The 72,089-nt window shown below is 37.5% G+C and overlaps 2 protein-coding genes across 2 annotated transcripts; one reads left to right on the top strand and one right to left on the bottom strand.

Annotated features, from left to right (window-relative positions):
- Positions 1–25,288: 25,288 nt before the first annotated feature.
- On the top strand, positions 25,289–41,121 carry LOC143738583 (5-hydroxytryptamine receptor 3A-like). The gene is made up of 10 exons (XM_077230576.1): positions 25,289–25,301; positions 25,396–25,571; positions 25,665–25,709; positions 25,829–25,938; positions 29,295–29,467; positions 29,576–29,736; positions 33,168–33,378; positions 38,111–38,242; positions 39,102–39,121; positions 41,005–41,121. The coding sequence occupies exons 1-10, from the start codon at positions 25,289–25,291 to the stop codon at positions 41,119–41,121; spliced, it is 1,158 nt and encodes a 385-aa protein (XP_077086691.1).
- A 28,819-nt stretch (positions 41,122–69,940) lies between these two features.
- Positions 69,941–70,844, bottom strand: LOC143738582 (ecto-ADP-ribosyltransferase 4-like). The gene is given in 2 exon segments (XM_077230575.1): positions 69,941–70,717; positions 70,794–70,844. Coding segments are annotated over 2 exon segments (828 nt in total).
- Positions 70,845–72,089: the final 1,245 nt, after the last annotated feature.

Below are 72,089 nucleotides of genomic sequence, written 5' to 3'. Positions count from 1 at the left end.
TTATAGGTGTATATGCATGGACGTTTATATGTACGTGCGAGTGTTTATATGTGTATATGCATGGAAGTTTATATGTATGTGCGAGTGTTTATATGTGTATATGCATGGAAGTTTATATGTATGTGCGAGTGTTTATAGGTGTATATGCATGGAAGTTTATATGTATATGCGAGTGTTTATAGGTGTATATGCATGGACGTTTATATGTATGTGCGAGTGTTTATAGGTGTATATGCATGGAAGTTTATATGTATGTGCGAGTGTTTATAGGTGTATATGCATGGACGTTTATATGTATGTGCGAGTGTTTATAGGTGTATATGCATGGACGTTTATATGTATGTGCGAGTGTTTATAGGTGTATATGCATGGAAGTTTATATGTATATGCGAGTGTTTATAGGTGTATATGCATGGAAGTTTATATGTATGTGCGAGTGTTTATATGTGTATATGCATGGACGTTTATATGTATGTGCGAGTGTTTATAGGTGTATATGCATGGACGTTTATATGTATGTGCGAGTGTTTATATGTGTATATGCATGGACGTTTATATGTATGTGCGAGTGTTTATAGGTGTATATGCATGGAAGTTTATATGTATATGCGAGTGTTTATAGGTGTATATGCATGGACGTTTATATGTATGTGCGAGTGTTTATATGTGTATATGCATGGACGTTTATATGTATGTGCGAGTGTTTATAGGTGTATATGCATGGAAGTTTATATGTATGTGCGAGTGTTTATATGTGTATATGCATGGACGTTTATATGTATGTGCGAGTGTTTATAGGTGTATATGCATGGGAGTTTATATGTATGTGCGAGTGTTTATATGTGTATATGCATGGACGTTTATATGTATGTGCGAGTGTTTATAGGTGTATGCATGGAAGTTTATATGTATATGCGAGTCTTTATAGGTGTATATGCATGGAAGTTTATATGTATGTGCGAGTGTTTATAGGTGTATATGCATGGACGTTTATATGTATGTGCGAGTGTTTATATGTGTATATGCATGGACGTTTATATGTATGTGCGAGTGTTTATATGTGTATATGCATGGACGTTTATATGTATGTGCGAGTGTTTATAGGTGTATATGCATGTACGTTTATATGTATGTGCGAGTGTTTATAGGTGTATATGCATGGACGTTTATATGTATGTGCGAGTGTTTATAGGTGTATATGCATGGACGTTTATATGTATGTGCGAGTGTTTATATGTGTATATGCATGGACGTTTATATGTATGTGCGAGTGTTTATAGGTGTATATGCATGGACGTTTATATGTATGTGCGAGTGTTTATAGGTGTATATGCATGGACGTTTATATGTATGTGCGAGTGTTTATAGGTGTATATGCATGGAAGTTTATATGTATGTGCGAGTGTTTATAGGTGTATATGCATGGACGTTTATATGTATGTGCGAGTGTTTATATGTGTATATGCATGGAAGTTTATATGTATGTGCGAGTGTTTATAGGTGTATATGCATGGACGTTTATATGTATGTGCGAGTGTTTATATGTGTATATGCATGGAAGTTTATATGTATGTGCGAGTGTTTATAGGTGTATATGCATGGACGTTTATATGTATGTGCGAGTGTTTATATGTGTATATGCATGGAAGTTTATATGTATGTGCGAGTGTTTATAGGTGTATATGCATGGACGTTTATATGTATGTGCGAGTGTTTATAGGTGTATATGCATGGACGTTTATATGTATGTGCGAGTGTTTATAGGTGTATATGCATGGAAGTTTATATGTATGTGCGAGTGTTTATAGGTGTATATGCATGGAAGTTTATATGTATGTGCGAGTGTTTATAGGTGTATATGCATGGACGTTTATATGTATGTGCGAGTGTTTATAGGTGTATATGCATGGACGTTTATATGTATGTGCGAGTGTTTATAGGTGTATATGCATGGAAGTTTATATGTATGTGCGAGTGTTTATATGTGTATATGCATGGACGTTTATATGTATGTGCGAGTGTTTATAGGTGTATATGCATGGGAGTTTATATGTATGTGCGAGTGTTTATATGTGTATATGCATGGACGTTTATATGTATGTGCGAGTGTTTATAGGTGTATATGCATGGACGTTTATATGTATATGCGAGTGTTTATATGTGTATATGCATGGAAGTTTATATGTATGTGCGAGTGTTTATAGGTGTATATGCATGGACGTTTATATGTATGTGCGAGTGTTTATAGGTGTATATGCATGGACGTTTATATGTATATGCGAGTGTTTATAGGTGTATATGCATGGACGTTTATATGTATGTGCGAGTGTTTATAGGTGTATATGCATGGACGTTTATATGTATGTGCGAGTGTTTATAGGTGTATATGCATGGACGTTTATATGTATGTGCGAGTGTTTATATGTGTATATGCATGGACGTTTATATGTATGTGCGAGTGTTTATAGGTGTATATGCATGGACGTTTATATGTATGTGCGAGTGTTTATAGGTGTATATGCATGGAAGTTTATATGTATGTGCGAGTGTTTATAGGTGTATATGCATGGAAGTTTATATGTATGTGCGAGTGTTTATAGGTGTATATGCATGGAAGTTTATATGTATGTGCGAGTGTTTATAGGTGTATATGCATGGAAGCTTATATGTATGTGCGAGTGTTTATAGGTGTATATGCATGGACGTTTATATGTATGTGCCAGTGTTTATAGGTGTATATGCATGGAAGTTTATATGTATGTGCGAGTGTTTATAGGTGTATATGCATGGACGTTTATATGTACGTGCGAGTGTTTATATGTGTATATGCATGGAAGTTTATATGTATGTGCGAGTGTTTATATGTGTATATGCATGGAAGTTTATATGTATGTGCGAGTGTTTATAGGTGTATATGCATGGAAGTTTATATGTATATGCGAGTGTTTATAGGTGTATATGCATGGACGTTTATATGTATGTGCGAGTGTTTATAGGTGTATATGCATGGAAGTTTATATGTATGTGCGAGTGTTTATAGGTGTATATGCATGGACGTTTATATGTATGTGCGAGTGTTTATAGGTGTATATGCATGGAAGTTTATATGTATGTGCGAGTGTTTATATGTGTATATGCATGGAAGTTTATATGTATGTGCGAGTGTTTATAGGTGTATATGCATGGAAGTTTATATGTATATGCGAGTGTTTATAGGTGTATATGCATGGACGTTTATATGTATGTGCGAGTGTTTATAGGTGTATATGCATGGACGTTTATATGTATGTGCGGGTGTTTATATGTGTATATGCATGGACGGTTATATGTATATGCGAGTGTTTATAGGTCTATATGCATGGACGTTTATATGTATGTGCGAGTGTTTATAGGTGTATATGCATGGACGTTTATATGTATGTGCGAGTGTTTATAGGTGTATATGCATGGAAGTTTATATGTATGTGCGAGTGTTTATAGGTGTATATGCATGGACGTTTATATGTATGTGCGAGTGTTTATATGTGTATATGCATGGACGTTTATATGTATGTGCGAGTGTTTATAGGTGTATATGCATGGACGTTTATATGTATGTGCGAGTGTTTATATGTGTATATGCATGGAAGTTTATATGTATGTGCGAGTGTTTATAGGTGTATATGCATGGACGTTTATATGTATGTGCGAGTGTTTATATGTGTATATGCATGGACGTTTATATGTATGTGCGAGTGTTTATAGGTGTATATGCATGGACGTTTATATGTATGTGCGAGTGTTTATATGTGTATATGCATGGACGTTTATATGTATGTGCGAGTGTTTATAGGTGTATATGCATGGACGTTTATATGTATTTGCGAGTGTTTATAGGTGTATATGCATGGAAGTTTATATGTATGTGCGAGTGTTTATATGTGTATATGCATGGACGTTTATATGTATGTGCGAGTGTTTATAGGTGTATATGCATGGAAGTTTATATGTATGTGCGAGTGTTTATATGTGTATATGCATGGACGTTTATATGTATGTGCGAGTGTTTATAGGTGTATATGCATGGGAGTTTATATGTATGTGCGAGTGTTTATATGTGTATATGCATGGACGTTTATATGTATGTGCGAGTGTTTATAGGTGTATGCATGGAAGTTTATATGTATATGCGAGTCTTTATAGGTGTATATGCATGGAAGTTTATATGTATGTGCGAGTGTTTATAGGTGTATATGCATGGACGTTTATATGTATGTGCGAGTGTTTATATGTGTATATGCATGGACGTTTATATGTATGTGCGAGTGTTTATATGTGTATATGCATGGACGTTTATATGTATGTGCGAGTGTTTATAGGTGTATATGCATGTACGTTTATATGTATGTGCGAGTGTTTATAGGTGTATATGCATGGACGTTTATATGTATGTGCGAGTGTTTATAGGTGTATATGCATGGACGTTTATATGTATGTGCGAGTGTTTATATGTGTATATGCATGGACGTTTATATGTATGTGCGAGTGTTTATAGGTGTATATGCATGGACGTTTATATGTATGTGCGAGTGTTTATAGGTGTATATGCATGGACGTTTATATGTATGTGCGAGTGTTTATAGGTGTATATGCATGGAAGTTTATATGTATGTGCGAGTGTTTATAGGTGTATATGCATGGACGTTTATATGTATGTGCGAGTGTTTATATGTGTATATGCATGGAAGTTTATATGTATGTGCGAGTGTTTATAGGTGTATATGCATGGACGTTTATATGTATGTGCGAGTGTTTATATGTGTATATGCATGGAAGTTTATATGTATGTGCGAGTGTTTATAGGTGTATATGCATGGACGTTTATATGTATGTGCGAGTGTTTATATGTGTATATGGATGGAAGTTTATATGTATGTGCGAGTGTTTATAGGTGTATATGCATGGACGTTTATATGTATGTGCGAGTGTTTATAGGTGTATATGCATGGACGTTTATATGTATGTGCGAGTGTTTATAGGTGTATATGCATGGAAGTTTATATGTATGTGCGAGTGTTTATAGGTGTATATGCATGGAAGTTTATATGTATGTGCGAGTGTTTATAGGTGTATATGCATGGACGTTTATATGTATGTGCGAGTGTTTATAGGTGTATATGCATGGACGTTTATATGTATGTGCGAGTGTTTATAGGTGTATATGCATGGAAGTTTATATGTATGTGCGAGTGTTTATATGTGTATATGCATGGACGTTTATATGTATGTGCGAGTGTATATAGGTGTATATGCATGGGAGTTTATATGTATGTGCGAGTGTTTATATGTGTATATGCATGGACGTTTATATGTATGTGCGAGTGTTTATAGGTGTATATGCATGGACGTTTATATGTATATGCGAGTGTTTATATGTGTATATGCATGGAAGTTTATATGTATGTGCGAGTGTTTATAGGTGTATATGCATGGACGTTTATATGTATGTGCGAGTGTTTATAGGTGTATATGCATGGACGTTTATATGTATATGCGAGTGTTTATAGGTGTATATGCATGGACGTTTATATGTATGTGCGAGTGTTTATAGGTGTATATGCATGGACGTTTATATGTATGTGCGAGTGTTTATAGGTGTATATGCATGGACGTTTATATGTATGTGCGAGTGTTTATATGTGTATATGCATGGACGTTTATATGTATGTGCGAGTGTTTATAGGTGTATATGCATGGACGTTTATATGTATGTGCGAGTGTTTATAGGTGTATATGCATGGAAGTTTATATGTATGTGCGAGTGTTTATAGGTGTATATGCATGGAAGTTTATATGTATGTGCGAGTGTTTATAGGTGTATATGCATGGAAGTTTATATGTATGTGCGAGTGTTTATAGGTGTATATGCATGGAAGCTTATATGTATGTGCGAGTGTTTATAGGTGTATATGCATGGACGTTTATATGTATGTGCCAGTGTTTATAGGTGTATATGCATGGAAGTTTATATGTATGTGCGAGTGTTTATAGGTGTATATGCATGGACGTTTATATGTACGTGCGAGTGTTTATATGTGTATATGCATGGAAGTTTATATGTATGTGCGAGTGTTTATATGTGTATATGCATGGAAGTTTATATGTATGTGCGAGTGTTTATAGGTGTATATGCATGGAAGTTTATATGTATATGCGAGTGTTTATAGGTGTATATGCATGGACGTTTATATGTATGTGCGAGTGTTTATAGGTGTATATGCATGGAAGTTTATATGTATGTGCGAGTGTTTATAGGTGTATATGCATGGACGTTTATATGTATGTGCGAGTGTTTATAGGTGTATATGCATGGAAGTTTATATGTATGTGCGAGTGTTTATATGTGTATATGCATGGAAGTTTATATGTATGTGCGAGTGTTTATAGGTGTATATGCATGGAAGTTTATATGTATATGCGAGTGTTTATAGGTGTATATGCATGGACGTTTATATGTATGTGCGAGTGTTTATAGGTGTATATGCATGGACGTTTATATGTATGTGCGGGTGTTTATATGTGTATATGCATGGACGGTTATATGTATATGCGAGTGTTTATAGGTCTATATGCATGGATGTTTATATGTATGTGCGAGTGTTTATAGGTGTATATGCATGGACGTTTATATGTATGTGCGAGTGTTTATAGGTGTATATGCATGGAAGTTTATATGTATGTGCGAGTGTTTATAGGTGTATATGCATGGACGTTTATATGTATGTGCGAGTGTTTATATGTGTATATGCATGGACGTTTATATGTATGTGCGAGTGTTTATAGGTGTATATGCATGGACGTTTATATGTATGTGCGAGTGTTTATATGTGTATATGCATGGACGTTTATATGTATGTGCGAGTGTTTATAGGTGTATATGCATGGACGTTTATATGTATGTGCGAGTGTTTATAGGTGTATATGCATGGAAGTTTATATGTATGTGCGAGTGTTTATATGTGTATATGCATGGACGTTTATATGTATGTGCGAGTGTTTATAGGTGTATATGCATGGAAGTTTATATGTATGTGCGAGTGTTTATATGTGTATATGCATGGACGTTTATATGTATGTGCGAGTGTTTATAGGTGTATATGCATGGGAGTTTATATGTATGTGCGAGTGTTTATATGTGTATATGCATGGACGTTTATATGTATGTGCGAGTGTTTATAGGTGTATGCATGGAAGTTTATATGTATATGCGAGTCTTTATAGGTGTATATGCATGGAAGTTTATATGTATGTGCGAGTGTTTATAGGTGTATATGCATGGACGTTTATATGTATGTGCGAGTGTTTATATGTGTATATGCATGGACGTTTATATGTATGTGCGAGTGTTTATATGTGTATATGCATGGACGTTTATATGTATGTGCGAGTGTTTATAGGTGTATATGCATGTACGTTTATATGTATGTGCGAGTGTTTATAGGTGTATATGCATGGACGTTTATATGTATGTGCAAGTGTTTATAGGTGTATATGCATGGACGTTTATATGTATGTGCGAGTGTTTATATGTGTATATGCATGGACGTTTATATGTATGTGCGAGTGTTTATAGGTGTATATGCATGGACGTTTATATGTATGTGCGAGTGTTTATAGGTGTATATGCATGGACGTTTATATGTATGTGCGAGTGTTTATAGGTGTATATGCATGGAAGTTTATATGTATGTGCGAGTGTTTATAGGTGTATATGCATGGACGTTTATATGTATGTGCGAGTGTTTATATGTGTATATGCATGGAAGTTTATATGTATGTGCGAGTGTTTATAGGTGTATATGCATGGACGTTTATATGTATGTGCGAGTGTTTATATGTGTATATGCATGGAAGTTTATATGTATGTGCGAGTGTTTATAGGTGTATATGCATGGACGTTTATATGTATGTGCGAGTGTTTATATGTGTATATGCATGGAAGTTTATATGTATGTGCGAGTGTTTATAGGTGTATATGCATGGACGTTTATATGTATGTGCGAGTGTTTATAGGTGTATATGCATGGACGTTTATATGTATGTGCGAGTGTTTATAGGTGTATATGCATGGAAGTTTATATGTATGTGCGAGTGTTTATAGGTGTATATGCATGGACGTTTATATGTATGTGCGAGTGTTTATAGGTGTATATGCATGGACGTTTATATGTATGTGCGAGTGTTTATAGGTGTATATGCATGGACGTTTATATGTATGTGCGAGTGTTTATAGGTGTATATGCATGGAAGTTTATATGTATGTGCGAGTGTTTATATGTGTATATGCATGGACGTTTATATGTATGTGCGAGTGTTTATAGGTGTATATGCATGGAAGTTTATATGTATGTGCGAGTGTTTATAGGTGTATATGCATGGACGTTTATATGTATGTGCGAGTGTTTATAGGTGTATATGCATGGACGTTTATATGTATGTGCGAGTGTTTATAGGTGTATATGCATGGAAGTTTATATGTATGTGCGAGTGTTTATATGTGTATATGCATGGACGTTTATATGTATGTGCGAGTGTTTATAGGTGTATATGCATGGGAGTTTATATGTATGTGCGAGTGTTTATATGTGTATATGCATGGACGTTTATATGTATGTGCGAGTGTTTATAGGTGTATGCATGGAAGTTTATATGTATATGCGAGTATTTATAGGTGTATGCGTGCGTCAAGTTTATATGTATATGAGCCATTCCACCAAAAGGGTGACATTTCTGTCCCCAGGACATTAAATGTATAAAATTGCATGAAATTTAACTCTAAAAGACATTTTATTATTAAGCAAAATGCCCTGCACATTAAGCTAACTACAAATTTAAAATGTATAATTAAAAACATTAATAAAAACTACATAGAACACAAAAAAATAGCATTTTCTGCATGCCCCCACTCTCTATCTCTAAAATTTACCATGAAATATGATGATTAAAATCCTTCAGAAATCTTAACTTGTTTGCATTGTTGTGTGACTTTATATCCAATCTATGCTTTAAAATGTTTTTTTTTTCATGAGAAAAAAATATTTTATCTAATATTTTAGATAAAATACAAATTTTAGTCGTGTCCCCGGCTTTTCACTCAGTCCTGTTACACTAACACATCCCCCCCTCTGAAAAACTTGGAATATTCCACAAGACACATTTTCAACAGGAAGTTGATTCATCTGGATCTTCTGATGGCATTGGGAAGACCATAAGTAAGTCCTCTCATTTTGATTTCTGTATATTTGATGAAATTGTAACTATGACTGAGAAGGTAAATCTCAACATACTGTCCTGTTACCTAAATTATTTCTTAGATTTTATTTGTTTATTTTAAAAATATGAACTTTTGGTAAAGCACTAGAAATTGATCAGTGTCCTCATGCTGTTGGCATGTATTCTATGTGACCATATGGCATGTATTTGATAACTTTTTGCTTAAAAACTCCGGTTGCTTATATGAAAAATAACAGGAGTGAGTTAAAGTAACAGGAGTGAGTAGAGTCCTCTGTTTTGTTGATTTAATACTGTAAATATTAGTTTATATAAATTCACCTGAATTATGAGTTTTAAGGTTGCAATTACTTATATTGTAGACATTAGCATTAGTTTTATAATGTGAACACCATACTTCCAGGAAGCCAGTCCACCACGAGGTAACTTAAACGTTGTGTCTTTGTCTTTCTTATATTTTGTAGAAAATGGAGAAAACCCATACTATACTGGTGCCAGAAACACCCACCTATGACATATTGCAATGGAAGGAGCGAAACACACCCGCAACCCTCTCTTTCTCCCTGCATCTCTCTTCTTCTCTCTCTCCTTCTTTCTCTTTCCACCTTCTTCTCTGTGAAGTACTTCTAGCACATAGTACATCACTTCAACACACAAATCTTATGCACATACAGTCATGTAGACTCTCTCTAATACGCACACATATGGACGCTCATTCCTGTTACAATGTGTTCATTCCTGTTACAAAGTGTTCATTCCTGTTACTATTTTTTTTTTTTTCTAAAAAAATAAAGTTAAACCTGTGTTTTTATCAGTTTTGTTTGGTCCATCATTTATACAATAGTTTAATAAATTAAATTATTAAAACAATTATAAACTTGAGGGTTTGGTCTTCTTTAAAATGAAAAAATGGCTTTGTGTTTTTTTATTAAAATACACCTTGCCTTAATATATAGTGATTTTTTTCACAAATATCAATTATTTGAACATATAACCAACAATTTCTTTAAAATAAACACTTTCTTGTGGGGAAAACAAAGGAATTAATTGACATGCTTTTAAACATGCTTTTTAAATGGCCCATGAGTTTCGGTAACAGGACTGAGAAAATATGTGTCCATCTTCTGCTTAAACCTTGTAAAAAAAAAAAAGTTGGCTGAGATTGACCAATACACATTTTGAATAGTTAAATATGTGTAGTATTAGATTCAGTGTTGAAAAAAGATTAAAAAAAATCAAGTTTAATTTGGAGAGTTAAAACAAGCAAATGTCACCCATTCGGTGGAATGGCTCCTATGCAAGTTATTCACACGTGTATATGCATTCATTACTAACATAATATGTAGTGGTATGGATTTCATATTAGTGTGCACGTGTATTTCATATATGTATTTTGAACATCCAATAGTATACATGTATATGCGGGTACTTTATAGGTGTATATGCACGTGTGTTATGTATGTATTGATAAGCGAAGTTTGATTTAAATCCTACATGGCACCTCATACATCTGGCCTGTCACTCCTCTCGTCTCTGTGAGGGTGTGAAGCTTCATCTCACCCTGTAGTTTATCCCTGAAGGATCTGGGAGGGTTTTTGTTTATGACATCTTAAACTATTTGTTTTTTTATTGTTAGTTTCTACTACTTCTTCAGTTCTATGAAAATGTAAGGAGTTTTTATATTTTATAATTTTATATATATATATTAATTTAGCTAAAACTAAGGTTAAATCATTTGAATACATTTTGTCATTATAAATTGAGTTATATACTTTATTTGATTTTATGGAACCAACTTAGTGTGTGAGAGTGCAAAACAGTATGTAAAAAACAATGTAAAAATGCAGTTTTCTGTGATGGTCGTGTTTAGGTGTACGGGGGAGAATATGCTGTTACAGTACAAAAATCATTATGGCTATATTAATAACAATTATACTTTAGGTCACCGTTAAACAAAAATCATTACAGTAATCTTCTAAAAGATATGAATGTATTAAAACTGTAAAGATTTAATTTAAACAATCTTTTCATTTTTAAAAGATCATATTTAAACTTTTACGATTATGCTTTGAAATAAATTTAGTACGAACAAAACTTTGGCTCTGGAAAGGCGTTAGCAGACTAACATTACATGATGCACAGAGGCTCATCTGCTCTGTCACCCTATATCCTGAAGCTAACATTATTGTAAAAGTAACGTATTTCTCTGAAGATGTGCTGGTGATCGGAGGAAGGAGCTTATAAGCAGGCTATCAATGGTGCTCGGCCTGAGGCATCACAGATTCTAAAAGTCTTCATTGTTGCTCTCTCACTACAGATAGGCCTATGTGGGGATTTTCTCACAGATACTACTTGAGGAATTATTAAACATTTCACACAATGTGTGAGATAACTTGTGAGAGCCGCAAATTTCAAAGTTCTTTACATGCACCCTGATAAATAAAAAAATATAGTCAAGTTTTCCCCAGAGACCATCAATATAGCATATTTGTTTTTTATGAATTCATTGAATTTAATTAAAATCATATTTTTAAAAAGATCTATTTCAAACTTTTAATGCTTATACACTATGAAATAAATTTAGCAAAACATTCACAGTCTCATTCTGATCACTGAACACACCCCTCTGACTGTCAAACGCTGGTGGGAGAGAGAGATACTTGGAAATATTTCTTCTCAACTTTAAATGGTCAATATGGACATCTATGTGATAATCATTTTTAATGAACGGCATGATTTTCAACTTCAGTAATTTAGTAAGATTTTAAATGAACAACATGCTTTTCAACTTTAGTTAAATTAGTAAACTATTTATTTTATATATGATATATTTTAATTTACACACTTTTAAAGGAACACAATGCTTTTCAATGGGCTCAGGAACGTGTCACAAAAACATATACCAGGCCAGCCACACACTGGTGTGACAGAGAGAAAAGACTTCAGGCGAAACACTTGTGGGTTTTTTTCAACCATGGTGAAACAGTAAGATGATTTTATTTTTGTTTAATTTATATACTTTTAATTGAACAGCATGGTTTTTCAACTTGAGTCAGTGTCAAATTTGTGAATGACTAAATGTAAATTTTATAATCATTTCATTTAAATTAACATAATGCTTTTTCAACTTCTGTGTGAGATTAACTTCCAACGTCCTCAGCAATGCGGAGGGAGGGAAATTCCTGCTTTGACACACACACACACACACACACACACACACACACACACACACACACACACACACACACACACACACACACACACACACACACACACACACACACACACACACACACACACACACACACAGACAGAGCGCGCTCCCTATGTTTTTGAGACAGAGTGAGATCATTCACACATTTGAATTGATTCATAAGCTGTATGTTTTTTCTTCAACTCTCTAATACATTTTTAACTGTTTGGAATAAGTTTGTGATCCATTTTATTTAAACTTTTTGTGTGAGGTTTTACATAAGCTGTATGTTTTTTTCTTCAACTCTCTAATACATTTTTAACTGTTTGGAATAAGTTTGTGATCCATTTTATTTAAACTTTTTGTGTGAGGTTTTACATAAGCTGTATGTTTTTTTTCTTCAACTCTCTAATACATTTTTAACTGTTTGCAATTTTTTGTGGCTCCATTTTATTTAAACTGAAATGCTTGGTTCAGTGAATAGCTCTACATTTATTTTATCTTTTTCGTGAGGTTTTAATAAGATTTTATTTTATATTCTTTTTACAGAACAGATAAACTTCCACATTTTTTCTTATCACTTTCACAGCTGCCGTGATAAGCTCAGGGATATGTAGGGGATGCGCCGACAAAAACACCAACTTCAAACGATCAAACTAACTGTCACACATCTAAAACGCCCATTTTCTCTTGATCAAACTAACTTCAAACGATCCAACTAACTGTAGCCCACCAACATTTTGACAGAAGCTGTAACCGCAAGGGGCGGAACTAGGTCAAAGGTAACCATCCATCATTTTGACAGAAAGTTTAACCGGAAGGGGCGGAAACTAGGTCAAAGGTAACAGGAAGGGGCGGAACTAGGTCAAAGGTAACAGGAAGGGGCGGAACCGGAAGGGGCGGAACTAGGTCAAAGGTAACAGGAAGGGGCGGGGCAGGAAGGGGAGGTACTGGAAGGGGTGGGGGAAGATCAAAGGATAGCCATGCCCATCTATCAATAAATCATTTTTGACAGTTGCTTTCTGATCTTTACTACTTTCGTCAGCTAAATGTAATGTAATGTAATTAAGACGTGTATTAATTGATGACAACTCAGCAAAATCCCCAGTGTTAAATTAACACTGAAAGTGTTAAATTAACACTGAGAGTGTGAATTATATAAACTCTGAGCAGAGTGTTAAATGAACACTGAAGCAGTGTTAAAGTTAATGAGATAATTAAGTGAATAATTGAGGGATGATTGAGCATTATTGAAGACACCTGATGTTAACAAGCAGAATCTCTGAAGGAGAAAACGGTAATTTCTAAGTCACCATTATGGAGATCAGTGTTTGGTTTAGTTGGGCTCTTGACCCTTAAATCATTAACTTTAGATTTAGTTTGGCTGCTGTATGTGAGTTATAACAGCCAGATGAACAAATAGAAAAGGTGATCTGATGGTGTTGGTTGTGTTTGAACATAATCATTAACCTGAATCGCTGAATTCATCAAGAGCACAAATTCTGAGTTAAATTTACCTTGTGGGTTTTTAAACCATTTTAGAACATACCATTTTTAGCCTTTTAAATGAAATCCTAATGATCAAATAAAAAAATAAAATTTCCAAAAAATATTTTATGCAGGCACACACAGACATCAAGAATTAGCGTATAAATCTCAGCAATGGTGACAAACAGATCACCTCTGAACATAAGCTCATTATTTATTCATGCAGCAATGCATGATGGGAGCCATGAATGAGTTTTGATTGGTGGCACCCAGAATGCACTGCAACATGCTTTATAGTTGTCACCATTGATGAGATTCACAGGCTAATTATTGATATCTGTGTGTCTTAAAAAAATGTAAAAAATTGTATAAGATAAATTTTAAGAAATTATTTTGATTACATTGTAAACGTTAAAAATATTATGCTGTACAAGGTCACTGCTGCTATAATTAATAAAGTAAACCTAACTCTGTTTTAAATTAGGCTCTATATGAGTTCAGTGATTCAGGTCAATTGATTGTGAAATATTGATTATGTTAAAACACAACCAAGACCATCAGATCACCTTTTCTATTTGTTCATCTGGCTGTTATAATTCACATACAGCAGCCAAATAAAATCTAAAATTAATTATTTAAGGGTCAAGAGCCCAACTAAACCAAACACTGATCACCATAATGGTGACTTAAAAATAACGGTTTTCTCCTTCAGAGATTCTGCTTGTTAACATCAGGTGTCTTCAATAATGCTCAATCGTCACTCAATTACTCACTTAATTATCTCATTAACTTTAACACTGCTTCAGTTTGTTGAACAATAAAACCGAACGCTGTCATTACTAGCTGTGCTGCTAATATGTTCACAAGCTTCACAAGTTGCAAATAAATCAGTGTTTCCCCTATCATTGTTTTGTAATAATACTATTTAAATAAGAATCCTACGTGTTCTGTGTGAATGAATGGTGCAGTCGATGCGCAGTTCATTTAACACACACACACACACGTGCTGAAGCACGCGTGACGCTCTGTTTATTTGCCTATATGAGGACATGACTGCGCGAACTTTCTCGAGACGCGCTTGATTCCTGCAGAGGAGACATTTTGGGCGCTGCGGCATACAAATAGATTTTCAGCGTGAGAAATACAATGTGTGGCAGGAGAGCTTGACAAAAGACCGAAATTAGTGACTGTCACGCTCAATGCGTGACACTTGAGAGCCCTGCAACTACTTTACTTTCTCCTGCCCGCAAATAGACTTTTTTTCTGTACCTCCAAATAGTTTCAAGTTAGCCTACGTGTCGCCACCATACACATCAGCATAAATGCTCCTGATAAATTATTTGTTATTAAAGCATTAACACACTGAAGGGGGTGGATTGGAATCCACTGCTGCTTCAATGTATATGTAATGATTGATTATAATTAAGGTATTAATCAATATTTTTCCTTCTAAATATCAAATGAGTTGAATGACTTCTCTGGAGATTTTACTTTATTTATATAAGTTACCAGTGTGATTACTGAAATGTTCTTTTCATGTACTCTTTAATGTCTGTATTTGATATCTGAATGCAGTGCTTGCTTATTTAACCCAGCTTCCAGAAATGAAATAGGGACTTGTTTTGTGTTTGAGAAAGGTCTTCAATGTGTTAAAACATATAGGGGTCATTGAAGCCAATAGTTTAAGGGGCCATTTCTTTGTTAAAGCCTTTCTTTCCAGTTAGACTAAAGTTTAGCTATCCTTTAGAGAAAGAACGCATTATCTTGATGTTTTGAGAGGACACTCCTGTTTATAGTGAGAGCCTAACCAAATCCAACCTTGGAAAAGCTGTGTGTCGGTGTGTGTGTTAGTCTTCTTGGTTACAGGTTAAGGAACCACTGGCATTATTGGAGATTGACTGAGTTGTTGTCCTGGACATGCTGGCGCCCAGCAACCCAAATCTGCAACCTGGAAGGTCATGACGTGCCTAACTTCAGCTGCATAATCGATGGAGATATGCTTCAGTCTATCTGTATATGTGTGGAAAATTACTGTGTTTATCTATTTCATAGCCAATGAGAATCATTCATCCTGTAAGCAATGACGTAGCTTAGACCTTGGAAATCGTATAACTGCTGTGATGTTTGTAACTGTAAGGGGGGCGGCCTACGAACTCCTGTGCGAGTATTGAAGCTGACTTCTGCTGATGAAACTGCAAACTATCTTCAGTAAATATTTTCTTTAATTTTTTATAATTCTGACTCTGGGTCTTCATTCTTCATATCTGGTTCTGGGTCTTTAACTGTATACCCCTTACAACACAAACCACTGTTAATTTAACATAAAGCAAGCAGGCTACTGCGTGCATAGTTTGGCATGACTGAATGCGGGCAAAGTGCGAGCTCCCTTAATAATTCCTAAAAAGCTGACATCAGTTCATCGCAATCTCACACATCTCTGTTATTATCAATGAAGCTGACTGCACAATGATTCTTTCATAATATATACACTTTGTTTGTTATAATTAGATGATTTACCAGCATACAGAATTCACACACAGAGTGAGTGCATTACCGCCCACGCCCGCACCAGGGAACTCACAAACGGTTTTATTTGTTGTTAAAACAGCCAACCACACAACACGCTCTTCCCGGCATCACTGGACAGCATACGTACTAAAAGACTACATAGAAATAACATTTCGTACAGCTAATATCTGCTACAGCCACCTATGGGACCAACGCTACTTCCGCTAGCAGCAAGGCACGCAGTAATGGCGGCGCTGCTTTACTTCCGTGTTTCGCCGGATTTGTGTATACACAGCAAAATCCCCAGTGTGAAATCAACACTGAAAAGTGTGAATTATATAAACTCTGAGCAGAGTGTTAAATGAACACTGAAGCAGTGGAGATAATTAAGTGAATAATTGAGTGATGATTGAGCATTATTGAAGACACCTGATGTTAACAAGCAGAATCACAGATAAAACAGGAAATTGTAAGTCACCATTATGGTGATTAGTGTTTGCTTTAGTTGGGCTCTTGACCCTTAATTCTTTAACTTTAGGTTTTGTTTGGCTGCAGTACATGTGTTATAACAGCCAGATGAACAAATAGAAAAGGTGATCTAATGATGATGGTTGTGTTTTAACATAATCATTATTTCACAATCATTTGAGTGACCTTGTACAGCACAATATTTTTAATGTTTACAATGTAATCAAAATAACTTCTTAAAAGTTTCTCTTAAACAAGTTTTTTTAAGAAACACAGACATCAATAATTAGCCTGTGAATCTCAACAATGGTGACAATTATAAAGCATGTTGCAGTTTATTCTGGGCGCCACCAATCAAAATTCATCCATGGCTCCCATCATGCATTGCTGCATGAATAAATAATGAGCTTATGCTCAGAGATGATCTGTTTGTCACCATTGCTGAGATTTTTACGCTAATTATTGATGTCTGTGTGTGCCTACATAAAATATTTTTTGGAATTTTTTTTTTTATTTGATCGTTTGGATTTCTTTGAGAAGGCTAAAAATTGTATGTTTTAAAATGGCTGTGCTGCTAAAATCCATAAGGTAAATTTAACTCAGAATTTGTGCTCTTGATGAGTTCAGCGATCCAGGTCAATTAATGATTAAGTTTAAACACACCCAACACCATCAGATCACCTTTTCTATTTGTTCATCTGGCTGTTATAACTCACATACAGCAGCCAAACAAAACCTAAAGTTAATGAATTAAGGGTCAAGAGCCCAACTAAACCAAACACTGATCACCATAATGGTGACTTACAAATTCCTGTTTTCTCCTTCAGTGATTCTGCTTGTTAACATCAGGTGTCTTCAATAATGCTTAATCATCACTCAATCATTCACTTAATTATCTCATTAACTTTAACACTGCTTCAGTGTTCATTTAACACTCTGCTCAGAGTTTATATAATTCACACCTTTTCAGTGTTAATTTAACACTGGGGATTTTGCTTTGTATCTGTGGAGAATGTACTGTCCCAATAAGGTACACAGAATGATTTTAAAAATAATGATAATAATAATAAAAAAAATCAACATCAATAAATATACAGTAAATACATATAAAAACACTCAAATTGTTATTTTTTGCCATGTAATTTTGCTTTACATGCACTGTTAGACCTTACCAGTCTTTTTACAGTAAAATACTGGCAAAACTGTTGCCAGTAATTTACTGCTAATCTACAGTATTTTACTGTAAAAATGCACTAAAACTCGAGTTAACTAATTCTCATGCAGAAACAGACTGCCTTAAATTAATTAAAATGTATAATGCATGATAACGTGAGCAAAGTTTCACGTTGAACTTATTTCATTTGAAACCACAAAAAAACGTTTGTCCATAAAGAGATTTCCACTGGACCAGCAACTATACAGTCACTGCCTTTTAAGTAAAGCAACATACAGTGTATTATCAATGTTTGTAGATCTTCTCCTGGACTCGAGCACAGGCTCTACTCATCAGCACAATGGTGACCCAAAAAACAAGATTTTACAGTAAACTACTGGCAATAGTGTTTTGTTATAAAATTTTTTTGTGTTATGTGCCAAGCATAAAGATGCAGAAAAGTGCTTAGATATTACAAGTGTGTTATGTCATCACTGCTCATTATCACACAATACAAGATTACTTGTCAAATAAAAAAATAAACTTTAAATTACTTTAGTTCAGGTGTAGAGATTGCAGAGTCATACATGACCCTTAAAAATTATTTTCAATAATCCTGAAAATAGGTTAAAGTGTTAGTTCACCATCATGGTGTTTCAAAACTTTAGGGTTTCTTTCTTCTGTTGAACACAAAAGATAATATCTTGAAGAATGTTGGTAACCAAACTGTTCCCATGCAAATGCCTTCAATTGTATGGATGGGGGGAAAAAACTGAGAAATTTCTCAGAATACTTTTTTTTATGTTTAAAAGAAGAAAGACATATTTGATATTTGGAACAACTTGAGGGTGAGTAAATGATGAAAGAATTTTAATTTTTACGTGAACTATATGTTACAGGTCCCAGGCAGTCGGGAGGACTGCAGTTTAAAAACTTGCAGTAAAAGCTGTAATTAAGAGAGAGAGAGAGAGAGAGAGAGAGAGAGAGAGAGAGAGAGAGAGAGAGAGAGAGAGAGAGAGAGAGAGAGAGAGAGAGAGAGAGAGAGAGAGAGAGAGAGAGAGAGAGAGAGAGAGAGAGAGAGAGAGAGAGAGAGAGATGAGTTTAAACATTGTACTTCAGAGTCATAAAGACACTTTGAATCAGAGGATTCATAAAAACATTGAAATAAATAAAACATATAGATACTTTAACCAGATCACAGTAAATGAAAAAATCAAGACAGAAATCTTAACCATATGTACAAACATGGTCTAATTCTTTTCTACACAACTGGCTCAACTCAGGTAAGTATGCATGAACTGACTTCTTTATGACGAAAGTATTTTTAAATTAAAAATAAAATAAAAAATCAATTGAAACAAATTATGTAATTACTAAACATATAAATAACAGTTTGATATAAAGATTAATAAATTTTACTAACCTTAACAGTAAATTAGAGAGAGAGAGAGTTAAGGCCCGTTCACACCAAGCACGATTAACTATAAAGATAACGATAAAGATATAATTCTAAAAATCGTTCTCCATATTAAAGAATAACAGAGTTCACACCACAACTATAAAGATATGAGGAACGAAATCGTTAGGATCACTTTCAGAACGATTTTTTACATCTGTCGAACGATAAAACACTGACAGCCAATCAGAATCCATTCTAATTTAAAGGTCGCGCGCATTTAAAATGGCAGATGAAATTGCAGAGAAGTTAATCGTCGAGGTACAAAAAAATCCTCCACTGTTTGACAAGTCAAACCCCCTTTTCAAGGATACGTTAAAAAAGATGGATATATGGAAAGCAATCAGTCGTATCCTGGGAATAAATAGTGAGAAGTATTAACGATGACATATTATGCAGTTTAGCATAGTGTAACAAAATTAAGTTAGGCTACCTCAGGTACTATCCAGCGCTAGTTTTGACAACATTGCTGAAGTTGCAGTAAAAAAGGTGTTGTATACATAAAGGTGTTGACTAGGCGATGTTTTTATCCCATCATTGACTTTGTCAGCTAAATTCACTGTTAGATTATCGATTACACTAGACTTGCTAGATTCACTGTTTGGATCAGACAGTAAAAGAGGTTTAGATGCGCTCGGGACATAGCATGCTGGCTGAGGACATCTGCTGGCAAAGATGTGTAAAGGCAATAAGAACAGCAAAAACATATTCAATGACATGTTGTAAACAACAATTATAATAAAATTTGGATTCTCCCAACTCTTAAGGATATCGTGTACCCAAAAGCGCCTGTTTTTCTTCTGATGTTTTTTTTGTAACGTAAAGCAGCAGCAGGTCATCCATTTTCGCTACTTTGAAAACCGCAGCGCGCGTGCGCCTGTGCTTAGAATAAAAAGACCGTTATCGGTCGTTGGTGTGGAAGCATATATAGTTATCTTTATCGTTATCCTTATAGTTATCGTGCTTGGTGTGAACGTGCCTTTAGTGGTTGTTTACAAGATCCTCTCTGTTGTCTGAGGATGCCGTCACTCACGGCAACTCAACTCTCTCAACTGCCACCCAGAATTCAGAAAATGCAGCTGAGCTGCCCAATTTAAACTCATTACAATACACCAATCTAATTAATGATAAAACGTATATATACATGTAAACAGAAATAAATGTAAAAAGAAGAAAGAAAGAAATATACGAACAATCCAATATCCACGTGACCCAACTAAATGCAGGGTGGTCACATATACCTTTAAGATAAATGTTAAAGTGTATCCCCTAAAAGCAATTCATTTTCTTTTTAAATTAATTTGTACAATTTGACACGTGTGTTTCTGTTGCCTGTTTCATCAAACCCTTTACTTTCAGTGAAGTTACAAGATGGACTTTTTCAACTTTAATCAAAAAACATCAAAAGACACATTTAAACTGGATCGCTAATCCTTCACATGGGCCATTGTTGTTTGGATCTCGATGATTTTGTGTGACTGTTTTGTCTTTAATAATAGTATAGATTTAGTATAGATGTTATTATGATATCATATGTGTTGCCGTCCCCTCACAGTCCTCATGCCATCCCCCTTGTAATTAATAATAAGGGAGGGTCATTGTGTAATTTCAGATTTCTTTGACTTTGAAAACCCCTGTATTATATTAAACTGACAGGTCTGTTGCCCTGTAGCAATATGAATAAACAACACATAATAGCTTTGGTCATTTGGTCATCTGTGAGCGGTAGCTTTTCTCTCCCTGCAGGGGTGTCATCTTATATTACATGTAGAAAGGCTCCAAAGATGATTGTTTTAAGTATAGTCGTGTATTTGGACAAATATTTGACTTTTTATATGTTTAAGGCATTATAATTCCTGTCTGTGATGCGAGTCCCCGGGTGTTATGTCAAGGTTATTGATTCTCTATAGTAAATAAAATATTTTGACCGTATTTGGGAGGTGGTGCATGTTTCTCACAGTGCTTAAATATGACCATATGGCCAATATCTGCTCAAGAGTGAATCCTCATCCTTTAGCGAAGCATTTGAGGCACTTGGGATCTATTGAGCATGTATGTACTCTGGCTAATGTTTGCTGCTACCTCAGTCTGTAAGTACATTTTTTAAAAACAAACTAAATTCCAATTAAAAACACTTTACAAGTGAGGTTAAATTCATTATTATTAGTTAATGTATTAGTCTTACCAACACAATATGTGTTCACTCAACATTTAAATGTATTTAACACTTATTATTTAGGATATATTGCTTCTACACCAAGAGAAATCAGAATTGCTTTTAAAAATGCAAAAAAACATCATTGATTCAATGGAATAACAAATTAATAGTGATTAATGAGATGCTGTTTTTTCCCTTATAATCAAGCGTAGCGTAATTTCTGTCAGATCACGTTACTGAAGCTCGCATCAGTGACTCTCAGCTGATCCACGTCTGCATGGATGCATGGATGCGCAGGGAGTTATTTTCCAGAACAGAACCACACCGCCAATCCAAACTGTATGCTAATTGTCTATTGTATTCAACGATAGTGGTCCTAACAGAAGTGATACTTTTGTACACAAAAGAGTACACTTTTTTTAAACAGAATGAGTGTTAATCCTAAAAGAACACACAATTTCATGTTTCAGCTTTTCCACAAGAGCAAAATGCATTGAACAAACTCAATTTAACATTTAATACAGCTCAACGTGAAAAAACAACAAACAAAAAAAACACGAGAAATATAGGTTGAACTTACACATCGAATTTCTAAGAATATTGTGAATTTTGAACTCTATACTATTGGAAACTCTACATCGATTTAATTGAGAATAAAATAAGATTGAAACCTCAATCTCTTTTAAACTGGACACGCATCATCGCTGAACATTTAGGAATATCTCAAGTGTTCAGTCTGTAGCTCACAGTCAGTGTTTAAAATCTGCTGCAGTCGTTGGAAACAGTCTGTAAGTGTGTTGTGTTCAGTCATTCCTAGAATATTTCAGCTAGTCGTTGACTGTGTCCCAGGTATTATAAGAGTCTGCAGCGTTCTGGCGCTTTCTTTAATTGCATTGAACTTTTTCCACAGAACGTATAAGTTCCTCATCGCTCCAGTGCCACCTTCAGGCATCTTTTAGAAGACACTTAAATCCATCTAACATTAGAACCCTTGTATTAACTGTATTATCTTAAGTATTAAAACTGAAGAAATACATTTTGTCTTTCACTGTCATATATCCAATATGTCACATTTTTGAAATAAAGAATTTGTTTTCTCGTTTTTTGTCTTCTAAACGGAAAAACAAAGAAACCATTAATTAATCACATATTCGACCCTTCTCATGAACATAAATAAACAAATATTTTTTTTAATTTTAATTTTTATTTTCATTACACTTTGTTCTTATCCGCCAAATGGAAAACCAAAAAAAAAAAATAAAAAAAAATGGATAAACAGGATGAATATTCAATCTCTAGATGGGCGGGAATAAAAAGCCCCTTTCTGCTGATTGGTCAACCAAAGATCAAGCCGTGCGGTCATCAGTTCTTACTGAGCTCCGCACAAAAAATAATCTGTGCAACTGTATCAGATGACTGAGTTTATTGCAACTACATTTAATCTCTTTCTCATCAAACAGCCAGACTAATAAATGGCTCGACAGTCGACACAAACCATAGCCTACCGGGGCAGAGCCTAGACAGAGCTTAATTGCATGTAACATTAGCCATTGTTTCTTGGGGAAAATATTCTGGTATGTAGACTCTCAGAAAAAAAGGTACAAAAGCTGTCACTGGGGCTGTACCTTTTCAAAAGGTACACTTTAGTACCTAAAGGGTGCATATCGGTACCTTAATGGTACATATTAGCACCTAAAATCAGAGGTGGGTAATTCAGGGGTCAAAGAGTAAAAGTCCTGCCATATGTTTATTCCACCCATGAACTCAGTCAGCTGATTTCACTAATTAGTTATGTCTCCTGTCTGAATTAGCAAATCCAGGCGATTGGAACAAAATACTGAGGAGGACTTTTACTTTCTGAACCTGGACTTTACACCTCTGCATAGCAATGCCACATGTCAGCCAAGAGCAAATAAATAAACCAGAACTGGACCTTATTGTAGCCAATAATAAACAACTCCACAAACAGCATTACCAGCTTCACTTATTACTAATCAGACTGACTTTATTTCTGTCAGACGTCTACAGAAGTTTTATTGAGAATTAACAGGGTTTTAACTCTGTTTTCCATTTTAAGTCACCATAACAGTGATTCGTGTTTCCATTAGTTGGGCTCTTAACTCTTATTATATATTTTGTTTTTTTTAGCTGCTGCGACAGTGTGTTTATCAAACACATTTGGAGCAGCAACGAAAGCTAAAGTGAAATGAGATCAAGTTATGATGGTTATTTGTTGATGGTTTTATAATCCTCATGAAACCGACTGATTCACTGAAGTATTTTAATCTAACAATTATGTTGTTACATTTTTTCACATCACATACCTTGTGTTACTACAGGATGAGATCAAGCAATATTATAACAATAAGTTAGAAGACCTTAACGAACATGAGCACAAAAAAGTCAGTTTATAATGACACACACAGACATCAACAATCGGCGTATGAGTCTCAACAATGGTGACAATCAAAAGTACTAGTGTGCTGCAATGCATGCTGGATACCACCATAGTACAAAACTCCCAGCATGCATTGCAACATGAATAAATTATGCTGAATTGTCCTATAATTTTGTTTGATTCTAAATATTTGCTATTATTTTTTTCTGTTGTTTTTGTTGTGATTTAGTAGCTTTTCAGTGATGTTCTGAATTAATCTGTTTATCTAAATATTTGTGATTGTCACCATTGTTGAGATTCATGTGCTGATTGTTGATATCTGTGTGTGTCAACGTTGGTTAATTTTTTTTTATTCATTTTTGGTAATATGTCTAAACTGATTGTTACATTGCTGGATCTCATGCTGCAGTAATAGGGTTTGTGATGTGAATATATTAGTGGAACAAGATAATTGTTAGATTATAAAAACCTCAGTAAATCAGTCTACTTCATGATGATTATAAAACCATCAACACGTAACCATCATCACCTGAACTTATATCACTTTAGCTTCCTTTGCTGTTGCTGATGTGTTTAACAAACACACTGTCACAGCAGCTAAAAAAGACAAAATATATATGAAAAGAGTTAAGAGCCCAACTAATGGAAACACGAATCACTGTTATGGTGACTTAAAATGAAACAGAGTTAAACCTCTGTTAATTCTCAATAAAACTTTTTTATTCAGTTTTATTCGTCTGAAAGAAATAAAGTCAGTCTGGTTAGTAATAAGTGAAGCTGGTAATACTGCTTGTGGAGTTGTTTATTCTCCTCTGTTGAGATCTTCACAGATTTAATGTTTCTTTTCTCTTCCAGTTGATTTCATTTAAGGCTGTTGCTGAAATTACTCCATATTTAATATACACATATGTTTTGGCTACGATAAGGTCCAGTTCTGGTTTATTTCTTTGCTCTTGGCTGACATGTGGCATTGCTATGCAGAGGTGTAAAGTCCAGGTTCAGAAAGTAAAAGTCCTCCTCAGTATTTTGTTCCAATCACCTGGGTTTGATAATTCACACAGGAGATAGAACTTATTAGTGAAATCAGCTGACTGAGTTCATGGGTGGAATAAACATATGGCAGGACTTTTACTCTTTGACCCCTGAATTACCCACCTCTGATTTTAGGTGCTAATATGTACCATTAAGGTACCAATATGCACCCTTTAGGTACTAAAGTGTACCTTTTGAAAAGGTACAGCCCCAGTGACAGCTTTCGTACCTTTTTTTACTGAGAGTGTAACAGAAAGTCTCATTTCCACAGTGTGGGTTTCTGCTGCTGAAAACTGCAGTGATATAGAACATGCTGCAGCTTATAAGGCACTTTTTGAACATCTCGGCCTGGACAAGAACGTTCAGACGACCCACATGCGGCCTTTACCCTGGGGCCCTGTTACCCATGTTTATGTGGACCTGTATGTGACCTCCATCATAGATGTGGTATGAGTCCAGCATGCTTTACCTTCTCATTTGGGTCATTATGAATGTCAAGCAGGTGTAGCATGCCCTCAACACCATCATTTTTATCTACAGAATGAAAAAGACCAGAGCTTCTCGACACAGGTCAAAATGATAAGTGTAAGTGTTTTCAAAGCCAAATTTCCTTCATATTTCACAAAGTTTTAACTGATTATCATGAAAATATCAAGCATCTCATCCTTAGAATAAATTTGAACTTTATATTCTTAACTTTCCAGGCTTGGGCAAATGAGAATATGGACTGGGATGAAGATAAATTTTGTGGAATAGTGACACTAGCAGCCCCAAAAGACAGGTTTTGGACTCCAGACATTGGAATTGTAGAAAGGTAAAAAAAAAAAAAAATACTTTTCAGAACTTTTATATTTTGCTCTCTTTCAATAATAGCAGGGGTGTCCAATCCCTTGATTTTACATATTAATTGAATTAATTAGTTATGGAAAATAACGCAAATACAATGATTTTATGCACCCCCGACCTACGTCTGTTGAATGGTGATGAACATGAAGCAAGGCAACCACTCACTGCATAATGTAGCCCACACTGTAAAACCTTGGTAAAATACTGGCAAATTTACTGTTAATTGTTCTTTACTGTATTCTACAGTATGTTTCTGTAAAAATGCCTTGTATGTAAAAATAACTGTTGCCAGTAATTTACTGTTAATTGTAAAAAATTAAATTCGAATTAACTAATTTCACTTGCAGAAACCGACTGCATTAAATTTACCAACTGTCATTTAAATGTATTAACTAAAATTTATAATGCACAAATAATGTGAGTAAAGTATTACCATGTACTTATTTAATTTCAAACCACTAACAAAATATTGTACATAAAAATAATTCCAATACACAGTCACCGCAACATGCGGTTGCAAATAAAGCAACACGTAACATATCAATGATTGTATATCTTCTCCTGGACTGAAGCACAGGCTCTACTCTTCAGCACAAAAGAACAAAATCTTACAGTAAACTACTGGCAACAGTGTTGCCAGTATAAACCTGTTTTATAACTTACAGTTTATTACTGTTAAAATACATTTTGTGGGTGTGTCTTTTTATCTTACACTGTTAACCCTTTCAAGCCCACAGGAAAATCCAAACTACAAAGTGTAAAAACTAACATTGACGCAGTGTTACAGTGAGATAAATAAGTGATTAATTAAATGATTGTTGAGCATTAGTGATGAACACCTAGCCTGGTAATACCAGACTCTGCTACTTCACTTTGCTTCGTACACAGAGTCTGGGATAGCATAATAGAGAAGTGTTTTCTCTCTCGCTAGGGGGCGCGTACTGAAGTTTAAAATCATTGGTTACCCGTAAGCCAATCAGATAAGTTTGTTTATGACGCATGTTATGCGCCGACACAGCCGCATCGAACCACAGACATCATGCATCGAACTCAAATCTATGATCGAACTTCCACTGTAAACACTTGATGATGCGAGCGAAATACCCGAGTGAACATGGCTGTAAACGACTTTTTTGATCTGTGAGTGATGTAATAGAATGACTGCTGCGCTTGACAGGGCACAAACGAGCAGAGAGAGAGAGAGAGAGAGAGAGAGAGAGAGAGAGAGAGAGAGAACCCCGGCCGCGCGCGTGCACTCCCATGTCTACAAACAACACGAGCGCTGTCTTGCTCTCTCTCCCTCGCGCATATTCATAAAAATCAATCAACAAGATAGTAAGAGGTCGGAAGACCGCGGTTTCACGTGGAGCATTTGGAGATTTTTAGAGATTATAGACTCTAGGAACAACATCTCAATGAACAACATCTCAACTATAAAGGCATGTCTCATATAAGTTAGACGCCTATCTCAAGTACAAGCCGGTGCAGTTCGACGATTTGGGCAAATAAAAGCCCGGGCTATTATTTGAAGTTTTACGGTATTTAAGACCTGGAAAAGAAAAGAGACACTGACCTGTCAAAAGGCTCCCCAGTCTCTCGCTGACGATCGGTAATAGTTGATAAATTAAACTTTTCCCAAAGGGAGTAGGGCCACAACATCACCTCCATTCAAAATGTTTAATACACACTCTTCGTGTTCGGGCTTCAGTTTGCTAATGCCGGGAATATTCTCCACAACAGAGCGAATTGCATCCGCGTCTCCATATCAGCGGTCGTTTTCGATTTCCCTGACCTAATCTTAAACACGGCGCTTACCGACTACGTCACGGCTTTCAGCCCGCCCTCTGTTCGTTGATTGGCCAGGCTGTTTTCAGGCCGGTGGAAAACAGAAAGATAGGCTGCTATCTCAGACTGACTACAGGAGCGAAATGAAATTAGCGGAAGTAGGAAGTCTGACGTAGTCAGGCTAATGAACACCTGCTGTTAACAAGGAGAATCACTGAATTAAATGAGGAACACATGAGCAGAAAATAGAGAAACACAAGAACTACAACTGACTTCCAGCCATTACACATTATTACACTTATTATTAACCAGTATGGCTTTATTTCTGTCATACATCTACAGAACATGTTGTTTAATTGAAAATGTTTGGTTTGAAGTTACCATTATGAAGATCAGTGTTTGCTTTAGTTGGGATGCTGACGCTTTTCTATTTAACATTAATTTTCTTTTTGTTGCTTGAACTGTGTTTTTGTAGGCCACACATATTTGCACACACATGGTATCTGAATGTAATTTGTTATATTCATTAAGATGACAAAATCATCATATAGCCTGTTCATACACTAATCTTCTTCAGAGTTTAATCCTGTATCATAAGTGTTACATTAACACCGCTGTGAAACTACAGCAATGAGTTAAAATTAAACACTTTAACACATCATGCACAACCAAAGAGACATAACTAGACTCTTTGCAGAAACACAGGGATATCTAAAATCAGGAAATGTCTCTCAACAATGGTAGTATTTTTTTTTATGCAGCAGTCCATGCTGGGAGTTTTATACTATTCTGGAACCCAGCATGCATTGCGACATGAAACTTTTGATTGTCACCATTGTTGAGATTCAAATGCTGATTGTTAATGTCTGTGTGTGTCTGAGTCAAGCAGGAGATCAAAATGTTTTAATGCATAAGATGATTTTAATATCCTTCAGAATAACTGGTTGAAGATACATTGTTGAATTTCATGCTGTAGATTAACAAATATTTATTAACTTAAACATAAATTCAAATTACATATGCATGATGAGATCAGAGAATAAAACACAATCAGAATGATTATGACATAATCAGAAAAACTATAAACACCTGAACATATTTCTCTTAACTTTTTCTTCCAATAATAAAAAGTTATAAACATACTCACAGATACAGTTGTCAGAATCACATTAAATTTATAAAGTCTATGGTCAACACACCAACTAAAGCAAACATGATCACCATCATGGTGACTACAAACTTTATTATTTTCATAACATTAACAACTAAATATCTGTTAATTCTCAACAAGAACTTTTGTAGATGTATGAAATAAATAATGTTAAACTGATTTGTAAACTGTTATCACACAGTTCTTGTGTTTCTCTTTTTTTCCTGTTCTTGTTTTCTGTCCTTCAGTGATTCTGCATATTTGATTTGGAACACAGACTCTGAGTGTCGACTTTAAACGCTGTTAATTTACAGTATATTCCTGTAGGCTATTCTCTCAAAAACAACAAATATAACCCAGAATGCATTATTATTATTTTATCCATTTAGCATCAAGACAGAGTTTGGAACAAATGATTTCCCGTATGTGCAGTTGACCAGCTATGGCTTCACAGTCACATCTGACGTTTTAACTCTGACCACGGCCTGTAAGATGAACTTGTACAGGTTTCCCTTTGATATCCAAAGCTGCAATCTAACACTTCTATCTTCAGCGCATTCAGGTACATCTGAAACCCATGAATCAATGTTGACAAACACATAAATGGAAGATAACATGATTTATAAACAGTTTGACTTTAATTTTAATGAATATAATTCTGTTCCCACAGTAAATGAGCTTGTAATGAATTCACTCTATGGTTCAGAATGGCTGACCCAAGAGTCGAAGGAGACCTTTCAGGCCCAGGGAGAGTGGGAGCTCCTCAGTATAGATATGACTTCCTCTAACCTCACTTTCATATGGGGTGTCAAGCATCAGCTGATATTTCAGGTACAGAGCACAGTGTAGAGCATTAAAGGGTTAGTTCGCCCATTTAAGACATGAAGTTGTATGGAATCCTTACCAGCACTATAGTGCATACACACTGACCCACTCTGTAGTCACCTCCCTGCTCAGAGTTCTGGCCGCTGGAAGTTTTTCAAGAAAGCACTCCCGATTAGTTTCCGGGGCCTCAAAACTGTGCGTTTTTACGTGAAAAAATTATTTGCGTTTCAAAGCTTGATTAATTTAACACACAAAAAACACGCCGGTCAAAATTCGTACCTCAGTTTTAATCGGCTCTATTTTATTTCCATTTCTATCAATCTGCGCTGCTGTCAACGTCAACAGTGCGCACGTTCCGATCAGCTGTTCCATAGTGTTTACACAATCGATTACGAAACGACGTAAAAAGTAGAAAATGAACGATGGTGCGAACTTGTAAATTCCCAGGCTGTGACCACAAGAATATGCCGGGATGACCGTTCAGATTCCATAGTTTTCCTGTTTCGGATATAGCTACGAGACAGCTTTGGCTGGTTGCCATCGGCTACTCTGCGGGAGCTAAAATATCCAGAATCAAGGATTAACGTGTGTGCAGTGCTCACTTCAGCGAAGACGATTGTATCCCCAACCGAGGAGGAAAAAGAAAAAAACTGATTTTAAATAGTTTTGCTGTACCAGTACCACGGGTAAGCTCTATTTACTAACTTTATGATCCCATGTGTAAACTGTACGGTAAACAAGCTGATGTTTAGACTCCAGTGGAAAACACGTGAAAAGATATCTAATATAAAAACAGTATATAGGGATACGGGTACAAATCCCGTTCTATCTCCATCTGTTGAAGTTCGGCATCGGTATACTCCGTTTCATAAAGGTATCCCTTTGGCGTTGTGCTAAAATTACTTTCATCCTCATCTGTTCCGTCTGACCTTGTGCTAAAATTGGTTTCATCATCAGAAGTTTCGCAGTCAGACATGTTGTCAGCGAGTCGCGCTATCAACAGCTGATCGGAACGTGCGCACTGTTGACGTTGACAGCAGCGCGGATTGATAGAAATGGAAAGAAAATAGTGCCGATTAAAACTGAGGTATGAATTTTGACCGGCGTGTTTTTTTGTGTGTTAAATTAATCAAGCTTTGAAATGCAAATCATTTTTTCACGTAAAAACGCACAGTTTTGAGGCCCCGGAAACTAACCGGGAGTACTTTCTTGAAAAACTTCCAGCGGCCAGAACTCTACAGGTGACAGCAGAGTGGGTCAGTGTGTATGCACTATAGTGCTGGTAAGGATTCCATACAACTGCATGTCTTAAATGGGCGAACTAACCCTTTAAGTAAAAATTATCAAACCAAATAGCAAAATATGTGCCAAAATACATAAATGATTTCTGTTTTTTTTCTTTATTTGAACCCTTAAAGGGAAAGAGCAAAAAATATCTTAGAAAATAATTTATTGCTATTATCTAAAACAGGGGTAGGCAAGTTCGGTTCTAGAGAGCCGCTGTCCTGCAGAGTTTGGCTCCAACACTGAGAAAAACCTCACCTGCCTATAGCCTTAGTAATCCTGAAGACATTGATTAGCTTGTTCAGGTGTGTTTGATTAGGGTTGGAACTAAATTCTGCAGGACAGTGGCTCTCTAGGACCGAACTTGCCTACCCCTGATCTAACACATTATATAATTGTATTCAAATAATACAATTATAGATTTATCTTTCCATGAACATTTCAATTCAAATCTGATGTACTACAATAAGCATGTGATTTAGTCTAGAGTCTAGAAAACCATGACACAGAAAGCAGATTTCTGTTAATCTGATTGAAAGGGCCATTTTAGTCTGTGTATATATCTGTGTATATTAAATATTGAGTCATCTCAGCCTTAATAAGCATGTTAACAAGCATAATCACTGAAGGAAAGAATAGAACAGAAAAAGAGACGAGCAGAAACACAAGAACTACGATTGACTTCAGACACAGCCTTAGATTAGATCAACTGAGAATAAAAGAAGACATCATTCCACATGTGCCAAATGTGTAACGAAGTACAAATACGTTACCTTACTTAAGTAGACATTTTGGGTATCTATACTTTACTGGAGTAATTATTTTTCAGCTGACTTTTTACTTTTACTCCTTACATTTTCACGCAATTTTCTGTACTTTCTATCCTTACATTTTAAAAATAGCCTCGTTACTATTTCATTTTGGCTTGTTTTCATTCCGGCTTGTCATCGTTAAAAAAAAAAAAAAAAAAAAAACCTATCCAGATAAAGCGCGCCATACGGATAGAGTGAATTTTATTGTGGTTGGATGAGAAGTATAAACATATACCATTCCGACACCCTATTGGTTTGTACGCGATCCATCGCACCTGCAATGTGACATTGTTGCCATTAGCTATACTATATAATTGAGCATAGTACATATCAGGAAGGTATCAATCAGGATTATGAGTTATTGAAATTTTTGGATTTATCACTTGGATTAATCATTCATTTTGACAGCACTAATGTTTATTGTATATAGACATTAACCATACAAGGGTAATAGTTACTAAGCCTGCCCTGGGTACACCAATGTTCTTGTCCGCTGCCCTCACAGATTCCTGCTAAGCTTATGTACATTTACATTCCAATAAAGGTTATTGATAACATGCCTCTGAAGTTTGACTTTTTGCATCATTACAGTACCATAGGCATTACAATACCTATACAATGCCTATAGTCTAGCAACTAGTACCTAAGCAACTAGTCATCATATCTTCCGCTCCATGAAACACGTCAATGCTCAGTAGTACGCATACATGGTTCTTTAATGTATTTGTATTGTAGTAAAATGCGTTCATTTTCAATGGGCATATATGCGGTTGAAACAGGTAGACTAGTGCATCCCAAATTTTTCAACATTAACATTTTAATAACATTATGGCCTTTAGAAATTTTTTTTTTTGAGGAGGTGGTGGAGTGAACTATAGGCCCCTGTGGCGTGGCCTAAGCTTTTGTCCATAATGGCATTTTTTTCCTTACATTACTTTTATACTTTAAGTAGCTTTGAAACCAGTACTTTTACACTTTTACTTGAGTAAAAAGCTTAAGTTGATACTTTAACTTCTACAGAAGTCTTTTTAAACCCTATTTATACTTCTACCTGAGTAATGAATGTGAAACCTTTTGAAACCTCTGTTCAATAATGACAGCCTTGCCTCGAAATTACTGTGAAACTGGAATGCCAGTTACAATTTCAGGTTTTATTTTTCAGCTACAGTGCATAACTGTGAAGATTCAAAGCTTATTGAATCATGTAATTTTTTTTTTACATTTGCCACATTTTGCATTCACTGGTGAATTAAATGGCAGTAGTTTGACATGCTTACTTGATGCTTCTTGATTTAGATTCACTGCTTTAATTGTTAAACTGTTTCTGTTCTTATATGACAGATCACCATCAAGAGGAGACCTCTACTGTATCTCGTCAATTTCATGCTACCAATTTTTTTCTTCGTTGTACTGGATGTGACCTCCTTCTTTATTGACACAAGTGGATCAGACAAGCTGAGCTTTAAAGTGACTTTACTTCTGTCTATTTCTGTGATGCTGCTGATTCTTAATGACACACTGCCCTCTACAGCTGATAAAATCCCACTGATTGGTGAGTTTCACTTAAACATGATAATCATGGCTTAATTTGTTAAAAATGCAATTGCATAAGATGCGACTTAATTGGAGGCTTGTAGTTAAAATCCAGTTTCATTCACAGTCCTGTTTCTGTTTCTTTTCTTTTTTTAGACTTACATTTGTATTAATATTTGGTTTACACAAAAGCTTATTAAAGCTTCTTAAGTTTCCAGCTAAGAGCAGTAAATGATCACAAATCAATATTTTAATTAGCTGTCATGACCCCAACTAGTTATATTACAATTTCAATGTTCAATGAGCTTCACATGTCAAATCAAGTCTCATTTATTTATAAATAAATGCGCTTTTTATAATACAGATTATTTTTAAAGCAGCTTTACAGTGATAACAGGAAAATAATGCAACATAGTTTGTTCAGCTGTACAGCAGATCTAGAAGAAAATACCATCATAGTCAAACTTAAAGGGATACTCCACTTTTTTTGGAAATAGGCTCATTTTACAACTCCCCCAGAGTTAAAGTGTTGAGTTTTACCGTTTTTGAATCCATTCAGCCGATCTCCGGTTCTGGCGGTACCACTTTTAGCATAGCTTAGCATACATCATTGAAGTGGACAAGACCATTAGCATTTCTCAAAAAAAATGACCAAAGAGTTTCGATATTTTTCCTATTTAAAACTTGACTCTTCTGTAGTTACATCGTGCACTAAGACCGACGGAAAATGTAAAGTTGCGATTTTCTAGGCTGATATGGCTGGGAACTATACTCTCATTCCTGCGTAATAATCAAGAAACTTTACTGCCGTACCATGAGTGCAGCTGGCGTAATGATATGACGCAGCACCTGAAAAAAAGGCTACCTTCCGTCAACATAACCAACGTGACAACCTGCTTGCGCAGGGAGCGTTCCTTGTAGCATGGAGACATTTGTGACAGATGATTCAGAGGACATATACTACAAGGAACGTCCCCAATGTCCCCAACTAAGCAAGCCAAAAGCCAAAGGTGACAAAGGTAACAGTGGCAAGGAACCAGAACTCCATCAATTGACAGAATGGAGAAAAAAACCTTAGGAGAAGCCAGGCTCAGTTGGGGGCCTGTTCTCAGCGAACGAACAGTGTATGATTATGACTGAGGCAGCATTACAGGTCAGAAGTTAGATTGGATCGGAACATTCCTAATATTATCCAATTCTGGTTGAAGATCACAGTCACGCCTGTATGGAGACGGGTTTGTTGAGGATCAGTGCCGATGGCGGTCGTGTCGATGAGGCCTTCACAGGGGAGAGATTAGTTGACAATCTCTCCTGACACTTCAGGGATGCGTTGTGGTCCACCATCCATTCTGGATACGGCCTGGGTCTGGGTGACTATATCATACGTTGTGGTCGTGTCTAGGTGCAGGTCCTCCATCTGATCTGGATACGGCCCGGATCCGGCTGACTACATCATGCTTTGTGGTCGTGTCTAGGCGCAGGTAAACCTTCTGATCTGAATCCGGCCCGGATCCGGTGGACTAAATCATGCGTTGTGGTTGTGTCTAGGTGCAGTTCCACCATTTGATCTGGATGCGGCACAGATCTGGCGGACTACATCATGCGTTGTGATCGTCTCTAGGTACAGGTCCTCAATCTGATCTGGATACGGCCTGGATCCGGCTGATTACATAATCCGTGTGGTCGTGTCTAGGTGCAGGTCCACCATCTGATCTGGATACGCCCCGGATCCGACAGACTACAGTAAACCTTGGGATAAATAGAGATACTAATATTAGTGTAGATGCCATCTTTCTTATGATGTATCTAGTACGCCGGGTTATAGGAAGTGTTCGGTTCCAGCTGACCTAGTTCCAGCTGAACAATTTTACTATATATATATATATATATATATATATATATATATATATATATATAATATACATCAAAGAAATCTTTACATCAGAGAAATCCAGACAGCAATGAGGTATCCCAGAGAGCAACATAGTGTCGGCCCAAATCCGGGCCACATTTGTTACATGTGGAGTTCACGCGTACAAGATGTGGGCCGGATCTGGGCCGACACTATGTTGCTGTCTGGGATACCTCGTTTTTGGATTGCTGTTTTTCATGTTTTTGATTTGAACCTGAGACATTACCACCATTGCTCCTTTGTCAGCACTACTCCATTTGTGTTCATGGACATTCCTTTGCCATTCATGGTCTTTTGGAGTTTCATTCATCGCTCGAGTTTCAGGTTATCGATTGGATACCAATTGTCTTTTCATTCAGTGTATGATATCTCATCTCATACTTGGTCAACTGTGCATGGACTCTTATGTTGAATATAGAATATTGCTGTACTTTATTGAGGGCTAAAATGGGCAAAAATAACTTTGTGACAGCCCAGATCCGGCCCACATCTGGCACATGTGGAATGATGATCTGGCCCACATGCAGCATGGAATGACCTCGAGCAGAAACAGAACTGACTTGCAGACAGATGAAATCAACTGAAGATATAAGAAGACATTAAATCTCTGAAAATCTCATCAGAAGAGGATTAAACAACTCCACAAACAACATTACCAGCTTCACATATTACTAACCAGACTGACTTTATATCTGTCAGACGTCTACAGAAGTTGTTATTGAGAATTAACATTGCTGACTTCAAGACCTTCAAGATCATGTTGAGGTCAAGCGGATCTCACCAGCAACGGTTCATGCGTTTAGCAAATGCAAGGAAGCTGCTTTCTAGGGCTGGGAGGGGTCCCAGGAGTTTTCCATCGAAGATGTCCCTCTCTTGGTCTGAGGCACTTTGTAAAGCCAGCCATTAGATGTTGAGACGAACGGCCTCTCCCTCAAAAAACTCTTAGAGGACCAATCGGGGGAATGCTGTGGGAGCATTCGCCTGAGCGGTTACAGATGAGGGATGGTTTGCTCATCTTCCGCGCCATCAAGAAGGCCTGCATCATCCGTGCAGCTCATCAGTGTGTATAACTGTTGCCCACTGAGTTGAGCAGGTTAAAACAGTTCATTATAATTGTAATGGTCATCATTATCAATTATACATATTTCCCATTACTACAAGCCCAAGTGTTTCCCATTTTTTTGGCCTGGTGTTGACTTTTCACACAGATACATCTGTGTACATAGTTCTTGTTTCCTGCCAGGCCCGCCAACAGGGGGGGACAAACGGGTCTGTTGTCCCGGGCCCAGGGTAGTGGGGGGGCCCAGAACTGGGCCCTCATTAAATTATGGAATAATTGTTAAAAAATAAATAAAATAGGCATATTTGTGGAAAAAATATCTAATATTTGAGTTACATAAAAGCTTTTTATTTGTTTTCTTCCTAATTGTCCTTGAAATAGTGGTCAAGAACCCCCCCACCCCCAAAACAAAAATGGTTTGGCCACTGATCAAAATTTGATGTTGTCATTTGATTTGAAGTTCAATAGGATAACGTTACGCTCAAAATGTCCGGTCAGCACAAGTCCGGTGCTCAGAAAAGAAAAGAAAAGAAAGGAGAAGAAGAGAAGAAAATAGAGGCCTTCGAGATGTCCTAAACAAATATTTTTAAAAAGGTGGTGACGGTGAAGCTGGAACTAACGTTAGTAAAGTCAACGTAGAGCAAGGTAAGAAACAGCGCAGCCAAGGTTTTTGAGTGTTGTCGAAGACCCGGTACTTCGGTACCAAGTCGGTACTATTTTTTTTTTAAACGTCACGCCACAGTACCAGGTTTTCTCAAACCCGGTACTTGATGCGCGTGCATGCCCGAAGCGCGTGCAGTTGCGTCCTCTTCATAAAAGTGCTGAGACATTGCGACCGGCGGTGCTGCTGATGTGGTAGCTGTAAATCCACTTGTTGATAAGAAAGGAGGAAAGAGCCACAAATGGAAATATTTTGGATATTAGCTCATAATAGTGACGCGGTGCGCTCGTTTTTACAGGCGCGCCTAAGTTCATTGTTGCATAGCAACGACAGACGCCACGGGAGAGCACGCGGTCGTGGAAAGGAGAAAGCGGTGCGAACTGCGCTCTCCATGATGACGAGGAAGTATTAGCAAAGAATTCATTGATTTCTAGCCCTTGCATTAGCTTTACTACTAGATATATTTATGGAGATGAGAAATAAAAAGCCGGCTGAAATGCGTCACTGTCATCATCGGTGAACAGATAATGGGCCAGATCCGAGTCTATTTTTGCTGCGCTGCTCATGCTTAATTAAAAGCGAAAGCACACTTTTGATGGGCAAAAAATAAATATGATTTCACACAAAAAGTGCCCAAAATGCACAGATTTTGCATGTCTGTGTTTTAACAAGAACTGTAGTAGGCTATGTCAGAAAAGAAAATGAAGTCATTTATAGAAAATGTACCCATTTAAACGTGTTTTTATTATTCAGTTTGGGTAAAAGTATATGGTGTTTTATAAAAATTAAAAGAAATCGTGGGGGGTGGGGGCCCATCTAAGATTATCTTGTCCCGGGCCCAGGCAAGACTGTCAGCTGGCCATTTTCCTGCTTCCTGGATTTCTGCTCCTTGTGTTTTTGTTGTTTTATTAAATAAACTTTAACTGCATTTGGATCAAACTCTCCCTCATCACAGTTTACAAGTACTGTATTGCATAATTTGTGTCTATGGGCCATAAACATAAGACACAGTAGAATAAATACACTGTGGAGTTTCTAAGGTCATATGATAAAAAAAGTTGTTAGGTACATTGCAGAGCAGGAAAGCTTTTGCAGTCATAGTTTCCTGTTTTTCCCAGGGGTTTACTGCAGCGTGATTTTTAGTCTCATTGGCATCAGCATTCTGGAGACCATCCTTGTGAACTTTATAATGGCTAGAGGAGCTGAGAAGATATCAGTGGAAAACACAGCTGCTGTTACTGGTCATGATGGTAAGAGTAGACACCATCTGATGATGGTATTTGATAACATTTTAAAATAACAGTGGTTGAATAATCATGATCTCATACCTGAATTAACAGTTACTTCAACAGGAACTAATTAGTAAATGCAATGACTCATCAAAAACGAATAAAGAGCTATACCCTTTACTATTACTGGAGGCATAGGGATTCATTCCTGAATAATAACCACATTAACTAAGTGAGAAGATGTTTGATAGTTAATGTATACATTTTTGTCAGATTAAACTAAATGACTATATATGAGAGAATGTGAAGTACTCAGACTTAAATTAAACACGCATAATTTAAAGGTGCTGAATGTAATTTCTTTGACAGTTCTAAAGCATAAAAATACCATAACATCACAGATTTTCGAAACATGCTAAGTTCAAAATCTTGTTTCTCTGAAAAACGTGTGTTTGACTTTATTGAAAACGGAGCTGTCAAGTCGGACACTTTCTTCTTCCCGTATGATGCTCGTTTGCGTATTATTGGGGGAAATAATTCTCCCCAATATTTTGAATCTAGACTGCAGTACCCATTCTAACTTTTAACAATCATTGCATAGAATATGATTATTCTGCCATTATTTACAGGGATCCTATTTACAATATGTGTAATTTTTACCCTTTACCTTCACTAATGTTTGGTTAACGCAGTCATTAATCATCCACACCGGATCCTCATCAGCACACTTATCAGCACTCTTATAAAGCCCACACACAGTCACTCAACTTAGGCCTCTGACTGGCCAACAATTTAGGATACCACCTTACCTTACCTTACCACCTGACTGTCATTATGCCAGTGTTAGTGTCTATGTCTCATTTGCTCCACTGTGATTCAGCTCTCCGTTACCCAAAGGAGGTATTGTTTATGTATTGCGGCCCAAAGAAAGAGCTGCTAATGAGGCATTTATGTATACATTTGATGTGAAGGAGCATTTGGACCAGTAAATGGTTTCAGATTTAACTGATTTTCAGATTAAGGCACTCCATTGGTGCAAAATAATATATATATATATATTTTTTTTTTCTTTTTTTTTTTTTTCTTTACAAATATGATCAAAGTCACAGCTTAGATTTAAATATACTTAATAAAAAAAATCTGTTTTTGAACCATTAGGTGCCTTAACACAAAAATACTTTTCACTGTTTTTTTTTTCTGTTTTATATGTATATCTGTAAATGTATATCTGCCATTAACACAAGCGAGGTACTTCTGTCTTTTTACTGTTAAGGTACAATTCGCACATCAGCACCAAAATACTATCATTTCGATGACACAAAACTGGGGCCTGATGTATAATTTTTTCCATACATTTCATCCTAAAAAGTCCAAAAGTCCCTTTATAAAACCCAGTTAGGGGAAGATTGTGCATACATGCATCTCCATCCTGTCTTCTCCCCGAAATAACCATATAGAGAGCTTACAGCGCTTAGTTTTTCTATGCATATCCCCATCCACGTGATACCACACAGCAACAACTCCAGTGTTAAATTAACTCTTCTGGGAGTTTATATGGCTCCAGACTCAAGAGTGTTAAACTGTTAAAATATGAGTGTTAAATTAACACTCAAGAGTGTTAAAGTAAATGAGATAATTAAGTGATTAATTGAGTGATGATTGACCATTATTGAAGACATCTGATGTTAACAAGCATAATCACCAAAGGAGAAAATCAATTTTTTAAAGCCACCATTATGGGAATCAGTGTTTGCTTTAGTTGGGCTCATGACCCTTAAACTGTTAACATTAGATTTTGTTTGGCTGTTGTATCGGAGTTATAAATGCCAGATGATCAAAGAGAAAAGGTGATCCGATGGTGTTGGTTCTGTTTTGACATAATCATCACTTGAAATGCATCACAAAACTCATTTAGAGCCTAATCTCTGACTTAAAATGTATATTGTTGATAACAACATCACAGCGATTCTACAGCACAAGATCCAGAATTTTCCAAAGGATTTTTAAAAGTTGTTCTGAAAAAAAAAAATTCTTTCTTTTAGGCACACACAGATATCAAGATTCAGTGTATGAATCTCAACAATGGTGACAAACAGAATATTCAATTAGGAAAAGGAAATGACTATTACATTTCAGATCATAATTTAATCATACCGCAATGCATGATGGGAGCCATGAATGAGTTTTGATTGGTGGCCCCCTGAATGCACTGCAACATGTTCTCTTACGAGAGGTTCTCGAGAGGTAATATCTTACGCTAGGGGAAAAACTCTTTTCCACAAGATATTGAAGCCAAAAAAATTATCCTTAATTTTGAATTAATGTAAAACACGTTGCGGCAGCATGCAGACATAGGCAAGACGGCTTGTGTGCCTATTGGCTGACCTGCGGCAACAGCAGCAGCTTATCGAGAGAGGCCCTACGTGACGCCATATCCAATGGGTGCGCTTCGCGCCTACTTCGTCACGTCCCGCCGAAATGGGCGTGGACTGGGCCTATAAATACAGCTCGTTACCCTGATACAAACTGATTTTTCATCTCTTCAGCAAAACTCACGCATTGTTGGATCCGGAGTGAAGAAGCCGCGCCGTCTGAGAAAAAGCCGCCGCCGCTTCCGCCATTGGTGACGACGAGATAGCTGTATCTGTGGAGGAGGACAGCTGGTCCATCCTGGCGTCGGACAGTGAGGATTGGGTGAGCTCTGTGGACCTCCCCCCTCTGCCCGCGAGTCATCAGAGAAGCGGGCCAGCATCGAATCCGAGCTGATACATTTGCTCTCACAGGCCGCGGCGAGCCTCGGCCTTGAGTGGAAGGCGCCCACACAGCCCGCTCTCGCTCTGCCGGACGCCGCCCCCCTCCGCTTGAGCCCCGGCCGAAGATTGAGCTTAAAGTCTTCCTAGCCCTCCTTGGTAAGCAACGGTCTTTAAGTCTCGCCGCTGCCAGACTCGCACCGAAAATGTTCACTCGTTCGGTTCCAGAAAATGCGACGGTTCCAGTGTATTCTGCAGTAAACAAGCCGGTACCACGGGCCGCTTGCATGCACACAAAAGCCGTTTTTACGGCGACCCAGATAAATCACATGAAAAATGTAATTTCTGGTATCCCAGCCACGGCCGATGGTGTTATGAGTGTAATAAAAAAAATGCACAGAAAATTTTTCTCTTGTTCAGTTCCAGAAAATGCGACTGTTCCAGTGAATTCTGCAGTAAACAAGCCAGTACCACGGCCCGCTTGCCTGCACACAAAAGCCGTTTTTATGGCGACCCAGATAAATCACATTAAGAATGTAATTTCTGGTATCCCAGCCACGACCGATGGTGTTATGAGTGTAATAAAAAAATGCACAGAAAATTTTTCGCTCGTTTGGTTCCAGAAAATGCGACTGTTCCAGTGTATTCTGCAGTAAACAAGCCGGTACCACGGCCCGCTTGCCTGCACACAAAAGCCGTTTGCACGGCGACCCAGACAAATCACATGAAGTGTGTATATTCTGTATTCTGGCCACGGCCGATGGTGTTATGAGTGTAATAAAATGCCCACGACCCAGTGTTCATTCCTACACACAAGCACAGCCCACTAAAGTACAGGGCTCGCACAAATAAAATCGACTCATGTCAATTGTGCATTACATGTAGTGAATGTGCCCACAACTCAGTGCCCACAAACGCTACACAATGCATGTCCCGCGGTTTCTGTAAAAACGAAACCAACATACATTCAGTCAGCTCAGGCCGACGGTAACTTCTGTGCAGTAAATGTGCCCGCTGTCCCGCGCCCACGTTCTCTCACAGACATGTTGAACCCCTCAGGGTTTTGTCCCGGTCGCTCTCTCTCCGCAAACTGCCTTAGAGAAATCGAGTGAGGCCATCGGCTCATGTCGATTGTGCATTACATGTAGTGAATGTGCCCACAACCCAGTGCCCACAAACACTACACTATGCATGTCCTGCGGTTTCTGTAAAAATGAAACCAGCACACATTCAGTCAGCTCAGGTAGACGGTGTTTTGAGTGCAGTTAATGTGCCCGCTGTCCCGCACCCACATTCACTCACAGACATGTTAAACCCCACAGGGTTCTCCCCGCTCATTTTCTCTTCACAAAATGCCATAGAGAAATCGAGCGCGGCCAGGCTGCCCACTGTGATCAGCGCGCCCCCCGCCTCAAAGGCTGCAAGCACAGTGTTTACTTTAAAGCACACCGGAGCTCTCCGGTCGCCACTATGTTGCGGCCAGAGCCCAGATCTCATTTTACCCCTAGCTATTCATGCAAATGCGTGGGCAAAGCTTCCCGAGGTATCAAAATGGGTGCTGAACACTATAAAGAGAGGCTATTCGCTGCAGTTCAAGCCGAGATAGCGAAACTATTGAGCAAAGGGCCCATACAACCTTTATCTCAAGCTCAGAGCGAAGGGGGTCTATACAGCAGATATTTTCTGGTACCAAAAAAAGACGGGGGTCTCAGTCTCATTCTAGATCTGAGACAGCTGAACAGAGTGCTAGTGAAACGCCAGTTCAGAATGCTCACGACCAGGAAAATCCTCGCGCAGATTTGCCAAGGCGACTGCTTTCTGTCAATAGATCTGAAGGATGCCTATTTCCAAATACAAATAGCGTCATGTCACAGGCGATTCTTGAGATTCGCCTTCGAGGGCCAGGCATATCAATACACAGTCCTGCCGTTCGGCCTGTCCCTGGCACCCCGTACATTCACGATGTGCATGGATGCTGCTCTCGCACCCCTGAAACTTCGGGGCATGCGAATATTGAACTACTTGGACGACTGGCTGATTCTAGCTCGATCACACTCAGAGCTCATAGAACACAGGACCATATTACTCAAACACCTCGAGAATCTAGGTCTCACAGTCAATTGGGCGAAAATTTTGCTGTCTCCCAGTCAGAGAATATCTTTTCTGGGCACAGAGCTGGACTCCGGAGTGCAGACTGAACATTCAGCGCGACACGAAATCCTTCCGCTGCGGCACTATAATCCCGCTCAAAAGGTTTCAGAAAATGCTGGGTCTCATGGCCTCAGCATCTTCAGTACTCCAGTTGGGTCTGCTTCGCATGCGCCTGCTGCAGTTGTGGCTAAAAGCGCGAGTACCGCCTCGGGCATGGGCCTCTGGCCTGTGTCGCCTTAAGGTCGATCAGAAATGCGTCTTAGCTCTGAAACCGTGGAGATCCACCTCGGGATGGGGAGCACTGCTCAAGGGCAGACCGTTCTTTGGCCAGTGGTCAGAACGAGAGAAGCTCCAACCCATAAACTGTCTGGAAATGATGGCAGTGGACAATGCGCTGAGACGTTTTTATCCCCAGTTAAAGGGTCACCACGTCTTGGTCCGTTCGGACAACATGTCAGTGGTGGCCTATATATATCGCCAGGGTGGCATCAGGTCCTGAAACCTTTACAGGCTGACGGAACGCCTCCTGACCTGGGCTCAGCACAATCTGCTCTCACAAAGAGCTGCACATGTGCCTGGTCACCTGAATTTGGGACCAGACAGACTGTCCAGAAACAATATTCCAACAGGAGAATGGTCTCTGCATTCGCAGACGGTCCTGCTGCTGTGGGAGACATTCGGCAGAGCACAGGTAGACCTGTTTGCGTCCCAAGAAAACTCTCATTTTCTGAAGTTTTTCTCCAAGAGCAGAGATGCGCTGGCCCACGTCTGGCCCCGCTCATACTCAAACCAAGATACGGATACGTGCCTAAATCCCTCAACACACCGTTCAGGGCTCAGGTTATTTCCCTGTCTGCCCTTCCGGTTTACAACGAGGAGAAGGACGCAAGCTTCCATTGCCCTGTCAGGGCATTAAGAGCTTATGTGTCCCGCTCGTCTGTTTTCAGACAGACTGAGCAGCTCTTTGTTTTGTTCAGCGGATGTTCTAAGGGACTAGCCGCATCATAACAGAGCCTATCCAAGTGGATAGTCGATGCCATTGCGCTGGCCTATACTTCCAAAGACCTGCAGTGTCCTTTAGGTGTCAGAGCGCACTCCACGAGAGTCGTGGGCTTGGTCTAGCGGGATTCCCATGCAGGATACCGGTACGGCGGCAGGCTGGGCCTCGGCGTCTACATTTATAAGGTTTTATAACCTAGAGGTTCCCGCCTTACAGGCTAAACTACTGTCGGCCTAAAAATCAGTACTGTCTGCCCCGTTGCTTCGGCTCAGAATGCTGAAACCGCTTGAGCCGAACATTTTCACCCTGACTGTGTGGAACACTGTTGATGTAGTTAGCTCCCATAGGATGCTACTTATTGGGAATGAAGCTTCTAGCCTCTCTTCTCAGACTCTCTGTGAGTCCCTGGTGATTATGCACTATATGAGCCCCGGGCTCCCGCCCTTGGGACTATGGTATTGGATCCCAGCACGCACGGCGTTTTACACTGTGTTCCCCTAGCGTAAGATATTACCCAGTACGAGAGAAACTCTCGTAAGAGAACGTACTCGGTTACTAACGTAGTCACGGTTCTCTCTAGAAGAGGGAACGAGTACTGCGTATCTTGCCGTGCCTGCAACACGCTCTGGTTCGAAAAACCAGTTTGTATCAGCCTATCGAGCTGTATTTATAGGCCCAGGCCACGGCCATTTCGGCGGGACATGACGAAGTAGGCGCGAAGCACCCCCATTGGATATGGTATCATGTAGGGCCTCTCTCGATAGGCTGGCCAATAGGCACAGGGTCAGCCAATAGGCACGCGAGCCGTCTTGCCTATGTCTGCATGCTGCCGCAACGCGTTTTACATTAATTCAAAATTAAGGATAATTTTTTGGCTTCAATATCTCGTGGAAAAGAGTTTTTCCCCTAGCGTAAGATATTACGCAGTACTCGTTCTCTCTACTAGAGAGAACCGAGGTTACGTTAGTAACCGAGTAGGTTTTATTATTGTCACCATTGTTGAGATTCCCAGGGTGATTATTGATGTCAGTGTGTCTAAATAAAAAAAAATTCAAAGCTTTTATCAGAACAACATTTAAGAAATATTTTGGATAATATTAAAAAAGCTGAGAATCATTTGCTATAGAATCACAGGGCTGCTATAATCAATAAGCTAAAAACTCCCTAAATTAGTTTTGTAATGCAGGCTAAGTGATGATTATGTCAAAACAGAACCAACACCATCGGATCACCTTTTCTCTTTGATCATCTGGCAGTTATAATTGAGATACAACAGCCAAACAAAACCTAATGTTAACAGTTTAAGGGTCACGAGCCCAACTAAAACAAACACTGATCACCATAATGGTGGCTTAAACAAAATGTATTTTGATTCTGCTTGTTAACATCAGGTTTCTTCAATAATGGTCAATCATCACTCAATGAATCACTTAATTAGCTCATTAACTTTAACACTCTTGTGTCTGGAGCCATATAAACTCCCAAGAGATTTTTTTTTGCTGTGCATGTTTAATGGTACAAGACAGTAGTAAGATATGTAATTTGTTCCATCACATTACATTGCTAAAAATCATTAAGTAGCCTTGTCTTGTTCTAGAATAAATATATAAAAATATCTGTAAAATCAAAATGGTATAAAAACTTTTAAGAGATAGTTTTCAGAGAAGAGTTATTCTCATTCTTTTCCACTGACCAAATAGTATTTTTTAAATTGTTTTAAATTAAGCAAATGCATGCAATTATGCCTATAAGGCAAATATATGTTATAGGATATTTATAATTTTGTTCTGAAAAAATATATTTTTTTTGCAGTGTAAATAGGCTACAATTGTCTGACTCATTCCATTGACGCATCATGGACAAAACGTTTTAAAAATAACACATGCAATCTTACTGTTTCCAATTCTATTCTTCAAATCCAATTGTATTTTTCATAATGTTGGGAAGATCAAGTAAGGAGTAAGACTTATCATCAGCACCAGCAGTGAGCACCGTTCTACCACCAAACTAATTAATCAAGTGTGTATCAATGATAATTGTTCTCACTAGAAATGTTTTCTCAGAGCATGAGTTAAAAAAGCTAAAAAAGGAATTATCATGTGGCTAGCATTCTTCGCTGTTATTTAAACATAGCATGCCACAGGAAAAAGTGTTCAAAAGCAGCACATCCACTACAGATATTTCAATGTAAATTGAATACTTAAATGCTTAATTAATAACAGTGGAATATGTATTCTAAATGTGTATATCAAAATGAAAACAGAGGGTCAATTCATTGTCTTTACATAATTACTTCACTCACTCCAGTAAAAGTGTGCAAACACATGGTCTAGAATGTGTGAATGGTGCGCACATTTACGCCTAGTTTATTTTGTAGAAATCCCGATATGTGCCTGGAAAATTGTGTACGCACATTTCCATGGCCTTTTTGTGCTTACGCAATAAAGATACATCAGGCTCCTGATGATTCATCAGCACAGTGGCTTGGATACTATTGTGTGGCGTCTCAAATTTTTTAAAAGCAAAAATGTGAGACGCCACTGGCATCCAATTTGTAGCACCCGTGCAAAAAAAGGCAAGGTTTCTTTACATGTGAAATGCTGAAAAAGAACGCTTTCATGTTTATTACATGTGTGCACATCTATGTTAAATTTTGTTCCATTTCATCACATGAAAATAACATTTGAAGCTTTAAATTACCACATGGTATGTGAGACCATGTAATCACATGAAAACAAACCACAACAAAATCACATGTGAAATTCAGTTGGTTATTCTAATAATTTCAACAAAGATTCCCTATTGAGGAATTTTACATTTAGACAAAACACAAGAGATATAGTATTTATCAAGAATAATGTTTTGTCTTTCCTCTGATAGACAGTGTAAGAGGCCAGCAGAATCCTCTAGACTCAGTTAGAGATCAGAATGAAGAGCAGTCTTGTACCCTCGACCTTCTGAAGCAGATCCTCAATGAGTGTCGGGCTGCAACTCAAAACCCTCGAGAGAAGACATCTCTCTGCTGGACCAGAGTGGCGAGAATTATAGATGTGACTTTCTATTTTTTTTATGTAATCACTATTATTTTGTTTCTGTCTGTACTTGGGAAGGTTTGGGGACTATATTGATTTCTTATTTGAGATAGCACAACTTTCCTGCAGAGTTGATCAAATTCAGCTCTTTGTAATTTACTGGTAATCCTTACGACCTTGATTGGCTCAGGTGTGTTTGATTAGGGTTAGAGCTGAACTTGAGGGCCAGAATTGAGAACCCTTGTTTTAGATCAAGAGTGTACAATCCTGCTCATGCCATTGTCCTGTAGAGTTTAGCCTCAGCTCAATAAACACACTTTAACCAGCTACTAGACATACGAGAAACTTCTAGCCAGGTGTGTTGAGGCAAGTTGGATCTGAATTCTGCAGGACAGTGGCTTTCCAGGGTCACGTTTGGTCTCCCCTGGTTTAGACTATCAAAAGATTAGAGATTGGTGATGAAAGTTCCTAGGATCTAATTTGAGATTTTAATCCAAGATGAGATTTACAAAATGTGTTGCTTATAGCTTTTAGAGAGAAATCATTTCTGTTTCATAAAAAAATCATTAGCCTACTGCATTTCCTCAGGTATCAAACAAATAAAGTCCAGTGAATTTAGTAAACGAGGCTTCGTTACATCATAATTGTTTCAAAATTGCAATGGTTCACCGCTGGGGAACGATCTCTTTGAATTGACTGAGATCACCATGGCGAACCATGTGAATCTCACTCAGTGGGGGATATAGCTATACTAATAGGACAGAGTTTGAGACACCGTTTATGATTACTGGGGAATATAAAAAAGGAGAGGGTGGATTTTTACGATTGTTCGGTGGTTGTGTACACACACTGCCGACACATGTTTATGTTCAAACACCATGTTAAAGTGAATTTTGCATAAAAGGTCCCCTTTAAACTTGATTCTAAACATTCAATAATTTTGATGGTAAACTGTCTGTTTAATGTCTGCTGACTCTTTATTGTGATGCTCCTCCAACAGACATACTACGGACTATAAGTAACTGCAAGTACATATCAACTTATTCAAACTACCATTCTACTAGTACTTTACTAATGGCGCTTTTACACTGCATGGTACGGCTCGGTATGGCTCTGTTTAATGCTACCGCCTCTGTTGAGGTTCCAAGCGTACCGTACCAATACTAAAATTCTAAATATCACTAATTGGTCAGAGAGAATCCTCACTAGCAGCATCATTGGATTTGCAACATGAGAAACCCAACCTGCTAGATTTAAATAAAAAAAAGCCACCGCAGTATAATTTGTTCTTACATTTTTTATTAAATTACTTGCTTGAAAAAATACAAAAATAAACCTGAAAAAATAAATGGCTGAATCGTGGTGACTGGTCAGTAGATGAGGTACAGACGCTCCTCTTGTTGGTAGTCGAGGAGCTGAGCTGTATATTGCGTAGACATGGAATGAAACGTTTTTCAGCAACTTTAACGATCAGTCTGTAATCACAACCACTTTTTTGAAGCGGTACTAAACTGCAGTGGAAAAGCAAACCGATCCAAAGTGAGTCGCGCTGAATCATACCACGCAGTGGAAAAGCAAAGCGAGCCGAGCCGTGCCGTGCCGAGCCGTACCACGCCGTAACATGCAGTGGAAAAGTGCCATAATACTCTAATGAGAATTAGTAGAGTTACTTATAGTCAACAGAATGTGTTAAACAAACTATCAAAATAAAGTGAAATCAAACACTCACTGAAACCAGAATGAATTTGCCTCTTTCAAAAATAAGAAACTTTAAAGAACAGTTCCTGAAATCCATGTGGTCTAAACTGTCCCATGGCTTGTTTCACATTTTAACAAATTATTATTAAAATTGGTGGAAATAAAAAGCAGAAATTTGTCATCTCAGAAACTTACAGTTCCTGTTTGAGCAAGAGGTCATTTAAAGATCTAGTGAACTTCAAATAAATTTGATTGATTTTGAGATTGGGAAAATAACATTGATGATATGTGAAACACGTGTTTGATGATACAATTTCTAGGGAGTCCAGGTTTTGTATTTTTCTGTTTTTGTAAAACATCTAGAGACAAATGTTGTTTATTTATTATAAGATTTTTTTCTGAGGTTATGCCTGACAGGTTTTTATACAATAAACGGAAAGATTTTTTTTTATGTTCAATTGGTTTAAATACTTCATGGTCAGAATATAATTGGCCATGTGTAATACATTGTGTAGACTAATTTGATCTTCATTTTAATTACTGTATGCTACTCCAAGAAATGCCAGCAAATCTTAGCATGTGCATTAATTAAGCTTATACTTGAAACTTGTCATTGTTTAATATTAATACTGTTGCCTCTCACAACAGATTGCTTGTAATGTTCCACATTAACCGCTTTGAATAAAACTGTCCGTAGAACGAATAAACCTTAATATAACAGAATAACAGGTCTTCTTGGATGTGTGGACGTCTTCTATGAACCAACCACTTAATTCATGTAATTTGGGCTATTTAAAAAAAAAAAAAACTTTTTTGAAATAATTCACTAATAATAAGATTTGAGAAGCATGTGTAATGGAGGGCAGATATGAGCTGTGCTGGTAAACCTCACTCCCCTGGCCTCAAGAGGCACACTAGTGACTGACTATTGCTTGCCTCCATGCTGGCTGTTGTCGGTTTAAGCCCCACTCAGAGCAAAACCAGATGTAGTGGTGCCGTGACCCGGATGGAAGTAAGGTTTAGGAGGTCAGTATAATGCAAGTAAACGAGTGTGAGCGGTGCAGGTAAATCTCACTCCCTTGGCCTCAAAAGGCACATATATGTATATTTTTTTTCTGTTCGATTTTTGGGCTTTTTGTCTTTATTTAATTAGTACAGCAGGAAGACAAATAGGAAGTCATGGGAGAAAAGATTGGGGATTTGGTCCAGAAAAGGACCTTGTGCACGTGAAGCCCCGCCCCAGGTGCAGCCCCGCCCCGATCTGCAGGCTGCAGCCAGGTGTACTTGAACCAAACTGATTTTATTCCTGTCAGATGTCTTCAAAAAGTTTTTATTGAGAATTAACAGGGGTTTAACTCTGTTTCATTTAAAGTCACCATAACAGTGATTAGTGTTTCCATTAGTTGGGCTCTCAACTCTTATTATATCTTTTATCTATTTAGGCTACTGTGACTGTTTTTCAAACACAATTGCAGCAGTAAAGAAAGCTAAAGTGAAGGGAGATCAGTTGTTGATGGTTTTATAATAATCATGAAATAGATTGATTCACTGATATCTTCATTGATTGAAAAACAAAAACATTGTGTTACTGCAGCATGAGATCCAGCAATATTATAACAATCAGTTAGAAGATTTGAACAAACATGAGCACTTATTTCACCTATGATGACACACAGAGATATCAACAATCAGCACATGAATCTCATCAATGGTGACTGATGAGGCACTGAAGACAGTTTGTTCAGCTGTTCCTCTATTCTAGACAGACCAAGGCCACCTGGATGATCCTTTTTTGAACTTTTTTAACCGACTACTATATATTTGTTTATATATAAAGAAGTGTTTCCTATCAATATCATACTTTGAAACAATCTGATCAAAAGTCATCAAGTCATCAACTTTTAATCATCCAGGGGTGGGGTGGGCACAATGGATAAGACACATGCCTTCGGTGTGAGGGCCCTGGGTTTGAATCCACTGTGAGACACCAATGTGTCCTTGAGCAAAACACTTAACCCCTAGTTACTCCAGAGGCGTGCAACCTCTGACATATATAGCAATTGTAAGTCTTTTTTGATAAAAGCGTCAGATAAATATAAATGGACAACTTTTAATGTCAACTTTTCCATTACATCACCCATAACTCCCTTGTTTTTTCCAGATTGTTAGCCCGTTATTTAATTATTTTTTATAGGTGTATTTGGTGAAAGATGTATAGCATAATAATGTTTAATTAAACTTGAAATAAAACAGACAACTTTGTGGATGACATGCATTATAAATTGCGAAGAGAGATAGAACTGATGCCTGCCGCTTCTCCACTGACCCAGGTCGAGTTTGGGTCGTCTAGATGCTATTCCAGTATATATTTTAGTTGAGCAGATATTTGATATATTTTGCATATTTTGTTTCCCATTATTTCCCATAATGCATTGTTATGTGTATTTCCATAAACGTTCCGGTGTCACCCTCTCTGATGCCAAACGGAGTAAACAGACTAGTCACGATAAGTTTGTGTGTGCGTGTCGTCCTTGCCCCAATAGGCTATTTTATCCTCCACATAGAGGTGCTGGTCATATAATTAGACTATTATCAAAAAGTTGATTTATTTCAGTAATTCCATTCAAAAAGTGAAACTTGGATATAATCTTCATTCATTACACACGGACTGATATATTTCAAATGTTTATTTCATTTAATTATGAGGAATAAAACTGACAACTAATGAAAATCCCAAATTCAGTATCTCCGAAAATTAGAATATTACTTAAGACCAATACAAAAAAAGGATTTTTAGAAATTTTTGTCAACTGAAAAGTTGAGCATGTACAGCACTCAATACTTAGTTGGGGCTCCTTTTGGCTGAATTACTGCAGCAATGCGGTGTGGCATGGAGCCGATCAGTCTGTGGCAGGTGTTATAAGAGCCCAGGTTGCTCTGATAGTGGCCTTCAGCTCTTCTGCATTGTTGGGTCTGGCGTATCGCATCTTCCTTTTCACAATACCCCATAGATTTTCATCATTTTCAAGCGAGTTTGCTGGCCAATTAAGAACAGGGATAGCATGGTCCTTAAACCAGGTACTGGTACACAGCAAAATTCTCCGTGTTAAATTAACACTCCTGGTGTACATATAGGTCCAACTACAGGGTGTTAAAAATGAACACTGAAGCAGTGTTGAAGTTAATGAGATAATTAAGTGATTAATTAAGTGATGATTTGCCATTAGTGGTGACACCCGATGTTAATAAGCAGAATCATTGAAGGAAAGAGAAACAACAAGAACGAAAAAAGAGAAACACAAGAACTACTGACTTCAAGCCTTTACACATTATTGCACTTATTACTACTAGTGTGACTTTATTTCTGTCATACATGTACAAAAGTTATTGGGAATCAACAACTAAATAAAGTTTAGACGGCAATGTTTTATGGAATTTTTTATTTCAAGCCACCATTTTGGTGGTCAGTGTTTGCTTTAGTTGGGCTCTGGACGCTTTTCATTTTTTATTGTTAGTTTTTCTCTTGTTAGTTTTTCTCTGGCTGCTGCAACAGTGTGTTTATAAACCACATTTGTTATTGCTCAAGAAAACCTGCTAACAATATGTTGTAATGATGACATTATCGTCATGTAGAAACCTCATTGACTGATGTCATTCAGAGTGTAAATCTTTGACTATATGATTGATGTTGCGTTTTAGCATTGGTGATTGTAGCCGTGAGATTCTACAGTTTGAGATCCAACAGCAATATGAACAATTTTGAAATTTCTTTGTGCACTGTTACTCTTGTATTTACACACACAAATATCAAGAATCAGCATATGAATCACCACAATGGCGACAATAAACAAACTAGTGACAGATAAACTCTGAACATCACAAAACAAGCTATTAAAGTCATAACAAAACAATAGCAAAATAAAAACAAACAGGAAAAACAATGAAAATTACAGGTAAATTCAGCTGCATAATTTATTCATACTGCAATGCATGATGGGAGCCATGGGTGCATTTTGATTGGTGGCTCCCATCATGCACTGCAACATGAATCTTTTGTGTGATTGTCACCATTGTTGAGATTCATATGTAGATTCTTGATATCTGTGTGGGATTTTGAAACCTTCAGTTTATTAAAGCACTGCTGGAATTAGCGACTGTAATGAATATGGTTAGAACCTTTGTATAATCAGTTTGTAATGCTGGTTGAGTGGATCAGGACACTACAGGAATGTAATTTCATCATTTATACATAACCACGGCTGTGTTTCCCAAAAGCGTTTTAAGCCTAACCTGATCGTAAAACGAATGCAACAAAAGGTCTGTACGACCAATTTTGGCTTACGATGCTTTCAGGAAACACAGTCCATGTCATGGTTTCTCTTGCAGTAACACATGTGCTTTATAAACACACAGTTGGAGCAGCCAGAGAAAAACTAAAGTTAAAAAGCAAAGAGTCCAGAGCCCAACTAAAGCAAACACTGATCGCCATAATGGTGACATGAAACGAAACATTCCATAAAGCATTAACATCTAAACTTCTGTTCAATATAAATAAGAATGTGTGTATATGTATGACAGAAATACACTGGTAATAATAAGTACAATAATGTGTAATCGCTCGAAGTCAGTAGTTCTTGTGTTTCTCTTTTTCTTTTCTTGTTGTTTCTCTTTCCTTCAATGATTCTGCTTATTAACATCAGGTGTCACCACTAATGGCCAATCATCACTTAATTAATCACTTAATTATCTCATTAACTTCAACACTGCTTCCGTGTTCATTTTTAACACCCTGTAGTTGGACCTATATGTACACCGAGAGTGTACATATGTACACTGGGGATTTTGCTGTGTAGCTTTGGCACTGTGTGCAGGTGCCAATCCTGTTAGAAAATGAAATCTTCATCTCAATAATGTTGGTCTGCAGCAGGAAGCATGAAGTGCTCTAAAACTTCCTGGTAGACGGCTGCGTTGACCTTGGACCTCAGAAAACACAGTGGACCAACACCAGCAAATGACATGGCACCCCAAACCATCACTGACTGTGGAAACTTTACACTGGACTTCAAGTAACGTGAATTCTGTGCCGGCCCTCTCTTCCTCCAGACTCTGGGACCTTGATTTCCAAAGGAAATGCAAAATTTACTTTCATCAGAGAACATAACTTTGGATCACTCAGCAGCAGTCCAATCCTTTTTGTCTTTAGCCCAGGCGAGACGCTTCTGACACTGTGTCTTTTTCAAGAGTGGCTTGACATAAGGAATGAGACAGCTGAAACCCATGTCTTGCATACGTCTGTGCGTGGTGGTTCTTGAAGCACTGACTCCAGCTGCAGTCCACTCTTTGTGAATCTCCCCCACATTTTTGAATGGGTTTTGTTTCACAATCCTCTCCAGGGTGCGGTTATCCCTATTGCTTGTACACTTTTTTTCTACCACATCTTTTTCTTCCCTTCGCCTCTCTATTAATGTCCTTGGCCACAGAGCTCTGTGAACAGCCAGCCTCTTTAGCAATGAACTTTTGTGTCTTGCCCTTGCTTTAAAAAAAGGCCAAATTCTGACAATATCATACCATTTTCCATTAAAACCGTAATATACCGTAGAAAACAAAACTAGCCTACATGAATCTACTGTGAATTAACAGCTCTCAAAGTCAAAACTCAGAGGCTGTTTTCCCAATCACACCCTATACCCTCTTCCACTATTACCTACATTAATTCTCTAATATGGTCCACTTCAATGAAAAGAAGTGAGTGAATTGAAACACTGATGAACACCTGATAAGCAGAATCACTGAAGGACAGAGAAACAAGAACAGAAAAAGAGAAACACAAGAAATACAACTGACTTCCAGCAACACTGAGTGAACAGTTATTAGTTTACAACAGTTTACAGTTTAAACAGTTTACAAACCAGTTTACGATTATTTCTTTCATACATGTACAAAAGTTATTGTTGACAATTAACAGAGATTTAGTTAATAATACAGTTTGTTGTCACCATAATGGAGATCGGTATTTGCTTTAGTTGTTCTCTTTTCCCTGGACTTCTTATCATTCATCTCTCTCTGACTGCTGTAACAGTCAGTTTAAAAAGCACTTTGTTGTGGAAAAAGTCAAGAGAAAGTTGATCTGGTGTTTTTGGCTTTTGTGATGATTTCACAATCATCTTGGACATGTCTGACTTTCAGATCTTTCCTGTATATATTCTTTGAATTTATGGTTATTTCATATTTATCATATATCTGAGAATCTACAGCACAAAATAAATATTTCTGTAATCAGATCTTCTGAAGAATATTGTAATAATAGAGTGCATTAAAACATTTTTAACTCCTGCTTGACTTAGTCACACACAGACATCAACAATCATCATATGAATCTCAACAATGGTAACAATCAAAAGTTTCATGTCGCAATGCATGCTGGGTTCCAGGATAGTATAAAACTCCCAGCATGCACTGCTGCATGAATAAAAAAATAATAATATTGCCACCATTGTAGAGATTCATGTGCTAAATATATCTGTGTTTCTACAAGACAGTGTAGCTCTGTTTTTTTTTTTTTTTTTTGGTTTATGCATGTGGAAAAAAATGAGTCATAGTAATTTATTGCTGTGGTTTCACGGTGGTGGTAACGTAACACTTTTGGTTGAGAAATAAACTGAATGAGTAAGAATGAATTTCTTAGTGAATGAACAGGAAATATAATGATAGATAGATGTATGTTGTAGATGTATGACAGAAATAAAGTCATACTGGTTAATAATAAGTGTAATAATGTGTAATGGCTGGAAGTCAGTTGCAGTTCTTGTGTTTCTCTATTTTCTGTTCTTGTTGTTCCTCTTTCCTTCAGTGATTCTGCTTGTTAACAGCAGTTGTTCATCACTAATGCTCAACAATCACTTACATATTCCCTTAATTATCTCACTGATAATTGTAGTGTGGATTTTCCTGTGGGCTTGAAAGGGTTAACAGTGTAAGTTAAAAAGACACACCCACAAAATGTATTTTAACAGCAATAAACTGTAAGTTATAAAACAGGTTTAGTTTACTATAAATCTTGTTTTTTGGGTCACCTTTGTGGTGAAGAGGAGATATATCCAGCTGCAGACCCGCAGAGTGAGGGAGAGGCGTAATTATTATTATTGCATTGTAGTTATTTTTGCAAGAATGTATAGACAAAATGGGCCTGAGAGTGAGTTCCTCATTTGATACATTGTAAGATAAATTTATACAGGATTGTTGTGATAAAATGGGCCTAGGGGTGAATTGGTCATTTGTTGTATACATTTTTATTGTTTCTTTTAAAACAATGCCGAATTTTCTGTCTCCTTTTTAGATTTTTGACATTATTATTTTACATAAAGAAAAATGCTGCACGTGTTCTTGTGAAATAAAGTATATTTGATATAAAATGCCCATACGTTTATTTTTATTTTTTATTTAAACAATTAAAACCAGTCATTACAAATTCATATTAACAATACATACCTTCAATATCACAAAAATTTAAAATTTTTGTAAACACAATAAATAAATAAATAAATAAATAAATAAATACATAGAATATAAAATATCACAGAGGTCTAATCAGTTATCAAATTGTGTATAATTTTGAAAACCGCCAAGGCTTGTCTTGTTTTTATATCTTTCAAAGCTTTCTTATACAGAGTTAACTCCTTCATAAAAACCAAAAACAAAGGTCTTACCTTCATAAATCTACACTTATGTATAAACTGCTTAGCTAAAACAATTAAACTGTTATACATTAAAATGCCCATAAGTTTCAAGCATTATTTTTCACCATCATGATCAGGAAGTAACTCTCATAATGCAATGAAACGGATAACTATATACAATTATATTACACAAAATCAATGTTTTCAAATGCTTTTTGTACTGTTCCTTAATGTATCATTATAACATACGCATAAAGTTTGACGTTTCGTGTGTAATAAAGCATGCCGTTTCGTGTCTAAGCAAATTACGCTCCAAAGCGTTAGGTGGCGTTACTCGGTTTAGAACGTAAGCTCCGCCCCTCACTTCCGGTCCTGGCGCTGGTGTTAGAACGTAAGCTCCGCCCCTTACTTCCGGTTCTGGCGCTGGGGTTCTGAAACTGGTGGTGCTGCGGGTCTGCAGCTGGATACTATAGGAGAAGAGCAGAGCCTGTGCTTCAGTCCAGGAGAAGATCTACAAATGTTGATTGTATGCTGCATGTTGCTTTATTTAAAAGGCAGTGACTGTGTAGTTGCTGGTCCAGTTAAAATCTCTTTATTTACCAAAGTTTTTTTGTGGTTTCAAATGAAATGAGTTCAGAGTAATACTTTGCTCACGTTATCATGCATTATAAATTTTAATCGGTTTCTGCAAGAGAAATTAGTTAACTTGAGTTTAAGTGCATTTTTACAGTAAAACTGTAGATTACAGTAAAGAACTGTACAATTAGCAGTAAATTACTGGCAACAGTGTTGCCAGTATTTTACTGTAAAAAACCTGGTGAGGTCTAACGGCCGTTTCACACCGCAAGCATGAGCTGCGCGTGAGCAGCACGTCAGCGCAACTATATCGTCACTGAAGCTGCAGACCCGCGCGAGTATTCACACTGGAAGCGTTTGTACAGCGTCACAACAGCGGCTCCCAGGCTACATATAAGGCAACATATAAGCAAGCATTTCTTTACAAGGACTTTTGAAAATTTTGTTTTTAGAAGTTGGTGGTCATAAACACATTTAAAGTTTGTTCAAAGCTCAAACTGAATAATTAAAAACAGTTTGATGGGTACATTTTCTATTAAATGTTATTTTCTTTATGTTAGTCTTCATTTCCTTTTCTGACATACTGCAATTCTTTTTAAAACACACTAGACATGCAAATTCTATGCGTTTTGGGCACTTTTTGTGTGAAATCATATTAATTGTGTCCATCAAAAGTGTGCTTTCACTTTAATTGAGCGTGAGCACCGCAGCAAAAATAAACTCGAAGCCGAAACCCCCGCTTCACTGCTGCTCACGCGACTCTCCTGCTAGACGCTCACGTGCTGCTCCTGCTCGCGGTGTGAACGCACTCATTGATTAACATGCACGCCGAAAAAAAAAATACAGTTTATATATTTAATAATTGTTTAATACTGTAAACCATTATAATTTCTGATACAGTTATCATACTGTGAAAATCTCATACTATTACAACTCTACACAGGAAAGTCTATCTATTGATTGACAGATGTCTCATCTAATCAGCTTTAAGTTTTGCATTCACAAAATTATACCAACCTTTTCCGTTTCTCATACTATATGGCCACAATATTAGCTCATTCCAGCTAGAAATATTATTGTTCTATGAATGTTTTGAGTGCATTATATTATGTTCTTGTAATGTTTTCTGTAATTTTAAATAGCTCATTTTATTTTTGTTAGAATATTCTCCTAAAAGTTAGGATAACACTCTCTAAGAACATTTTAAACATGTTTAGTGATAAAATTGATAGAACATTATCCCTTAAAATTATTATAAAGTCTTAGCGGGAAATTTCCCAGAAGACACAGGACTGAACCTCTTAAAAGAGCTTTAGATGCCGAAATTTGTTTGAAAGTAATAGTTTGGTTTGGTCACCATTGTGGAGGTCAGTGTTTGATTTAGTTCGGCCCTTTGGCTTTGACGAGTTGATGTAAGGTTTTCTCTGGCCATGGTAGAGTTTGGTATAGATAATGTGATAAAGTATGTTGGATTTTCGTTGATTATGAAGATATTATCATAATGTAGCAGCCTTATTTCATCCAGTTTCTGCTGTCAATATTACAAGATCATATCAATCGATGGTTTCTACAGTGTTTAACGACTGAGACAAATCAGACACAATTATTTGTTTCAGTTAACAAATAATATGTAAAACTCAATCTGGGATCTGTCGTCCATTCCCCAACAAGGGCAAAAAGGATCTTTGGTTACCATGACAACGATCAGATAAGTTGGTTTTATTGCTGTTAAAATGTGATTTTTCTCCTTTGTTGATTCTGCTTGTTAACATTAGGTGTCTTCAATAATGGTCAATTATCACTCAATCAATCACTTAATTAGCTCATTAACTTTATCACTATTGAGTGTTAATTTAACACTCATTTTAATACTTTAACACTCTTGAGTCTGTAGCCAAATTAACTCTTAGGAAAGTTAATTTAACACCGGAGTTTTTTCTGTGTGAGTTCATGGGTTGAATAAAAATATGGCAGGACTTTTACTTGCTGACCCCTGGACTTTCCACCTCTGCTTGATGGTAGGGACTTGAGACTTGAACATGTGTGACTTACTCCCATCTCTAGTATTTAGTGATTTAACTGTTATTTATATCATTGGGACCATGTACAGCTTATTTCCCATTTTATGTGTGTGCATGTTTACTAGCATATTAACCAGAGATGGGAGTAAGTATTTTCAGTATTTTCAATATAATCCAGAAAATTTCTTAAAAGTTGTTCTGATCAAAAGGCTTTGACATTTTTTTTTTTATTTGGACACACAGACATCAAGAATCAGCCTGTGATTCTCAACAATGGTGAAAATAATGAAGCATGTTGCAATGCATTCTGGGTGCCACCAATCAAAACTCATTCATGGCTCCCATCATGCATTGCGGTATGAATAAATTATGATCTTAATTGTCTTAGTAATTTCCTTTTCCTAATTGAATGTTCTTTTTGTCACCATTGTTGAGATTCATACACTGAATATTGATATCTGTGTGTGCCTTAAACAAAGATTTGTTGTTATTTTTTTTAATTAGAACAACTTTTAAAAAATCATTTGGATTTCATTGAATAATGTGGACCTTATGCTGTGGAATCTCTTTGATGCTGTAATGACTAATATACATTTAGGTCAGAGATTAGGCTCTGAATGAGTTCAGTGATTCAGGTCAAATGATGATTATGTTAAAACATAACCAACACTACCTGATAAACTTTTCTCTTTGTTCATCTGGCAGTTATAACTCAGTTACAGCAGCCAAACTAAACCTAACGTTAATAGTTTAAGGATCAAGAGCCCAACCAAAGCAAATACCGATCACCATAATGGTGACTAAATGTGATTTTTCTACTTTGTTGATTCTGCTTGTTAACATCAGGTGTCTTCAATAATGGTCAGTCATCACTCAATCACTCACTTAATTAGCTCATTAACTTTAACACTATTGAGTGTTAATTTAACACTCATTTTAACACTTTAACACTCTTGAGTCTGGAGCCAAATGAACTCCTAGGAAAGTTCATTTAACACTTGAGTTTTTGCTGTGTGAGTTCATGGGTGGAATGAAAATATGGCAGGACTTTTACTTTCTGACCCCTGGACTTTCCACCTCTGGTTGATGGTAGGGACTTGAGACTAGAACATGTGTGACTTACTCCCATCTCTGATATTTTTACAGTTTCACAGTTAAATCATAAACTTCAGAAATGACTTGAGGGTAACAGCAAGAGTTTTTGAGTCACTGTTTAACTTACTGGATAGTTAGATGCCAGAGAAATCCAATAAGGCCAGTACAATAACACTGAAAACACGAAATTCTGTAAAATTCTGACGGACATTTCCGTCAATAGCGGGAAAAGAGTTAGACATACACTCCCAAAACTTCCCCAAGCACTTCCCCTCAGGGGAATCCCCACCACCATTTTGAAGTGCGTTCAACTTCGTAAAGCGGACGAGGGAAGTTTATTTGAACAGACCCTCGACCCCTCAATTTTGACTCAGGATGTGAGTCTACTCAACATGAACACTTTAGGCAGAGCCATAGACCACAAAGCAGCACGATTGTGACATCACAGCAAATCATGCTTCATTTACCCTCACCCCACACAACTCTAGTGTATGATATTGGAGTTAGTTTGACATTTAACCACATTTAATACTTGTAGCTATACCTTATGCTGCCTGTTTTTTTTAACACATAGTTTATTTTATCATTATTTTCATTTATGTATTTTTTATATTTAATAAAAAATATTTTAATATATTCATATTTAATATCATTGTAGCATGCTAATTCATGTTTAAACAGGGTCATTTATACTAGCAACATGCTAATTCATGCTAACAAAATGTTAATCCATGCTAGCAGCATGCTAAAACCTGCTAACAAAGTGCTTAATCATTAATTCATGGGACATGATAAACATGTTGGAACATGTTAAAAACATGTTAATTCATGTAAGCAACCTGTTAAAACATATTAATTCATTCTAACAATGTCTTTCTTTCTTTCTCTATCCACTTTGCTAATTCTTAAGCTTATAAAATTTAAAACGTTCATACGGCTTTGTCAAGCCAACATCAAAGTTTGTCCCCATGAACTTTACTCATCTAGTTCTTACTCTAGTTACTCATTTAACAAAATTAATTTTATATATCATTTACTTTCATTTTACTTTTAAAGAAAAATATTAAAAAAATAAAATAAAAATATATTTTTTATTTATCTTGTGTAGCGTGTAAGAGATTATCCACCACAAGATTTCATCACAGGATAATGTTGTGAATCATAATTTTGCCAGTTGGAAAAGTTTCCCAGTTGATCACTTTGATTTATGCTCCCACCATAACATGCAATCACAAAATGTTTTGTTTATCAAAGAGAAATATGAGAGAAATTATGATGCTTTGAGAGATTTATTTAGTTGATAGAAGTTCAACCTGAATCTCAAAATATAATAATAACAATTCAGCACTCTAATTTTACCTTGTGAAATTGTACAATCAGACAAATGCCATGATTCAATAAAGCAAGACAATCAATGTTCAATAAGAACAAGAAACATGCAGTATACAGATTAACTGGTAAGATGGTTAACAAATTTCAAAATAATGTTCAAATAAATAAACTGTGAAGAAAGCATCTTGATGTCCCCTGTTGGATGCTACTGTAGAGTTTAGGTAACTTGTTTTTTCAGAGCCTTTACAGATAAAATTTTTTCCAGATATGTTTATCCCAGATATGTTTACATGTATATTTGGTGACAAAAAACTGATGTACATAACTATATAGTGTAAATTCAAAGCACATTGTTCAGCGCATATTACTTTGTTTTGGTCTTGGATGGTTTCTTGAATAGAGCACAGTTCAGGTCACTTCTTGTTCTAGTGCTATTCAAAGTGAACACAGTGTCACACCAGAGACCTTTCTGCTCACCTCTTGTCTTGACATCAGTGACCATAAACTTCTCATATGGAGGAATCAGCACCTCTCCCTCATAAGGAACCCTTGAGTATTTTGTCACATTAGCACCTGGCCCTCGCCCTTGGCCCCAATACTTAAGGACTGCACCGATAATGGGATCTTCCTCCTGCAGAACCACCAGTTCTGGCACAGATCGACCTGGCATGGCCTGCATCGCCCTCACAGCAGTGGGTCCCATTGGATCTCCCACAGGCACACGCCTCAGTAGTTCAGGCACAACCGTTCCAAACTGACCATTCTCCTCCCTAGACAGCCCCCCAGACGGCAAGCGCGACAATGCATCCGCATTCTGGTTAGACCTGCCGGACCGATACTGAACCTCGAAATCAAAGGCTGCTAATTCGGCCGCCCACCGCTGTTCTGTGGCGCCCAACTTTGCAGTATCCAGGTGACTCAGTTGATTATTATCTGTGCGCACAGTGCATCGATGTCCCATCAGGTACTCGCAAAATTTTTCGGCCATGGCCCATTTTAAGGCCAAAAACTCAAGCCGCATGGAACTGTATGTGTCAGTATTACGCTCCGCCGGCCGAAGACCTTGGCTAGCGTAAGCCACTGGCCTCACCCTACCATCAACCTCTTGAGAGAGCACTGCCCCTAGCCCTACATGGCTGGCATCAATTTCCAAGATAAATGGAAGTTTAAAGTCAGCATAGGCAAAGACAGGCGCCGTAGTAAGTTTCTGCTTCAGGACGCGAGAGGCTCGTTCGCACTGTTCGGACCACAGCGCCGCCAATTCTTGTCTCTGGCAGCTCACCTTTCCCCCACCTGCCTTGGTCACCAACTGATGTAATGGAGTTGCTATCTGGGCAAACCCTTCTACAAAACGCCTGTAGTAGCTAACAAAGCCCAGAAAAGTCTGCAGCTCCGACACGGTCTTAGGACATGGCCACTTGGTTACGGTCTCGACCTTACCCGGGTCTGTTGCAACCCCCTGGGAAGATATTACGTGTCCCAGGTACTGCACTTTCTCCCTAAAAAATGCGCACTTCTCCAACTTCACCTTGAGACCAGCGGCTTGTAGGCGACCCAGCACCATCCTCAGTCTCCGTAGATGGTGTTGCACCGATGAGGAATTCACAATAATGTCGTCCAGATACAACAGGACAGACTGGTGTCGCTGGTCGCCAAAGAGTCGCTCCATCAACCGTTGGAAGGTGCCTGGTGCATTGCACAGCCCAAAGGGCATACGATTCCACTCGTATAGCCCAAAGGGGGTACAATAAGCTGTTCTATGACGATTGGACTCAGCAACTGGGACTTTATTATACCCGCTGGCCAGATCTAATGGGGTAAACCAGCGGGCCCCCGTTAGGGAATCCAATGTTTCCTCAATGCGAGGCAATGGGAACGAGTCTCTTCGGGTCTTAGCGTTGAGCTGACGGTAGTCTACGCACAAGCGGAGGCTACCGTCCTTCTTCTTGACTAATACCAGTGGGGAAGCATATGGGCTGCAACTTTCCCGAATCACCTGGGCGTCTAAGAGCTGGCTAATGTGAGTCTTGACTAACTCATATTCGGAGTGGGGAATACGTCTATAGCGCTGACGAACTGGAGTCTCATCCATTAAGGGAATTTCATTAGACAGGAGGTCAGTGCAACCCAGATCTCCCTCACCAGTAGAAAACACGCTCTGGAATTCCCTAAGGAGAGCCCTTGCCTGCTCCTGCTCCTCGTCAGACAACCCTCCGAGTTCTACACTTTCGACGTGCCCTACCCCTGATGCAGCAATCCCCTCGCAGGCTGCTATTCGAGCATTTGCGACCGGACCCTCGGTCAGTGAATCCACCAGAAATACCTCCCGTAGCTTCCCGAGGATCGTTGTAGGATATAAGACAGCATCGAGCACACCAACAGTAACGACGGGCACACAGACAGTACCACTACCCACATACACTAGAGACGGGGAGGCTAATAAGCCAACAGGTAACCCAGTCTCAAGGGGCTCGAATAATACGATCCACCACGATAATGATTAGGGGCGGGTTCAGTATACTCGGCGGATATAAAAGGGACGAGAATGGCGTCTAAAGGAGCGAGTCATTCTGGGTCTTGGACGTGACGTCATCTTGGCGCGCAGTGTTTATGTCGGGGAGTGCGACTGAGGAATACTGTAGAGACGTTGCTTAAATGCCCGTCATTGCGAGCCTGTACTTCGCACTCTATTGAGTACACTGGGTTTGTGTTATTTCCCATCGATCGTGATACGGGGGAGGTGTTGTAGCAGGCTTGGTGGAAGTAAACGGGCTTTGTGGGTACAGTTAGGTGTGGCGACGAACCTTTGCTGGACCGTTTGGATTGTGTCTCCCTCTGCAAGCAACTCCTCGACCATTTCTCAGTGCCTATTACTGGAATGGCGTACTAGTTGTGATCACTTGACTAATATTCTATCTCTCATTCCCGTGACAAGGAGTCCTGAGACGGCCTTAACAATAGTGCGTTCACGGCCGTGGTGACGCATTCCAAAATTTTGTAACTTCAATGTTGATCTCTTTGACGGGAGTACAGCGGCGAACAAATAAGTGTTGTCATTTCTACTTGCTCTTTTAGCAGAAACAATATAATTTTAAAGTGTTTATGCTTGTAAAACTGTTTTTGTATGTTTTGAATGTTCTTCATGTGCTTCTATAATCCATCCTGAGACTACATCCAGGAGATTGTAATCGCTGGGCGACGCAGTGTTGCAAAGCTATTAATGAGCATCAGCCAGCGAATGGTTGCTTTTACTCTTTGTATACTCAATTGATTTAATCTGTTCCCATGTGATAAGGGTTCGACTAGTGGAGTACTACGTGAAAAGTGTGTGTGTATGGTTGCCTATGTCTCATATCGTTCTCTTTTTCTTCATTCAGAATTGGGGTGCCAGCTCAGCGCCAACGTCCTCTGGTGTGGTGGTTGTTTGCTTATCGATCTGCAGTGTTCACAGAGGGTGATTTGGTGTTGTGTGGTGAGAGCACGAATAGTTGCAGTGTTTGCTGGGCAGGCGAGTCGAACCCCCAATTCTGAAGTGTTTAACAGTGGGTATGTGGTATGGTTGATGTATTCATTCTAATTATTATTATGCCTTTTTGTATTCTTCTTACCTAATTATATGAAACGTTTTCTCGTTGTCTGTTATCTGACTCAGCTACTGCGTATCTGTGTGCTTTGCACTTGATGTACAAGAGGGTCCCCGTTTCCGGGGTGGCGTAGTCTATCTTTGTGCCATAATTGGTATTGTATTGCGCTTCAGAGAGCGAACTGCCACATATATATATATATATATATATATATATATATATATATATATATATATATATATATATATATATATATATATATGTGGCAGTCTGGTTTTGTCAAATTCTGAGTATTCTTTTTGTTGTTTTTCAGGAGCTCAATGACAAGAGCAGAAGGTCAGAAAAGTCAGTCATTCACAGTCAGACGACAACGACTCTTCAAACAAACATGAGGTGGTTGAAGTTGCTTTTTATATTGCTTATAATGTTTGTGTGTGTGTGTGTGTGTGTGTGTGTGTGTGTGTGTGTGTGTGTGTGTGTGTGTGTGTGTGTGTGTGTGTGTGTGTGTGTGTGTGTGTGTGTGTGTGTGTGTGTGTGTGTGTGTTGTGTCTTTTATGAGAGACAGCTGAGGTGTGATCTTGATGTATTTAGCTGAACTAAACTGTTGAGCTCATCATAACGCAACACTTGTGAAGGTCGTTGTGGTTTCACACTGGACAAAGGCTAAAAATAAACTTAATAACTAAGTTGTACTTCGAGAAGTTCTGACTCGATGAAAGTGGCAGTTGGAAGACATTCTGAATAAAATTTAATAATAGAAATATAAAAGAAAGTTTTCCTGGTTCCATCCTCCAAATATCTTCCCCTGTCATCTCCACTGTCTCTCTCATAAAAAAATGCCTTACAAATAATATTTTAAAAAGTTGTATAAGATCATGAATTTCCTGCTAAACCGATGTAAACACTTGAAACCGAGGTCTTCAGCCCTGTTCCTGGGGACCCACTGTCCTCCAGAGTTCAGCTCCAACCCCATAAAACACACCGAAACAGCAGTCAGGCGAGCTTAAGGAGGTTGCAACTAATGAAATACACTCACTGGCCACTTTATTACTTCTCTAGTACAGTGTTGGATCCCTTTCTGCCTTCAGAACTTCCTTAATTCTTTGTGGGATAGATTCAACAAGGTGCTGGAAACATTCCTCAGAGATTTTGATCCGAAGCATTGATACTGATAAAAGGCTGGATGGATTCATGCTGTTTATGCCCAATTCTGACCTTACCATCTGTATCTCGAATGAAGACTCATATGACCAGGCAATTTGTTTTCTATTTCTATTGTCCAATTTTTGAATTGTAGACTCACTTGTTCTTATCTGACCCGGTGTGGTCTTCTGATGCATTTGCTTCAAAGTTGGACATGTTGTGCATTCAGTTATTTGAGTTACTGTTGCCTTTCTATCGGCGGAACCAGTCTGGTCATTCTCTTCTGACCTCTGGCATCAACAAGGCGTTTTCTACAACAAAAAAAAAATGCAGCTCACTGGATATTTTCTCTTGTTCGGACCATTCTCTGTAAACCCTAGTGATGGTTGTGTGTGAAAATCCCAGTAGATCAGCAGTTTTTGAAATACTCACACCAGCCCACATGGCACCAACAACCACGCCACATTACAAGTCACTTAAATTATCTTTCTTCTCCATTCTGATGCTCAGTTTGAAATTCAGCAGATGATCTTGACCTTGTCTACATTCATTGAGTTTATGCCATGTGATTGGCTGATTAGCTGTTTGCGTTAACGGGCAGTTGAACAGATCAAGTCGTTGAGTGTATACCGGTGAGTGTATACTATATGTGTGCACACTTGGAACTAATTTCACTGAATTAAGACAGCTGCCAGGGCATCCCTTACAGAACAAAAATATATGGGAATATACTGCAAAATATAATGCGATATATTACATAATACATTTCCATATATGGGAAACTAGTGCTTATATTTTTCAATATACTGCAATATATTCATGGCTATATATTAATACATATAAAATATTTATAAATGAAGACAGAAAATAGCATTATGTGTAATATTCACAAAGTTTTTGTCACAGAGTCAGCCACACCGTCACAGCCCCAATCATCACTCAATCACCAGGACCCCACTTGTTCACAATCACCAGAGTGCTGACTCGTTCACCTGTGTGACCTTTTACTCCTTGTCTGGTCTTGTTGCAGTATACACTGATTTATGTCAGACTTCTTAACAATCTACTCACATGAGATCGTCTCATCCTGTATCCAGTCTCCTGTCCGTCTTCCGTCCATCGGTCGGTCCAGATCGCCTTTCTTCGAGTTCATTTGTCAGCTACACAGCGAAGCCACTTCAGTCATTGCCCTCGACCCCTCAATTTTGACTGAGGATGCGAGTCTACTCAACATGTACACTTTAGGCAGAGCACGATTGCCACAAAGCAGCACGATTGTGACGTCACAGCAAATCATGCTTCGTTTACCCTCACCCCACACAACTCTAGTGTATGATATTGGAGTTAGTTTGACATTTAACCACATTTAATACTTGTAGCTATACCTTATGCTGCCTGTTTTTTTAACACATAGTTTATTTTATCATTATTTTCATTTATGTCTTTTTTATATTTAATACAAATATTTAATATATTCATATTTAATATCATGGTAACATGCTAATTCATGTTAAAACAGGTTAAATTATGCTAGCAACATGCTAATTCATGCTAACAAAATGTTAATCCATGCTAGCAGCATGCTAAAACCTGCTAACAAAGTGCTTAATCATCAATTCATTGGACATGATAAACATGTTGGAACATGTTAAAAACATGTTAATTCATGTAAGCAACCTGTTAAAACATATTAATTCATGCTAACAATGTCTTTCTTTCTTTCTCTATCCACTTTGCTAATTCTTAAGCTTATAAACTTTAAAACGTTCATACGGCTTTGTCAAGCCAAGATCAAAGTTTGTCCCCATGAACTTTACTCATCTAGTTCTTACTCTAGTTACTCATTTAACAAAATTTATTTTATATATCATTTACTTTCATTTTACTTTTAAAGAAAAATATTAAAAAACCTAAAAAATCGGAACCTCGATCGGTTCCGATGTTCGGCGCAGATTATCTGGTAATATGAAGCGTTCACAGATCGAATCTTGCACCTCCCGATCTGCTCTCACACAAATCGGGGTCGCCCCGATCATATCAAACATGTTTGATATTTATCGGGATGAGCAAGATTGTGATTACGTCAGTATTGTCACAATAGCCAATAAGAAACAAGTAGGGCTGTCGTGGTGAAGGAATGAGGTAATTTTGAGTGACTCATCAGCGTGATATGCACATAGACTGTAAAAAAGGATATGCGGTATTACCTTTATTTATTATCTTTATTTATTTATTTATTGCTAAATAAAAGTGTTACACTGTTGTCGGCAGGCACGAAGACATGTTCAGTAATGAAACCGAAACAAAAGAAAGTGGAGTAAACAGAAGATACAGTGTCAAAATAAGGGTCCACATAGTATAACAGAACATAAACCTGACACAAGCTTGTTAGATCATTGTTATATAACAGTTAGTTCCGATCCTGTAATCTCACCAAACGAGAGGCTTTCTGCTGATATTTCACCAGTATCGTCATTGCTCGTCTCTGCGTGTTATAGACAGGGTGTCACTCAGTCCAGTTACACAATTAGGCCACTAGGTGGCGGCAAGATACTGCCTTTGAGTGAGTCATAACAAGAAATTCGGATTCATTCTAATATATAAGTAATGAAACAAGCTGTTAATTATTTTAACATTTAATTTTAACTTTGAGCTCCACTTTATAAGGCTCAGCTGCCCATTCCGGCGCATGGGCAAGGCAACGCTGAAGCTGACAAGTCACCTCATAGAGATGACGCCATTCATTAGAAATATCCTTAAATGTTAAAAGGATGATTTTTGTTTTTAAAGATTTCGCTTTCCTTGGTCACGGCATATTTTTCAAATATGACTTGATCTGAAGGACAGATATTTAGTTTACATCCACTTTTCCGCTTCCGATCTGTTGCGTGAGATCACGTGATCATGGTGGAATCATATCTGGCATGATAATCTTATTAACATTTTGTAGTGTGTGATGCGCCATGATTTTCAAATCTTGTAGTGTGAGCATGTTTAAGATTTGAGGGAAGAAAATCTGCAAAGATTCTCCTTAAGTGTGTGGTGCAAGCAGATTTCAAAATCGGTTTGGATTTTAAAACTCCTGTAGTGTGAGCCAGGCATAAGAGATTATCCACCACAAGATTTCATCACAGGATAATGTTGTGAATCATAATTTTTCCAGTTGGAAAACTTTCCCAGTTGATCACTTTGATTTATGCTCCCACCATAACATGCAATCACAAAATGTTTTGTTTATCAAAGAGAAATATGAGAGAAATTATGATGCTTTGAGAGATTTATTTAGTTGATAGAAGTTCAACCTGAATCTTAAAATATAATAATAACAATTCAGCACTCTAATCTTACCTTGTGAAATCGTACAATCAGACAAATGCCATAATTCAATAAAGCAAGACAATCAATGTTCAATAATAACAAGAAACATGCAGTATACAGATTAACTGGTAAGATGGTTAACAAATTTCAAAATAATGTTCAAATTAATAAACTGTGAAGAAAGCATCTTGATGTCCCCTGTTGGATGCTACTGTAGAGTTTAGGTAACTTGTTTTTTTCAGAGCCTTTTCAGATAATTCTTTCCAACATATGTTTATCCCAAATATATTTACATGAATATTTGGTAACAAAAAACTGATGTACATAATTATATCGTGTAAATTCAAAGCACATTGTTCAGCGCATAGTACTTTGTTTTGGTCTTGGATGGTTTCTTGAATAGAGCACAGTTCAGGTCACTTCTTGTTCTAGTGCTATTCAAAGTGAACACAGTGTCACACCAGAGACCTTTCTGCTCACCTCTTGTCTTGACATCAGTGACCATAAACTTCTCATATGGAGGAATCAGCACCTCTCCCTCATAAGGAACCCTTGAGTATTTTGTCACATTAGCACCTTCACAAGTGTATATTTCAAAACAAGATACATTTCCAAATACTTGTGCTCTTGGACGATAAACAGAGGAGGATGTAAATGAGCCAAAACGAATTTCTGTAGAAACATTCCCATTAAATATATCATTTGTACCATGGAAAATTTTAAAGCATGTATTTTGTTTTTTCTTTAGAATCTGTATCGCATCTGTTTACAAAAATTGAAGTGAATACCATTTGTATGTCATGTTTGTGTAGTTTTGTTTGCCATTACGAGTGTCATTGTTGAATTTAAGATATATTTTAAAACGTGGGTGAGTGTACACATAGATGGCAATTTTATGTTTTCTTTTTAATTTGCTGGCAATGTTCCAAAATGAAATATTCTTTTTACTAAGTTCCCAAGCATTTCTAAAATCATTTGAGTTATCAAGTTCCTTCTTCAGATATTTGGTCTTCACCAAACGTTCCATTTTTCTTGTGCAGCCCTTATATTGATCATCGACAGAATTCAGTGCCATATCTAATGGATATGTCAGTCCTTCAACAGCAGCAGCGTTGTGATCCTGCAGCAACATGAATCATAATAATCAAATCATCAGTATTCATATCTGTAATATTCATACTAGAACACAAGCTTACTTGTCCTAGAGCAGCTAAAATAAGAAGAAGAGCTTCAATGATCAGCAGCATCTTGATTCAGTCAAATCCCTCAGATGATCTAGTAGATCTAGTGAAGAACAGATGCTGAAAGACATCCAGAAACACAACAACCTTTCCCAAATACTGAATATATATATATATATATATATATATATATATATATATATATATATATATATATAAACAACCACCACACCAGAGGACGTTGGCGCTGAGCTGGCACGCCAATTCTGAATGAAGGAAAAGAGAACGATATGAGACATAGGCAACCATACACACACTCACACTTTTCATGTTGTAGTCCACTAGTCGAACCCTTATCACATGGGAACAGATTAAATCAATTGAGAATACAAAGAGTAAAAGCAACCATTCGCTGGCTGATGCTCATTAATAGCTTTGCAACACTGCGTCGCCCAGCGATTACAATCTCCTGGATGTAGTCTCAGGTTGGATTATAGAAGCACATGAAGAACATTCAACACATATAAAAACAGTTTTACAAGCATAAACACTTTAAAATGACATCGTTTCTGCTAAAAGAGCAAGTAGAAATGACAACACATATTTGTTCGCCGCTGTACTCCCGTCAAAGAGATCAACACTGAAGTTACAAAATTTTGGAATGCGTCACCACGGCCGTGAACGCACTATTGTTCAGGCCGTCTCAGGACTCCTTGTCACGGGAATGAGAGATAGAATATTAGTCAAGTGATCACAACTAGTACGCCGTTCCAGTAATAGGCACTGAGAAATGGTCGAGGAGTTGCTTGCAAAGAGAGACACAATCCAAACGGTGCAGCAAAGGTTCGTCGCCACACCTAACTGTACCCACGAAGCCCGTTTACTTCCACCAAGCCTGCTACAACACCTCCCCCGTATCACTATCAAAAATATAACACAAGACGTTTATAAATTACAAATTTATGATTCGATCAGCCACTCGCTGGCGTAGTCTATCTTTGTGCCATAATTGGTATTGTATTGCGCTTCAGAGAGCGAACTGCCGAATTTATATATATATAAAACTTCAATAGGAATGTGCATAGATTTGTACAATGACCTTGACTTTGTACTTTACCCCCAAACTTAACTGAAAATACTGTTGTCTGGTTTTGTCAAATTCTGAGTATTCTTTTTGTTGTTTTTCAGGAGCTCAATGACAAGAGCAGAAGGTCAGAAAAGTCAGTCATTCACAGTCAGACGACAACGACTCTTCAAACAAACATGAGGTGGTTGAAGTTGCTTTTTATATTGCTTATAATGTTTGTGTGT

The sequence above is a fragment of the Siphateles boraxobius genome, unplaced genomic scaffold (assembly GCF_051911475.1).
Source record: "Siphateles boraxobius isolate OS27281-9 unplaced genomic scaffold, OSU_SipBor_1 15, whole genome shotgun sequence".
NCBI classification, from domain to species: Eukaryota; Metazoa; Chordata; class Actinopteri; order Cypriniformes; family Leuciscidae; genus Siphateles; species Siphateles boraxobius.
This window is presented reverse-complemented; position numbering and strand designations above follow the sequence as displayed.

Coding starts and splice junctions, on each gene's coding strand:
- LOC143738583 (XM_077230576.1), top strand. Junction 25,710..25,828: donor CACAGGTCAAAATGATAAGT/GTAAGTGTTTTC, acceptor TTAACTTTCCAG/GCTTGGGCAAATGAGAATAT. Junction 39,122..41,004: donor CTCTCCGTTACCCAAAGGAG/GTATTGTTTATG, acceptor TTGCTCTCACAG/GCCGCGGCGAGCCTCGGCCT.